The 72,089-nt window shown below is 37.7% G+C and overlaps 1 protein-coding gene across 1 annotated transcript; it reads left to right on the top strand.

Annotated features, from left to right (window-relative positions):
* Nucleotides 1-13,898: 13,898 nt before the first annotated feature.
* Nucleotides 13,899-56,905, top strand: LOC131058627 (large ribosomal subunit protein bL34c). The gene is made up of 2 exons (XM_057992364.2): nt 13,899-14,164; nt 56,479-56,905. Exons 1-2 carry the CDS (start codon nt 14,017-14,019, stop codon nt 56,730-56,732), a joined length of 402 nt encoding a protein of 133 aa, XP_057848347.2. The 5' UTR covers nt 13,899-14,016; the 3' UTR covers nt 56,733-56,905.
* The last annotated feature ends 15,184 nt before the right edge of the window (nt 56,906-72,089 follow it).

Raw genomic sequence — 72,089 nt, 5'->3', positions numbered from 1 at the left:
TACCTCCACAACAAACAAGACAGACAAATAGACAAAATGAGTATGTGCTCTTAATATGAGTGTTGGTTAACAAATTTGCCTTCCTTTAATATTTTTAATGATGACTCATGCATACCACTAATGAAAAGCAAAAGAAACCAACAGTTGGGTGAACCGAGTATTGGTTTACCCTCTGCATAAGAGTGCAGCTCCCCGTATGATATCCAATGAATTTTTATGCAAATTACTCACAAAGAAACACACTTTTTACTAGAAAGCGAGAAAGGCTTTCACATTCATTTGCCAGCACAATAAGAATGCTACAAGATAATTATTCATAAATGTAAATCTCACTAACTTAAACTTTGAACATTTCACTTTCATGTAAAACTTATTTCACCAAGCATACTCAATGTAGCATAAATGTTGATCGATACTCGCTCATGCCTCAAAGGACAAGTGGGATCACAATCATTTAAATGACAATATACCACTAATTTTCTTAATCAATGAATTCACAGACTTATAATAAGTTGATAATGAAGTAAAATATTATGCACACAAGCATGCATCCCAACAGAGATTTGCTCTATCATTCAAATGCACAGATTTGAAGGTCGTGCAAAATATATTATTTCATTCATATATAAAATGTCTACACTGAAAATTCAGAAGAAAACTAAGTCTGCCAATTCAAATCAAAGTTTTTCGGACCCGCAATAAAGCTTGCTTAATTACCTATATAGCCTCTAGGCTAATAGTTTTTTGAAAATAACCCAAGTTCTTAAACTCTAACCTAGAGTTAAAATAAACCGTTTGCTTAAAACTGGATAAAACTCAAATGACCAAGAGCCACAAATAGAATGACAACTCATCCATAAACCTATAAAGACTCCAACGTGGTAGAGGAAGCTAGTGATTTGTCCTATTTTGCCGCAGTACCACGTACATTCCGCCACTCCAAATGTGTCATTGAGAAATTGAGGATGATCTAATAGTGGAGGAGTCCAATATGCAGAATGCGTTGTTTCCAAACTTCTTTATCCATGTTTACCTACATGACCTTAATTTTATGCGCTTCCAGATGATCGAAGCAAACTGCTAACATTGATTCTATCCTTGCCACCTTGGAGAAGTCATTTGCAGTTAGAGACTTTGTTTCTTTAACGTGTTGCACCCTCTCTTTAAAGGTTTTGACCATATCTACTACTAGTTCGATCATCTGACCATCATCCTTCAGGAGTTGTATATCGATGCATATCAAATCTTTCTGCATTGTATCAATAAGCTCTTTTAATCCTTTTAATAACTTGATGGATTCTTCGTGCCCCTGTTTAATGATCGAGTTTCTCCAATCAACATTTTTCCTTGATACATACAATACATTGTCATCTAAGTTATACACAGGCTTCTCAGCAAGAAATTTCATGACCCCAAATTTATGTACATCATTCATATGCGCTAAGACTACTACCCATTTATTTCTTTCTTTGTCCCATGTTGTAGCTTCCAACTCCAGCTCTTTACTCACAGTTATAGCATTTTCATACACCTTGATTAGGCTAGCAATATAGTTTGTGCCTTACTGCACTATGGAATCAAGCCACTCATCAAAAACCTCAGTTATCATACGGCTTCTTTGGACCTGATCCAATAGCTTTTGATTTACTTGTGATTTAGGGTCAAAAGACAATGTCATCATTGTTAAAGGCTAAGGACTCAGGTGATGTATGACATTGATATATTTTGCCATCTGTGTAAAAACTTCTTTCAATTCTCGTTTGTCCTTCTCGTCTTTCCAGGTTCTGGATATCATTCTTTTAGTGGAGGATTCTAAATGTTTGGCATCCACAACTCTTGAAGCAACTCCCAGGTCAATTTTCTAAACAATAAAATCCTTTTGAGTGGCTTGTTCCAGGTCTTTATCTGAGATAGGCTTAGCTACTTCCACTACCTAGTGCCCTGTTTCGTCATCAACCTCCATCATAGCCTCTATTTTAAGCTTTTTGGGTTTGGATATTTTCCCAAGGCACTTACTAACCATATCCTCCATGGGAATGGTAATAGGAACTACACTGTGTTTCTTTCCAATTGAAGCTCCAAGCCATCAAGAAGTACTGGAAGTTTCTTTAGGCGAAGGTGTCTGATAATCAGGGGGATCGACAACAGTCATGGTGCTCATCGGATTTGGATTTTCTTCAGGTTCTTTCTCTGCATCTGCATCCTGTACTAAAGGATTATTTAACACTTGTTGATCCATGGTCACCTGGGTTTCTTCGATTGAATCGAAGTCCACAACAATCTGGTCTACCACTGGTTCCCTATTTTTCTTTCTGCTCCTAGAACGGGTGACTCAAACTGATGAGGAACTCAATGGGGATTTCTTTGACCTTTTGGTTTGAACCTCTCAAATTTTTAGCCTTGTGGCACCTGCAATATCAACAATTACATTAGAGGAGGAAGTAGGAATTTGTGTTGTAGCATGAAGTGAACCAATTGTTAATTCTTTAGGAGTAATAATTGACTCAACGACCCCTTAACCACTTCTTCGTTCTCCTTATGACATTGAAGGACTTGGATTGGATACTTTCTTCTTCTCTCCTATCCCAATCAATATTAGGGATGGGTTGCCCTTGAACCCTTTCATTGAATTCAGGATCCAATACATCTTCCCCCTCTTCTTCTTTATTCCTGCCACATTAATCGACAACCTCATTGTAACAATCTGTTGTAGAGTGAACCTTGACCACAATATCCTCCCAATAGTATTCTAATTAGGTTTCATGAAAGAAATTGACATCAAAATTTAGATGTTCTACAACATAGCCTCTGCTATCAAACTTTCGTCGGGCAATGTAGGGCTGTAAATTCAACTTCTTGAACTCTAACTCTAGGTTCAAAGTGTCAGAAACAAACTTACAACTCTAACATCCAAGTTCAATTGGGAAGGCAACTCCAAATTTACTCTTCGCCCCTAGCCTTTTATCAATGTGGGTAAGTTGTCTGCAAACTTCAATAAGCACATAACTATCAAAGGCATACCTGGGCAATTTGAATGGTTCGCCTTCAAAGCCCCCCACTCTAATGTAAGTAAATTTGGGAAATTGGATAAAATAGCTTCCATATATATTAACTAGCTCCATGGCCTCGACTGACATTCTTTTATTTGTGTCTCCCTGCAATTCAAAAACAAGTCTTCCTATAAAAACATCATTCCATCTTGTAACATTTTCTGCATATCTCTGTTGTTGCAGGTGTGGATAATAGTCATAAACCTTCATGCCATCCACCCAAGGCTCGTGATGCAACCCTTGCCACTCTCTGGTACAAGCCAATATATAAAATAGATATGAGGACATGTAAAAACTGGACATTCCAACAAAATTACTCAAACCCTCATGAAGCCTTTTAGCAATAACTTGTGCCCAATCAAGATATTTCTCACCAACTAATAATACCTGGATGTAAAAATACATCCAGTCTTCCCAATAGAAAGCGTGTGAATTCACTTTGAGTCTGTTTAACAATATCAGAATATCCCGCACCTTCATTATGAAATGCTCTCTTGTAAGAGGTTTGGGTAACCAAGACCCCCCTTTCTGAACCTTTAGAACCCAATTCCTTGCAATGACACTTTTATATGTGCTTTTCTTCTTAGATAAAAATGCGTATGAGGTACCAATAGACCAATCTTTATACGACTCTTTATGAGGGATTCCAATTGCAGCCATCACTGTTTCTCTGTTAATTTTTACTAACAATTCACCACTGCTGGTCCTAATGCACCTGCTACTGGCATCATACCTGTTCATACATGCTATCACCAATTCTGGACAAGGAGCAACAGTTGGGAATGCAACAGCTTCAATCAAGCCACTTCTAACTATTCTTTCCATCATTGAGTTAGCCTCAGGGTTTCTAGCTCTTTCTAAAAAATCTCCTAAGTCGGCTTGGACCAAAGAAGTGTCACCCAGTTTTGGAAGTGTACTGACTAAGCATGATGTGCGACCAAGTTTTGGAAGAGTCGGCCTCATAATGGCCGCTTTTACATTCATCAAATAATTCCTAGAAAGAACATAATTATATTCCAAAACAAATAATTTTTCTATACTGACTTTCTGAGCTAGTAACACAGTGGAGAAGAAATTATCAAAACTCATCTGTTACCACCATCAAATCTATGAAACCCTTGGAAGTATGGAGTTGAAATTACCTTCGACGTTCTTCACTTCTCCAACAACAATAGCTACCACTTTCACAATTTGAGAATTCACATATTAAGAGGCGGAAAAACTGAGTAATACCTATGCATGCCTCATGACAATTCATCTGAATGTATGAGATAACCCATGATTTGATGGGATCCTGACAAATTTCTTTATTACATATCAACTACGCACAAACGGCTTGAGTTTTCATGATTTCTTTCCACAATTAGAATTTTAAAATATAATATGCCCCGAATATTCCTTTTGCCACTCCACCTTTTGTGTTATTAATGTCCTTGGGGCCAACTTGAAATGAACTTTGAACCATTTAACAAGAAGTTCAATGGTTCAAGTTCAATCCTGAGAAAACAAAGAACTTCCATCTTGCGGCTCAACACAACACCATGAACGAGCGAAAACTTTTAACAAACATAAAGGAAGACTTTGAACTTTGAACCTTGAACCGCTATAGGAATGGTTCAAAAGTTCAAGTTCAAAACCAACTTAACACATTCACGCTCGCTCGCTTAACAACATAACAAAGCTGCAACCCACACAAAGGCACTGGTTGAAATTTGAACCTTGAACCAATACACAGGTTCAACCAACGAGTTCATTGGGACAGAAAAGGTGAAATATAAAGAAAAAGGTGCATAGCTAAGGACAGATCAAAATGAATGAGGAAAGCAACATTAAATACACATTATTTTGCTCAAGACAAATAATGGGGTAACAACGAGTATATCTAAACATAAAAGCAATAGCTAAAATAAAAGAGAAAGGATGTGATATTTTCAAGGTGCTCAAGGAAACAATAATAAAATGCTTATAATAAGAATAAGAAGCTATAATAATATCACATGTAAAGACTCGAGGAAACTTAGAGGACAAGAGAGTTACAAGAGAATACAATAAATTTTGTACAGCTTGAGTGAGATTTGTGTATGAATATGAGTGAGAGAGAGTGAGAGAGAGAGAGAGAGAGAGAGAGAGAGAGAGAGAGAGAGAGAGAGAGAGAGAGAGAGAGAAGATAGACTCAAAAGGAAAGGGGGGAAGAAAAAATCTATTTTAAGCTATTTGGAATCATCCCAAGCCAATTAGCCTAGAAGGTATAATTCCTTCCTATTTGTAGCCTGGAGATGTATATCTCGACATTGTTTTGATTATGTATCTAGGGATGCATAGGTCGTGATTGTGCTTATTGCTTTTGAGTTTGATGCTCTGCAAAAAGGATTAGAAAATCTGTTTGATGACAACACACACAAGAGCACAAGAAACAAACGTTAGTGTTAGCAACAAAAGATTATCCTAAACAGGCATATCAAGAGAGATATTGAGCATGAAATAGAAAGCATATAAGCATAGAATAAAATAGCTAATCAAGATGCTCATAGTTGCTCCTCCCTTGTTCCTCTCCTCTCCAAGTCCCAAATGAGTGTAGCTCTCAGCTTTTAGCACTAGCCATGGATGCTATATGGAGATTCAAGATGGTTGAATATGATAAGCAAATACTATGCAAGAGTAGATAGTGATGCTATGAAAAAGCTCTATGCTAATGCCAGTATAATAACAATACTCTAAATGCTTCTTTTTGCTTGAGGAGAAGGGTTCTATTTATAGAAGAAATGGGGAAATGAAGGGTTAAGATTGAATGGTTTAATCAAGGGCCAAGTTTGAAAGTTGGGGATCCATGTGCACAATTGGCACCAATAAAATGGTGACAAGTGTCAACATAGGATTGGGTTGAGAGAAGAGGTTGGAGGCATTAAAGGCCTGAGAAGACCTCATGGTTATCTAGAGGCTAAGGGTCAAGTCCAAATTAAGATTACCCACTGGATTAAGAGTTAATCCAAGGATAAACCTTTGTGCAAATGTTTAAGAGATAATCATGGTCAAAGCATTAATGGCCTGATGAGACCTTTGGGTTGGGTAGAGGTTGAGTCAAAACAAATGTTTTAACCATGTGGGAGGGTTTGAGGTAACCATTAATGGTTATTGGAGACTTTGGGGATTAAGTGGTTGAAGGTTGAAAGCCTTCAATGGTTATCAAAGACTTTGAGCCATTTAGTGGTTGAAGGTTGAAAGCCTTCAATGGTTATCAAAGACTTTGAGCCATTTAGTGGTTGAAGGTTGAAAGCCTTTAATGGTTATCAAAGACTTTGAGGGTTTGAGAAGTGACTTCCCTTTTGCTTAGGAATGTGACAAAGTTTAGAGAAGGGGTTAGGTTATTTAGAAGTGATTAGAAAATTCTAGAAGGGGTTTAGGCATGCAAGTGGATTTTGTAGGAAAATGCAAGTGGGAGAAATTTTGGTATTTTCAATTAAAATAAAATCATTTATTTCAATTAAATGGTGTAATTTGCATTTGGATAAATATTCAAATAAATATTAATTTATTTAAATGAGAAAAATGAAGATAAAGCATTAAAATGCTTGAAGACTTTGAGGGAAACCATTAAAGGCTTGAAGACTTTAAGGAAAACCATTAAAGTCTTAAGAAGACTTTAAGGGAAGCCATTAAGTTTGAAGACTTTAAAGCCATCAAGTTTGAAGACTTTAAGGGAAACCATTAAAGGCTTAAGAAGACTATAGAAGGAAGCCATCAAGTTTGAAGACTTTAAAGCCATTAAGTTTGAATACTTTAAGGGAAACCATTAAAGGTTTCAAGTGGGTGAGGATAAATAGGATTTTAAATAAATAATTTATTTAAAATAGTTGTGCAACTTGCTTTTGTAGGAAATTACAAGGGGGTGGAGGATAAAGGTGATTTAAATAAATTATTTATTTAAAATAATTGAGCAACTTGCATTTGTAGGAAAATGCAAGTGGGTAGAGGATAAAGGTGATTTAAATAAATGTTAATTTATTTAAATGTGAGAGGTGGGATTTTGGGGGATTTAAATAAATATTAATTTATTTAAATGTGAGAGAATATTTAATTAAATAAATATGATTTATTTATTTAATTAATGGTCTAAATTTGGTTAAGTGAATTAAATCAAATAAATTGAATAATTTATTTAATTAATAGAAGAAGAGGGTTAAGATGAATTAATTAAATATTAATTTAATTAATTATTAATTGATGGTTAAATAATCAAATAAATACTAAGTATTCATTTAATTAAGTGGACAAATTTATGTGACTACAGAGTTATTGCTTGATAATTCAACATTATCCTTTCCTTTGAGATTGGTGTTCTTGTCTTGTTTGGTGTATTGTGCCACCCACATGTTTGAGAGGAGGATTCTTTAACATGTCGGTTGTTGGTGTTATCAACTTTGAGATGTGTGTATGTCATTATGTCAATCTCCTTGCAAGGGATAGATATACATGGTTGTCATAATATTTTTTTAGATGTGTGTGAAATGTTGGCATACCTAATTTATTAGTATACTTTAACTAGTGGACATGTGCATTATTATTTATGTTAAAATTAAATATAGTCGAGTTTTATATCTTTTAAAAGTGATGAATTTATGTAAATGAGATTGAACCCTATTAGGTGATTTTGCTATGCTTAAGCTATTTATACATTGAGAAGGTACACTTAGTGTTTGTGGAATGGTTACATGTACAGGATATTTTTCACATGGCTCCACGAGTTTGATTTATACCCAATGGTGGTTCTATGGAGATGCCACATTAGCTACAATTATTTTGTTTTATATGTCATACTCGATTTGAGTACAAATCCCTATTTTACTAACCTATGTTGACCTATATAATATCTTTGGTATGATTCAGAAAATCATACATTATGTGAATGCGTGTTTCAATATTTGATTTAAGTTCTTGCTCTCTATAAATTTAAATTTAAATATGCTGACTTGAAATTTGAATATTGAATGTTAAATGAGGAAATAATTAAATGTGTTATTTGGGTTTGCATGAATAAGGGTTAAATGTAATCCATTTGGAAAAGGAAAAAGCCTATTCTTTTTATTTCATATTTGCATTTTGGGCAAAATTTGGGAACATTCTTAAGGATATCTCCTTAGCTTGGATTTACGTACATTTTTACCTAAAGGATATCTCCTTGGTGTTGAAGGAGTGTATCCTTGTTTCTAGCTTCCTTAAGACATCAACATACCTTCATGTTGACATCTTAAGGGGGGGGGGGGGGGCATATACATAACACCCTCTTTGTACTATATATATTTTATTTTGTATGTCTTATACGGGGTGTTCATTCACAAAACCAAACCAACAAGTCTTATACAAGATGCTTCATTCCTGAAACTAGATTCAACATTTTATATGTCTTATACAGGGTGTTCATTTTCGAAACCAAACCAACAAGTCTTATATGAGATGCTTCATTCTTGAAACCAAACACAACCTTTTATATGTCTTATACGGGGGGGGGAGGAGGTATTCATTATCAAAACCAGACTAACAAGTCTTATATGAGATTCTTCATGCTCAAAACCAAACATTTTTTTTTTTTTTTGTATCTTATACAGGTTGTTGCATGCTTAAAACTAGACCAACAAGTCTTATACGAGATGCTTAACTCCTAAAACTAGACAACAAAATATATGCAGTAGGGTGAGTTGACTAGCATAACACAACTTGCTAGATAGTTCAACACTTCCTTTTTCAAAGAGTGGAACTAGCATAACACAACTTGCTAGATTGTTCTAACTCTCCTTCTTCACATGAATCACACAACATAACACAACTTGTTGTCCCATGAGTATTTGCGTTCTTGTGGGTCACCTAACATAGCACTACTTGTTATCCTATCAATTTTAAGATCTCTCTTGTTCTTCTTCTCATGGGTTACCTAGCATAACATAGCTTTATATCCTGTGGTATCCATGTTCTCTCTTTTCTCCTCTCCATTAGCTCATAGCTTCGCTATTTGTCGATTATGGGTCATCACTTAATGCATGCTCTTGCTCTTTTTATGTGATCACTTATGTCATTGTGATAGCATTTTGAGAATGATATTAGCACGGCTAAGACATTTGATTGTGGAGGTCTCTTCAACTAGTTAACTTGGAGCCTTTTTGTTTTTAGTACTAACCCATTGTGTTGTGTGTCTTTTATCTTTGTTTGGTTTTATGTTCTTTATCTTGTTTTGTGTGTCCTTGCATATGATTGTGTGAGTTTTATGCAAAGGTAATGAGAACAACATAATCATGTTATAAAGACTCAACAAAATTTCATAGGTTCAACCCCAAGCTCTCTAAACATATGATTTCAAACACCTAGCCATTAGGCCTATTAAGAGCATCAAATTTATTTTTTGTCCAAATCCACTCAATATTGGATATGCAAGATTCTTGGGTTGCACAATGAGGCCCTTAAACCATCCCTTCCATTCCAATAGGTCAAAACATCCATTGATTCAAAATACCTTTCTCTAGATCTAGACTTGAGTTTGCCCTTATTACCCTAATGCAAGTAACATCATAAATCTTGAATAACTTCATGCAAATTAGGTTTAACACATCTTATATTATCCTCTAGAGGATTGTGATATTTATTCTACCCTTCTCCAACCTTGGCATTCAAGTTTTTATTACATATTTATGCAATCACAACCATTTTCAACTTTCCAACCAACCATTAACTACTTTGTTAATACTAATGACAACATTAGCAAGTTTTTTGAAAACATTTTGACAACATTGACAAGTGCTTGCATTTTAGACCTCCTCTTGATGAGTTTCTTCTCAACTGCAAGGCTCCAAAATCCTATTTCTCATTCGTATGCCTCATTACTATCCATTTGAGCATTCTTGTTCTGATTTACTAGATAGTTGGTTGCTGCCTGTATCTGAGTTCCTCTGATTAATTCAATACTTGTTGTGACTCTTTGTGAAACTGGAAGACATTATTAAACTTCATTCCTCTGTGCTCTATCTTTTTTCATACATGCATCCTTATTCTCCACCATCTTTATGTCTTCAAGAAGGTATGCTTCTACTGCAACATCATTCTTTATTTCTTCAATCCTATCTTTAGGATCAACAATAGGCATTTTGATAGCTTCCTTCATTGTCTCTTCATGGGTCTTTTCGTCAAGTGTTGTTTGGACTCCTTCCTCTTTCCCTTCTTTCTATTTTTTTGTCAAATGTTCTCGTAGGTGCTTCACTTCCTTTTCTTGTGGCTCATTTGGCAACTATTCATTGTTCACACCCTATGGTTTTTACCAATCTTCTTTTCTTCTTTTCCCAAGGCAATCATCCTTTGCCTTCTTCTTCCTTGGCCAATAACTCTATAGGCCACTTCACTCTTTTTTTCATGTGACAACCACTTCCTTGGCTTATTGCTTCCAGCCATTGCTTCAACAAGAACTTACATTTTTCAAAACCTGTCCATAACTCTGGGAAATCTCTAGCTAATTTTGAATCTTTCTTTGTCATATTTTCTTTCATCTTGTCTTTCTTTTTGAAACTTTCCATCTTATCTTGATGTCGCATCTTTATCTATTTTCTTTTATTCTTGATACCTCACCTAGGGCTTTCTTCCTGTTCTTCTATGCCCAGTATTTTGGTACCCAAGTTCTCCTCAACCTGTCAATCTGCAACACACATTTTGAACCAAATGTCAATCAACATAATTAATTTCTCATGCCCAAATATTTTGGGCTCTCAGACTTCTTTTCCCAGACCTTTAGGCTTTGATACCAAAAGTGACGCAGAGGTAAGGAGAACAACACAATCATGCTATAAAGACTCAAAAAGATTTCATAGGTTCAACCCCAAGCTCTCTAGATATCTAATTTCAAACACCTAGCCATTAGGCCTATTAGGAGCATTGAATTTATTTCTTGTCCAAATCCACTCAACATTGGATATACAAGCTCCTTGGACTACACAATGAGGCCCTTAAACCATCCCTTCCATTCCAATAGGTCAAACCATACATTGATTCAAAATACCTTTCTCTAGATCTAGACTTGAGTTTGCCCTTGTTGTCCTAATGCAAGTAACTTCATAAATATTAAACAACTTCATGCAAACTAGGTTTAACACATCTTATATGATCCTCTAGAGGACTGTGGTATTGATTGTGCCCTTCTCCAACCTTGACATTCGTGTTTTTATTACATATTTATGCAATTACAATCATTCTCAACTTCCCAATTGACCATTAACTACTTTGCTAACACTAATGACAATATTTGCAAGTTTTTTGACAATATTTTGACAATATTGACAACTTTTATTAATATTTGCATTTAAACACCTAAACATACTAAAATGGTCTCTCGTGACCTTATTTGCTCAAAACAAACAAAACTACTCAAAAACCTAACATCCACATGAAACATAAACCATCATGAAGTTATGCTCTTGCATCAGAGTTAAGATCCTAAGATTTGGGGCTTGGTTCCTCAAAATTAGTGACGTGTTATCTCCTTGTGATCTCACTCCGAGTTGCTCCTCTCTCTCATCTTTCTACTTTATCATGAGTATTTGCATATGCTCATACTCCCATTAAAGTGGGAGCTAAATGTAGCATTGTAAATTGTAACACCTCATGTTTATGCCCTTACCTTAGCATGTCCCATTTTCATTCCCCCTAGACCTGTTTTGGTCCCTTTTGCTCTAGCCCTGATGTCACCTTGTTGACACTGATGGGTGGGCCCCATCCTGAAGGCTATGCTCTCCTATTTCATGGCTGATTGGTCCTATTTTTGGAAGTCCATGGCATGGAGTGCCTTGGTCTTGGACTAGGGCACCCAAAAATACCCTGACCCCCCTTGAACATGCCTCAATTTGAAATGGGGTAGGCTCTTCCTCTCCTCGATGGAGTTTGGTCCCCGTGGCTACACTTCACCTTTGGAGGTTGGCCTAATTGGTAATTTACCTAGGGAACCCTATATAAAGACATCCTATCAATTCATTTTGAGATCAACTAAGACTCCATACCTAGCATTCGTGCATTCAAACAATCATCATCATCAAGCGTTTTTCAAAGATTCAAGGTAGCATTTCATCCTGCAAACATTATGGAGCAAAGTTACATCAATCTTCATGCAAGCATGTGTTTTTGATTAGGGTTTTCATGTTCATGTGTTTGCCATGCCATTACATTCAACATTTGTGATTACATTCAAAGAGAATTGCATCAACAATCATTCCATCAAAAATTGTAGATTTGAGGTATATCTCCTAACATTTACTTCAATATTTACATTATTCAATTCAAGGTTAATTCCTAATTTGGGCTTTGATCTAAGGCAAACCCCTATCTACAACACTTTCTTCTCTCTTCCTGTGAGCAAGGAATAGGCTCAAGAGCTGTACTCAAAGATTTCGATAGAGTTGACAATGACATACGGGTTTAACTTTTGACATAGTGAAATTCAGGGGACCAAGGCAAATTTGTACTACTCGGTCCTAAAAAATAAGGCCAAACTTTTAGGAACAAGTTCTAAACATCTTCTTTTGCCCAAATCTAAGTTTGTGGCTCCGTGGGATATCTGTAGCAATCTGTTTTCAATAGTTTACTTCAATTATCCATTGCTTTACCCTAATTTCACAATTACCTTCCAATGTAGTGGTCCCTAAGGTAGCAAACTAAAAACCGACGAATCTAATTAGAATTTCAACCCTTTTATTATTTGGATTGTGGCTAGATCTATTGGATTCACCCCTCTTTCAATGTAGTGGTCCCTAAGGTAAGATTAGTGGTCATACAATTGAAGGTAAGATTAGTGGTCATAAAATTGTAAGCCCATTATGATAAAGATTGATGATGCAATTTTGTTTATTTATATGTTGAACCAAATTAATTTTCATGAAGATATGTTTAAGTATAGTTATGCATATAATGTGTGCATGTTTTTGTTAAGGTTTGTATTGCTAGACAATTCTTTATGGGATCCTCAATCCATGATTGTATTATACATTATTATCTGTCAACCCCTTAAATAACTAATTTTATGACCTCGTGTTTGTAGATAATTAGCAAGCATGCAAGTGGTCTAGGATTTGAACTCTAATACAAGTGTTGTTCTTTTTAGCTATTGAATGCTTCTTAATGCTCTAAGATTTCAAATGATATTGTAATATGAATCAATGTTCAAAAGAATGTGTTTAAATATCAAGACATAATGAATCATCACATGAATGTGTATCAAGTTGGTTCCTAGTGACTATGAAGAAAGAGCAAGAGTTAGCAAAATTTGAACTTAAACTTTTAAATTTTGGGGCTCAATTCTACATGGTATATGATTTGTCTCACATGTTACAAGATTGATTGAAGATTAAAAAAGGTGTGAATATCAAGATGGAGAATGCTTGCATAAGTATAAATATAGATGTTATAAATATGCCATAATGAAAAAATATGTATAAACAAGGATACAATAAGATAAATGTTATGAATATGCATGAATGAAAAAAATGAGTAACATATCAAAAAATGAATCTATCTTACATTATTATTGTTTTTTTGGTGTCACAGACCCAATCTAACACCCATTTTTGGAGCGAGTTGATGTAAGACTAGTCCTTGGAGATGTACCAAACAACCCACCTGCTAGATGTATAGAGTGATATCCAAACCTCAAAATTACATTATTATTAGTATTCTTTTATATTTTATATAATTTTTTCTAATACTAAAAAATTACAGAATATATTTAGGCATTGGACAAAGTGAACATTGGTGGGGTATGTAAATTTCACCATGACTAGACGATTGATACTCATAAAATTGTTTTCTATTTTAAAAAAACCTTCTCAAAGCTTAGCCTTGAATTCCTTCCGTTTGATACTATACTGATAGGATAAGGTAAGAAACATATCGTTACACAAAAAAGATATATTTAGAGCAGAGGCCCTGTGTCGGGCGTTCTGTAGAGATGGGTATAGCGTGCCTAGCAACCTTCAATGGGTTACCACGCGCCTCTGTCAATGTGATTTCTAATACCAAATTTAGTATCTGTGCCACTTTTTCTCCCACAAGATGCGCTGCTGCTAGTCTGAGTTTCTCAGCATCTTCATTTGCAGGTATACCGTATCTTTTCCTAGTTTTTGCTCTTACAGTACCACTGGATTGCTTTCAAGTTATTTATGTGAATACTCAACTTGCTTTCAGCTTGCTTTTGTATTGGTAACAGTAATCTGTAGAAGAAATATACGATTTAGGCAAAACCCATTTGCAAGAACTGTTAGCTGAAAGCTTAAGGGAGCTTCTAGATTGCATTTGGGTTTGTAACCTGAAAATGTAAAAATTGTTGGAGATTATATTACATCTACACCTAGCATATATAGTCTAGTTTAGAAAAATATATGAACACATTACTAATGTAAATCGCGTGTGTGTCTGGACATTAATATTGGATTAAATATTAATTGAGTGTGTGTTTGGGAAGTTAATAGAAAAAGTCTTTATTAAAGTCAAAGCACATGAATGTAAAAAATTAATCGTGATAATACAATAAAATTGTTGATTATTTGTGCAGTGATGTAATCTGAAAGTTCCTTTTTTTTTTATGTTTGACTATTTTTAATATGGTATCAGAGCAAGTTGTAGAGAAAGAGGATCGCTGATTTACATTAATGTGAAAGTCCATAAATCTGCGAAAGTCCTTGCGCATTAAAGTTTTTTGTGTGGCTCTAAAGTTTGTAAGTTGCAACTGCAAACCTAGGTTGCCAGTTTGGGTTCGGGTTCAAGTTCAGGTTCTGTGATGTCCCCTACTAAGTTTAGGTCTGTTATAACAGTAATTAATTTATTTCAATATACTCATGCCTTAAACTAACTGATTAGGAGACAACTCTATGCTTAGCTCTTTCCCTAATATAAATCAAATCTGTGATATTCCATAGTTTAAATAATTTATCAATTATTAATGAATAAATTGTCGATCCACCATACTAGACCATTAATTCTATTATATTAGATAATTAATTTTATCATCCATAATTCTTAATGCAAAGTTCAATCCTTGTTACTACTTCAGTTTAAGGAAGAAGGAGATGACTATGTTGCCAATCGCTTAGATACCAAACTCAATAGGCTCCCTCAAAGTTTACGGGATGCTGATCCTTACTCTATCTTGGGAATCATCCTATTGGCTGGATTTAGACTGCCCCTCTTGGAAACGATTCAATCTCTTCTTCTTAGATACTGACAGAAATGACAAGAACAGACTATAAGTATACTAACTTCTGATGTATTATGAATATATATGAAATTAAGTATGACTATCATACATATTGCAATCCATATTTGATAAACCTAGAGGATCCGGTTAATACTGAGAGGGGGGTGAATCGGTATTAACAAAAACTGAAACTTTCAACACCAAAACAAACTTATCTCAAATCAAAAAAACATTCAACACTTAAACCAAATCTTCATAACAGATTTCCTTATCAGATCTAGATAATCATTTCTTCTTATGCAAACTTATTAATCAGATCAGCCATCAATTCAATATCAGATCAACAAACACAGTTACCAACTTATTAACTGATCAGAATGCTTCATCAATCATATAATCATCATTACCGGTAACCACTTTAAGATCTCTGATAAACAAACATAAACTGTCTTTACCGGTTATCAGAAATAAAACATGAACATCACAAGAAAAGCATACCACACATGAACACTATGTTTTTCACATGGAAACCCAAATAGGGAAAAACCACGATGGGAATTGGTACCCACAAATATTTTGCACTCTTTCGGAATGCGCCCTGTTAAGAGCCAAGCCCGGTTAGAAGCTTACAATGATGCCCTGTTAAGAGCAGACCCTGTTAGGAGTCACCTGATTAAGGGATTTACCTTAGCCTTGTTAGAAGCTTTGATCTATTAGGATCAACCTCGCAAGAGGATTTAGAACTCAGATATTGAATCACCCTGTTAGGGGATTTGACAATGTGAGGCCTACTCTTACTCTGGTAGACCAAATCATTTAGCCAACAAGTCAATCACCAAAAACCAACTGTAAACATCATTAAACATCAGTTGAACCTGGTTGCTATCAATGACAATATAAATAACTGATCATGTCATCTTCCTCTACTTGTACAGTCATTCACCATCATCTCATCTTCATCAGTTATGCCAAACATGCCAACAATATTAATATTACTATTAAATTCTGCATAAGAACATTATTAGGCTTCATATATTAAGCATACATTTTAAGCACATCCCCATGCATACCACCAAGAGCAATGATGTTACATGTTACTCATGTAACTTAATAACAGTTCTGATCTGATCTGATTGATGGTGATGTCACTAGTTGCTTTGATTCCTTCCCTTTATATCTCTCAATGTGAGGAAGAGGTCACAACTCTCCATCATGTATGCCTTTTGGCAAGAGACACACCCTTTCACCATTAGCACCCTTTTGAAAGAGTGCAACTCTTCATTATTTCTGCCCTTTGAAAGGGACACAACCTTTCACAATCAGATCTACACTTTTGATTCCCAACTTATCCCCCTCTCAAATGAGGTTCTCTTCTCCCTTTTATATTTCATGTGTGAGGGAGTCACAACTTTTCATTCCATGTCTCTTGACCATTCATTAACTTTAATTTTAATTATATTCTTTTATATTTTAATTTTAATTTAATTATTATTATTTACCATTAAATTCTATTTTGGAGCGGGGACATTACAGGTTCAAAAAACTGGTTCGGCGGGATGGCAAAATTTTGAAATGGGGTTTGGGTTCATATATATATATATATATATATATATGCAGCCTGTAAGCATAAATTAAGATTAGAATGCCACATAATATCATATAAATAACAAAAACACCATAAACTTGTAATTATAGCATCATGATCATACCATCATAGCATCATATCTTCAAGTTCAACATCAAAATATTAAAATGATAATATCAAGTTCAAGTATCATTGTTTCAAAATACAACTTGCAACAATTGGAACTTTATACTAAGTTTAAATCATCTAATGGATTCTTCTTCTTCTTCTTCTTGTTCAATGGCATTAGTTGATTCACAAATATGAAATATTGCCAAGGCCAATGGGATCAACTGCAACAATAACATTCTTGCTGTCCAAGTCGTCCAATGTAGCAACTGCAAGCTAAGAAGTGGAAGCATCCAAGTCCATATGCTTTGTATTCATATCCCACATCGTTGACTCCCCTTCTTTGTATTCATTTTGTTTGTGTGAAAGGAGACCCTAGTTGGAATACACTTATACTAAGTTCTCTGCTCTTTTTGATTGCAACCTATTGCATTTTATTAAGTGGATGAAAGAATATGTGCTCCAATTTCTTTCTGATGTAGATGAACTAGCAACCTATGAAGACAAGACAAAGTAAACAATTAAAACTAAATTATTAAAGTTATACAATTACTAGCAACCTATGAAGACAAAGTAAATTAAAATTATAAATAAAACTTGTGATATAATTTTGATTTCGAAGGGCTGCAGCAATTGGAATCGTTGGCCATGGAGGTACCACCAACTATGAGCATCCTTCTTAAATTGTTGACGAAAAATATTAATACTTAGACCTCTTGCATTCACAAACTTTATGAACTCATTTGAAATCAAAACTCACATATCATCATCAAGAAAGAGTCTAAGGAATGCTGCCTTGTACTCATCAGATGCTTCTTAATCTCTTTATGGTGGAAGCCTTCCCGGCATATCAAGATATTGTTTGGTATAATATTTTGGTGTCAATGCATAGGCAAGAAGATGTAGAGGAGTGGTCATCTTGTTCCATCGTTCTACAACAATTGCTTGCAATTGTTTGAAGGACTCCTCGGGGTCTTGCTCTTTGTCATTTATGATTTTCTTCATCTTCTCAAACATTGAGTTGATGCCATCATGCACCTCTCCAATGCAAGGCCTATCCATGTTAGTGTAGCGAAGCAAACCCATAATGGGCTCGGTGAAGTGAAGGAGATACTCCACATTTACCTACCATGAGTCATCCAATATCTTTAGCCTAATTTTTCCTGCCCTCTCAATGCTGCTTTGCTTCCATATAGACCAATTATTGCTGATCATCATATTGCAAAGTGTCGCTTTCACTTTTACAAGTCATCTCAAGACGATCAAATTAGATGCAAAACAGGTCTCAGCAACTTGTAATAGAAATTAAAGCAAAAAAATACAATTAAATAGAGACAAACATGTAAAAAGAATACACATTACACAATCAAAAAATGAAAATCAGAAAATGTAAAATACTAATTTTAATTTTTTTTAATTAAATTACTACTTCAAGTTCATTTACCTTCAATAGCTCCAAATTTGAGAATAATTTGAAAATTCCTTGAGACATGTGGTGGTTTGTGATGAACATCTGGATGTCCTTAGCCTTTGCATACACCTATTTGATCCACCCAATTTTATTCCCAATCTTTTGTAGCATAAGATTGAGTGAGTGGACTGCACAAGGTGTCCAAAAGGTATGCCGATATTGCTCTTCAACCAACAAACCAACAACTCTACAATTCTTTGTGTTGTCTATTATGACTTGGACAACATTTCTAGGTTCCACTATCTCAATGGCACAGATGAGAATACCAGCAATAAATTGCCCATCTTGTGTTGCCCCTCACAATCCATGGATTTAAAAAACATTGCCCCTTTAGGGTACACCACTATGACATTGATTAAGGGACGGTTTCTTGAATCTTTTCACCCATTTGAAACAATGGATACCCTTATTTGAATCCATGAATTCCTATGGGCTTCAATGCATCCTCAACCCCCTTGACCTCTCTTTCCAACAAGGTGTTTTGTATCTTCTCATTACCGGGTCCCTTGTACCCTTTTGGAGCTTCATTTACACTTTTCTTCATCTTCTTCCAATATGGGGAGCAAACAACACTGAAAGGCAACCCATTTGCAGATATGCATCTTGCTATATCTTGGTTGGCAATGTCTCGACTCTCACTTTGAAATGAAGTTTCCAAAGGTCCCTTTCTTTTGTGTGGAATGGGTGCTTGAGTTTCAGCGTTAGGCTCAACTGCTGTAGTATAAAAGGGGTGGTCTTCTATCACTATATTTGAAGATGGGGGCTGCATTTCGTTTTATTTTTTTTAATGGGCATATTTTGTCTACGTGCTTCTCTCTCTTCTGCTTCTTCATGCTCCATGATATATTTTAATATCGTGTCATTTGGTATAAGAGCATTTTTTTTTCCAGGGCATTTCTTGACTCCTCTTCCAGGTATTCCATACAAATGGCCTACCACCTGAAAATATGAACTATTCCTTTCTTTATCACAACCTTGACATTTCCAATGGAATCCCCCACCTTCTAGAAGGGATCTTATAATATCAACATACTTCCACAAAGGAGAATCAGAATTTGGTTGTTGTTCATTATTGCCTATGGAGGAAGAGGTAGATGCCATTGTAGTTCCTATGGCAAGAAATTTTATACACATTCAAAATAAAAACAAGAGAATGGAAAAAAAATAGGTAGATCTTTTGGACAATTATGAATTAAAGAGAAATGAAAAAATTTGAAAAACTTAAACAAAAACAAAATAAAATGAAAAAAAACTTACCTCTTTCACCCAATAGAAGCTTGCAAAGGAGTAGGAATGAAACACAAACACTTGATCAAGCTTCACAAATCAATCATCTAACTCCCTCTTGCTCAATCAAACTTTTGCTCAACTACCTATTTGCTCCAATTCAAGAGAAAATAATCTATTTGCACACCAAATGAGATATAAAGCCCAACACAAGTCATTTTAAAACCACTTTTTAGGGTTGTGGAAGTCAAATTTTTATTAAATTTGCAAAAAAAAATTGTGTTTGCCGACACTTTTCTAGCTGGGTTCGCGCATGGTCCGTTGGAATATGCCCGGGTCCATCTCGGGTTCGAACCTGGTCCGTCTGGTTCGAACTAGATGCCGTGGTCACAGGCCCACAGGCAGACCGACCTTGGACCTGGACCTAGTTTGGACCGTGTTGGTGTGCGTTTTATTACCCACCAAACACATAATAAAATGTCCAAAGACACTCTATCCTCTCTTGAACAAAATCATCGCATATGCTAAGATTATGAGAAGATCATATGGTGATTCCAAGGTTTCTTTTGTCAGGTCTTTATGTGTGGATAAGCTCAATGAGCATTGTGATATGCTGTTAGTACACAAAGGGACTTACGCTTGGCTTGTTCAATTCACAATGAAGCTCTACCGATTAGGTCTTGGATCATGGACTTAAAAGAAAACTGAAAAGGAGATAAGGGTTTAGAAGTTCTAATCCATTCCTAAGAATTCAAGAGACAGTATTGACTCGGTGAAACCAATAACCACACTTTGCTTCATCACGTTGGGGTCAACTACTCAAAGTGGGTGCAATCTTCAAGGGGCGTGCTTATGATTTTCATGTCATGAATAACTACCATCAAATCGAACAATATTCATCCAGACAGAAGTTAAGCATCCACAAGGTAAGCTCAGACTAACTTTACACAATGAACAAAAAACATCTGTTCATCAAAAGTATGAGCGGAAGATTCACCATAAATCGATACTTATCAGATCTTGCATTCGTCCAACATACATGAAATAAAATCTTAACTATGATGAGGGATAAGAACCATGCAAACTCCAAAATAAGAGAAGTAATCACCATCAATTCGGGCAATATTACTTCTACTTTGGTAGTTGTAAACAACAATTTGCTTATCTAAACATGCTTTGCAACATGCTCCCATGTTTTACAAATGAGGGGCGAGCTCAATTTATAGGCTCTTCAATTACAATTCAATGGCCAAGATTGATTTCAAATCAATGGCCGAGATTAAAAAATAAAACCCTAATTAGGGTTTGTTACAACTAACTACCTCTCGACCAATGAGAAAATTACATTTGGGTACACTTATCCTTCCTGCTAAATATAAACCAATAATAAAATAGAAAGTTGTTGCATTGTGGAGTGTGCCTTCTAGAAGCTTCCGTGAATAAGTCGGGTTCATTGAACTTGGACATGTTGACTTGGAACAATTTGATTGGTTGGAAGATGACGAAGCGCCACCTCAGCGTGTTGGATGTCTTCCCTGGTCACTTTGTTCCTCTTCCACGTACTTGCCTTAGAATATCTTTCCTTTTCGACGACTCTGTACTTTGAGCTTGTTTCTTCCTAGCTTTGATCTTAGATTCCTTTCAAGATTTGAATCTTTGAGGTCTGGAAGTCTCCCCTTGGACCAAATGTCTGGACTCAAAGTTATTAAAATTTTCCTTCCTGATTGCTTTGAAATTCCTCCTGTTTGAATTGGACTAATGTTATTCCTCTGAATTCTTCAATTTGTGTCAAAAAATTGTCTAGGTATGGAAATTTGTTTGGAATACTCTTCTTGTGTCTTTAATTCTTCAGGAGATGAAATCCTTCAAGAAGTTGCCCTGATTGCTTCAATAGGTTTGGGATTGTAGATGAAATCCCCCAAGAAGTCCGATTTTTTTTTTCTATATGTTCACCAAATCTGAGGACTTTTCTTTCTTGATGCCTTGAAATTCTTTCAAGTGCCTTGAATTTAGAGAAGAATTCCTTCGTGCTTTCACCACAATGGAGGAAATTGGAAATTTCTCTGTGAACTACTTCCCATACTTCCAAATTTTGGCTATTCAATTTCATTTTGTAACACCTTCATGTGGACCTTTCAACACTTAGCCAAGAGTTGACTCTTTTGTTGTGGAAAACTCCACACTTAGCCATTTTTTATTCCTTTTTTTTTCTTTCCTCTTGGCAAATTTCAACACTTGGGTCGGACTTTGGAAATTCCTTTCCTTCCTTGCTTCAAAAATCCACTTGTCGTCTTCGAAAATCTTCCTTAATTGAACTTGGGAGAGTGAGCTCTTTCAACTTTCAAATTCGAGAAAGAATGAGATTGAAAATGGCAAGTTGAAATTGATATAAGTTTGAGAAGTTTGATCCTTCTTAGCATCTTTACATTTTTGGTAGATTCATCGAACCTAGTCCTCTTCTCATCTTCCTTGAAATGGCAACTTAATCCCTTCAAAAGACTTCAAAAGAAAGTTTCTATTTTGCATCTTGTTGCCACTTCACACTTAGCCAACTTGTCTTCATTTTGGCCATGTAGGTGAATGTGTTGGCAAGGAATCTTTTAGATTTGTCATGTATTTCAAGAAATTTCTCTAAGTGTTGGGCGAATTTTTGAGAAATAATTCTAAGTGTTGGGCAAATTTCTTGACTTTCCATACTTGGTCAACTCTATTCATGGCGGAGTTTGCCATGTGTTAGGACATTCTTTTCATGACCTTGGCGGAGCTCATGTGGTGTCATGCTATTTCCAACTTCAAGATGACGGACTTCATGTGGCCTTAGGCCATTCTTTCTCCTTCATGAGCTGAGTTTAAGTGTTTCCATGCCATTTCTAACCCTTCGGCGGACTTCATGTGTTTGTATGCAGGGTGGACTTGACACTTGGTCAAGACAATTCACTCTTGGGGGGGGGCAGACTTTGCTGATTGCTATGCCATCTTTGTGCTTGGCGGAGTTTAGCCATTCCTTGGGACATTTTCATTATGACTTGGGCAGACTTTACCCTTTGCCATGCCATTTTTGTGCTAGGTGCTGGGCAGACTTGCTATCTTGTCATGACAATGTTTTCTTTTCCTTGCAGAGTTGGCTAGGTGTTATGCCACTTGCATGTTTTTCTTGGGCGGAATTCCTCATGGCACAAGACATTCCCATCTCCCTCCTTGGTGGACTTTGCTATGGCACAAGACGTCGCCATTTCCATCATGGCGGAGTTGGTACTGGCTTGAGACATTGCTATAGCAACTTTCCCTTTGCCATTTACACTTGATGGATTTCTTGATGATTTTTCATGATTTCTTCACGTTGGAGGTACAAATTTTCGCTCTAAAGACAGGAACTGACCAAACCCTAGATCCCCTTTCCAAAAATAGAAAAAAGCAAGGATCCCTAAAAAAAAGGGAAAACTTTCTAAAAATAGCCATTTTGGGAATTGTGCCCAAAGTGCCAAAAACAAAACTTCCTAAAAAATAGGAAAAAGCTGAAAAATCAAACTTTCTAAAAATAGAAAGTTGTCCAATTTGACTCAAATCGATTGCACTTTTCTTCCTTTGGGCATTCTAAGCACTTTGACTCTAAACACTATTCTGATCATGATTTCCCTAATTGACTTTGATGGCCACCTAAAAACTCTTAACTCATTGTAAAAAAAAACTTGGTGATTAGCAGTTGCAATGCCAAGGCAAAACCCTAAAAAGCAAAAACAGGGGGGTCCCTATTTGCAATGGGGCGATGTGTGAAAAGGTCACAACAGACTGGACTGGTACCAGGGGCCCAGAGGGCCGAACCAGACATCCTACCTACAAATAGTTTTGTTGATGGAAATAGTGCCTTGATGTATATTCTTTTGCATGTAAATCTCTTCCAACCATTAATTGGTAATTGTACTATCTCTGTTCATAGATTTCTCTAGAGCTCTATCGTCGTGTGACTTTCCTTCATATCCATAGAGTACTTGTCTTTAACAATAATTTAGGCACTGGGTTTATCATTTAAAGTGAGAAGCCAGTTTAATCGGTGTTATTAGTTGTTATGTCTTATTGTTTGGCATGAGTTGTTGTTGTGGAGGAAACTGCCCTCGGGAAAAGAAGATGTGTAGTGTAGAGCCAATTTGAATGTTAATGCTGTGAAAAGGGTGTTTTTGGCATTTTGCAGTATTCGTTTTAACATTCTTGCCTTTTATGGCATAAGCAAAGCATCCAAAAGCTTTTTTGTAGAACACTGTCCCTAAGATCAATAAGTAAGTTGTGGATCTATAGAGCAGCATATTAGTTTACCAATGCCATTCATCATATACAAGCTGTTTGAACACTCAGGGAATATAACATATCTGTCTTGCTATGCCTAGTATCAGAACATGGAATTGAAGTTGTTCAATTTGCTCAAGCTGTTCATACATGTTGCTGCATACAAAACAATTCCTGTTTTTGCAATACAAGGCTGCCATCCAAACCTCTGAACTTGTAATAGCACCTGAAGCAATATCAAAATTTGGAAAGTGAAAAGGAAAGGAAAGGAAAGGATCTTTTATAGTCCACGATGCCAGCAATTTGTATATGGGTCTACAGATTGGTTAGAGCAATATGGGACTACCTCGTACTCCTTGTGGGAGGCACCTAATTGCGCTACAAACGAGGCGTACATACCCTACCCCCTTGTGCGATTTGAACTTGTGAAAAGGAAAGGATCTTTTATAGTCCACAATGCCAACAATTTGTATATGGGTCTACAGATTGGTTAGAGCAATATGGAACTACCTCGTACTCCTTGCGGGAGGCACCTAACTGCGCTACAAACAAGGCGTACATACCCTACCCCCTTGAGGGATTTGAACCATGTGTTGGAAATAGACATGACAGTTTTTGCTGGTGGGTTTGTTATTGTAAATTTCTTGCAGTATTATATTTTGAATTGATTCTTCTTTTCTGTTTGAGTGAAGTTTAGGGCTTGTGTTTTGCAATTTTTATGAAGAGAATTAAAACAAGTAATTGGTAGGCTATTCGAATTCAATGCTAAGTGAAATTGGCTTGGTGTAAAAGTGTAAAACCGTGTCACACTTTTGGCCAACTAAGTGGTTTCAGGCAAAACAATTTCACTTGAAAGTTGAAACTACTTAGCACCTAATTGGCATAAAGAGTTTTAGGTGAAACTTTTTCACTTGAAACTATTAAAGAGCTATAATTTAATTTTAAAACTCAAACAAGGTTGAATTTACATGCAATGTTTCGACAAAAACTTTTTTAAGCGAAAGTGTTACGATCAAAACGTTTTCAATCAAAATTGTCTATGTGGTAGACATATATGGCAGTGTAACCCATCTTTTGGGGCAAATTCAACAAAAAATCAACTTTAACATTAAATTTCTCCAAGTAGTGGTACTTTCATGAAAATTTGAAAATATCTTTCTGTAGAGCTTGGAGTCTAGAATTCAATTTTTTTTTTTTTTTTTTGATATTTTGATTAGTTTTATTCTCGATTTTTAAAAATTTATTGTAAGCATGTTTTTATAATCAAACATAAGGTTGATTAGAAAAAAATTATATGTTTTTAAAAAATATACAATGCACTAAAGGAGAGAAGCTTCTTCAAGAGGGTGATTTAAAAGAAGCGATTAAAAATTTAGACAAAAGTTAATGTCCTATGAAAACTAAGACGTTTTTATTAAGTTTGGCTTTAAAAATTAACAAATAAATATTTGTCAAAAATTATTTTTTTCCATGTATTAGAAAAAAATCAGAGCATTTTGGGTTTGCTCCTTTTTTGGGACATCCAATCAACCTCACTTTTTTCAATATTTTTTAGCAATTAAAATTCTTTTCTTAAATTGGTTTTGTATTCATTCAAGCGCGCAATGTCTTTGCCGGAAGTTGCAAATCCTTTGGCAATTAGGGTTGTGGATGCAAACCCTTCCCAGTGCATTGGAAAGGTTTCAAGTGTGATCTCCTCTTCGGACTTAGACGAGAAGAATGCTTAGGTTGTCACCAATTCACAACTTTGCAACCGGTCTCTAGCTGTGATTGCGTTGACTTTGGATTGCCAGGGTCTGCCAGGGTCTTTGCCTTTTGGTGCACACAAATCTGCTTGTGGTAGGGGCTCCTTAGGAGATGATTACAGGTAGTTGGGAAATGGATGTGGCACTTGGCCTTCAAAGGCGTATTCCTCACCTAGGGTTCCAGTTTCTTCTCTTTCCCCCTCTCTTGCGGTGAAGATTGGGTGTGTGGCTAGGATGCCCTCATCTGATGGCAGGGGGGTTCGCCTATGTGCACTCACAAATCAGTGCGGGCTGGATCTTCTCCTTGTTCAGTGGGGTCAACTCTCAATTCACATCCAAAGGTTGAGTCCGCCCCTGCCAAGGCTTCCTTGTTGGCGACTACCTGCTTTGGATTGAATTTAGACTCAATGTCTTCTTTGTCTTAGAGCCACTCTAGTTCCATCACCAGGAGGGTAGCCCAAAGCTTAGACAAGCTCCTGCAATTGAACTTTGATGCCATTGTAGTGAAGGAGTGGTGAGAGAATTAGGAATTTTATTCAGAGAATGGGCTCATTGGATGGTTTAGCCACTTTTGGCCCAGTTTTCTTGAGTTATATGATTGGATCTCGAAATCATGGCTTCCTCTCATGGAAGAAAATTTGGAAATTTATCCTGGTGCAAGAGGCTTCTTCATAGTGGTCTTTGACAGTAAGAAAGACAAAAATGTCATTCTCAACTATGTTTCCGAATTTTAATCCATCTTTTGGGACATTTTCAATTATGCCAATCTAGGTTCGTCTTCCAAATCTCCTCGTTCAATATTGGTTTGAATCATGTTTTGCAGCAATAGGAAAATCTATTGGCAGCTTTGTGTCCTCAGATGATAATTCAAGAGATTTCATTCATGGAACTTATGCTAGTATTCTGGTGGAATTGGACACCACCAAAAATCTTCCAGCATAAATCATCCTGAATGATAATGGTCATAGTTGGACTTAACCCTTGGATTAGGAAGGTTTAATTTTCAGATGCAGGAGATGTTACAAGATTGAGCACGTGCTGTTCAATGGTTAAATCGCAACCTAAAAGGGAGGCATCTTGGTGGAAGGGTGCTACCCCCAAACATTATGCGGTGGCAAATTCTCCCAAAAGGGAGGCTTCTACTTCTTCTCCAAAGATGGATTCTAGGTTGATGGATGTGGAGAAAGTTGGTCGTGTGCATTCTCCAAAATCAAAGGAAAATCATAATTTGGCTTTGATAAATGAATCTAGTCGCATGGTATAGGCCAAGGGCTATGGTGATACTACTTAGGGGCTCTCTCCCTTTGTCTCTTTGGAACTTGCAACAAAATCTTCAGATTCTCATGCTCTGATGGAAGACTCTTGTGGCAAGGAGGCTATGGGCTCTCTTTCACTTGATGCTTCAAAGGTGAAGGATAGTGTGGAAAGTCTAGATGGTGAGAAATGCCTCCCAGAAGACAAAGGCTGGATAGAAGTCAAGAGGAGGAAACATACTCCACAACTTCATATGACTTTGAGATCCTCCAAGAAGGGGAAAAAAGTGGAAACCTAGTCTCTTCATTTCAGCCATATGGGTTGGAAGGAAGGGTGTGGCTTCTTGCCTAGGTGTAGGAGTTTTTGAGTTCAATACTACATAGGTTTTGCTACTGTCAGTAGCAACAGTAACCTTTTTAGTTTTGGCCCTGATTGGCCCTTTTTTGTGGTTCCCCCTGTTGGGGCTGTTGGATGTGTTAGTAAACGGATTTGTCACCATGAATGCTTCTTCGAAATGACCCTGTTTGCCCTGTGAGCACAATGAATGTTTACAACAGTTGGAAATATCGTTGTAGAATAATGATCTTCCTTTGTGTCTGAGAGGGGCAGCTCCCTTGTAAGATGAGAATAATTTGTATTTTTGGGGTTTAGAAACAAAAATGTGTAAGAAAATTGGAATAAAAGAAAAGGGAAATAAACTAGCTTTTGAAGTCCCACATGCTCAAGTTAAGATACCAAAACCTGACATGATAATCTTGTTCACATACAAAATTAAAGGAAGTAAAAGTTATTATTGATGAAATGTACGAAGCATTAACAATAACGTATGAGAACAAATTGAACACACATCCAAAATTTTGTTCTCTATTTGCCTTTTTGCTTGAATAATACTATCCATGTCCTTTATACAATGCTTTTGTGAAAAAGTGAAACCCCAATTACATAGGTGTAGGTGAGTTAACCACTTAGGTTAACTACCCAACTACTTTTCATAACAACTAAGAATAACCAACTCCGGTAACCACTTAGTGTAACCACCCAGGTTGGTCACTTAAGATAACTACTTAGTATAACTTCCTAAATTAGTTACTTAGAATAACCATCTAAGTTTAGATTTAGAATAAGTACCAACATGGAGATAAGTTAGGATAAATGTAACTTTTACAATAAACCAACCAAAAAGTCAACATGGTAATGAAAAAGCACAAGTCACATTACATTAATTACAACAATCAAAATTATGACTTGTGACGAGCCCAAAAACTATACAATAATAGTGCAAACATTCCATTATTATTCTTCATTGATTGATGATATCCCTAATGCAGTGGCTGATGTTGAAGTTTGACCTTGTTGAGGAAGATACTTCTCCTTGAAGATCTTGATAAAGCCTGATAGCAGGAGCAACTAGTTTGTTCTTTGGGATGATAACACTGGTCATTCTCATCCTCCAAATCTTTAGACTCTTGTGAATTCCTCCCAACTCAAGTTGTAAATCCCGTGTGCGGGTGACAAAAACTTTCAAAGCTGTAGAGATATCACTAAGCTTTTCCATTGTGTCTTTGTTAAGAGCTTTTCTAGCAAAGAGTTCCTTATCTATCATCTCCTCAAAGCTTCTTTGTATAATTTGAATCTCTTCCATCAATGACACATAGGGGTAGATAGATAGGAGCTCATTCTGAATTTTAGCTTGTATTTGATTGCGTTACTATGAGCTTCTCCTGTTCTGTTGATACTTGGCTGATAACTATCAACTTCCACTCGATGTGTTCAAGCCAAGTTTCTAAGTAATTCTCTCCCACACTTGGGAATATCTTTTCTGCCACTAAGATATTAGCATCTAAATCTGTCATCTCTTTGAGTTCCCTTAGGATCCCTTCCCAAATTGCTTCTTCTTTCTTGTCATTCTTCAACTCCTCCTCAACAGTTTCTTTCCTAATTCTTGCTTCATCATGGATTGCCTTCACCCTTATGAAAAAGTCAGATGCATTCTCTTTCACCTTCTCAACTCATTTTTCAGCTATTCTCCCATAAGATTGATATTTCTGAAGGCTTTCTATAGCCCCTCTTTCGATCTCTCCTTCCAGACCAGTGATAATTGGTGGATGATCAATATTTAGTGGCAATGTAGTAGTATCCTGTATCTACAATAGACTTCAATTAAGAAGCAAGGTTCTGTACTTGTTGCTTTAATTGATCTTTAGAATGTCAAAGATGGGGGTGGCATATCCATACTGTATCCTAAATTCCACGTGGAGGGGAGTCAATAAAGTTAGAAGGGGGCATGGTGGGTATTACTTCATTGACTCCAAGATCATCCCGAACTTCTATTGGGTTTTTTGTCCCATCTTCTTCATGTGCAGATCCCATCATCTTTCCTTTAGACTTAGATTTCTTCTTTGGTTGCAAGTAGGAAGTATTAGCCCAAAGGTCCTTCTTCTAAAGTGTAATCACAGGCTTTGAAAACCTTACCTAATTTCCCTTGATGATTACCTATTTTCTTTTTTGTCTGGAAGAGGACTTTTCTTGGGGGGAATGATGTAGTCAACATAGATTGCCTTTATTATGTTTTGTTAATATGGTCATTTCCAACAATGTATTAAATGTTTGTCAACTTTCAGATAGTTATACGGTTGATGTGTTTTTTATGCACATGTGAACACAGAATAAAATACTAAGGTATCTTATCCTCTCTTGAACAAAGTTATTCGAATGCTGAAGATTTGCCTAAGGATCAATCGAAATAACTCCAAGGTTCTTATATGTAGGGTCTCTACGTGTGGATAAGCTCAATTTGGTTTGATGTGATTATGCTGGAATCACAAGGGGACTTACGTTTGTTTGCTTGAACGTTTAATCTGCTGGAACTTGAGTCCTATCTACTCACTGGGAGAATAAAGAAATAGCAAAAGGTTGAGGGCTCAGAAAGTCTACTCTAAGACCTAGAATGCGAGAAGATAGATGAACAACTAGGTGGAGTCCTACTGGGTTGGGTCTCACCATCAGGTTGAACAATCTGACACCAACTCAGTGCGATCTTCTAAGGGATGCTTTGAATATATTCAAATCGTTACAGCATCAGACACTAATCACCATTCAAGTTAATGCATGAACAATAGACGTGTAACGACTTGAGATTAAGCTCATTCTATGCTAGTTGACCACGCAGGGCGCACTTATAGTCAGTAAGAGGCTAGTGGTTTGGACTAGGCGGATTCCACGTGAGTGCATTCAGTAACTTCTTTCATTCAATCTAATCATTTACCATCTAAAATGAAGATTCAATAAGAAACCATGCATATTGCAAAGAAACAACACACTTCACCATAACTTCAATGAAAATGGAGTTCATTTACAATCTAGGCAGCAATTTCTTGCCTTCTCTTCCTAATCTACTCTAAATGCTACTATTTGCTATTCCATTTTACTGACTATTAGCTATTCTAACCTCTATTAACCAACTATTAACCTTTACAAATGAAGAGCTAGAGCTTTATATAGAGAGCTCTTTACAATTCAATGGCTTTGATTGATTTACAATCAATGGCTAGGATTACAAGATGGAAACCCTAATTAGGGTTTGTTACAACAAACTCCCTTAGCCAATGAGAAAATTACATTCAATACTTGTGAACCAATAGGAAATCAGGGCAGGTGCCTTGAAGTTTGTGCCTTTGTGCATAAGCGTGATTCAACGAATCTGGACACGCTGATGTGGACCTATCTGATTGGAGGAACAGTGACTGGGATGCCACCTTGTTCTACACTTGCCTCGTCAAGGAACGTCGTATCTCTTTTGATACTCAATGTGGTGATGATGAGAAGCTAACTTTGATTAACTCTTTTGAAACTATTTGCTTCTTTCAACGTACCCTTGCATTGGCCTTGGTTGATCGTCCTCTGTCCTTGATGTACTCGATGAATGATGTACTTCTCCTTGGCTCACCTGTGTTTGATGAGGCCCCTTCATGGTCAAGTCACTCCTCTGGTAGCTCACCTCGCCTTGAAGTGTTTATAAGATCTTTCCTCTGACATTTTGTGATCTCTTAATGTGGTAAAATGAGGTCCTTGAGAATATTTTGCTCTATTGCTTGCAACTGTTTGAACACTTGAAGTCCTTCAACTTGGGAGCACTTTGAGTCATCTGTCATGCATTTGAAGTGTCCTTGATTATGATGAAACTTGAAGAGGTCGCCCTTGTCCTGGCCTGATCTCTCTCCAACTTGATTTTACCGATCTGCAAAACAGACAAAGATGGTGTCAAGCACTTATGATATATTCATCCTAAGATGGTATTTCTCACTTCAAACCATCAACAAGAAGGCATTAAGATCAATTTCTCTTTAGACCCTCTCCAAGGATAGGACCTATAATGAAATTCGCTTTGGACCCTTTGAGAGGGTCAGGGGCGAAATTGGCAAAGTTGCTCAATTTACCTTTACATAGACTTCATTTTCAACCTTATCTTACCAAGATCAAATCATTCGCCTCCAAAAATACTTAAGAATAGGTTTCGCTCAAAGGCCTAGGCAAAACAAAAGACCTAGGAATTTCGCTCTAGACCCTCTGGAAGGGTCAGGAGCGAAATTGACTTTTTGCTTGATTTTCCTTCATAAAACTTCATTTCTCATCCTTTTCTCATCAAAAACAGGTCTTTTGCCTTCAAAAATGCTTAGGAATAGGTTAGTTCAAAGGCTTAGGCAAGGTACAAGACTTCCTAAAGAAATTCGCTTTGGACCCTTTGGAAGGGTCAGGAGCTTAGGTGAATTTCGCTCTAGACCCTTTGGAAGGGTCAGGAGCGAAATTTGTCTTTTAGCCTCAAATTCATCATCTCTTTGCCTCAAATCACTTCTCAAGGCAAGTATACATCAATCTTTTCTCAACCATGCCTTAGGAACCAAGATTTCGACCCCCCAAACAAGGAGCAAATAGAGGTTTTAGGAAATTTCGCTCTGGACCCTTTGGAAGGGTCAGGAGCGAAATTTGTCTTTTGACACCATTCATCTTCCATTCATCATCACTTTGCCTTGAACTTAACTTATCAAACCTCCTATCATGATCAAGTCAATTCGCCACCAATTTAGCTTAAAACAAGGTTCTTTTAGTGCACTAGGCAAAATAGAGAGTCTTTCTAGGAATTTCGCTCTGGACCCTTTGGAAGGGTCAAGAGTGAAATTTGCTTTTGTAGACTCTATTCACACTCAACTTGCCTAGGACTTGTCTTTTCCACCCTTACCTTATCATACTCAAGCCAATTTACTCTCAAAGTGATGTCCACTCAATGCTTTGGTGACAATTTAGGTCATTTTAAGGATTTCGCTTTGGACCCTTTGAGAGGGTCAGGAGTGAATTTTGCATTTTAGGCTTAATTCACATTCCTTTTCACTTGGCTTTATCTTAAACTTGACTTTTGAATCCTTTCTTTTCCATTCATGACCACCATTCAATGCTTCTAGTGAGGAACTAGGTCATTTGGGGAATTTCGCTCTGGACCCTTTGAGAGGCTTAGGAGCTTAGATAAATTTTGCTCTGGACCCTTTGGAAAGGTCAGGAGCAAAATTTGACAATTATGCTCAAATCCCTCACTTTTAGTGATCATGACCTACTCAAATGCATGCTTAGGGGTGCCTCTAAGTTCAATCAACCTCAATTAAAGCTTTGGACCCTAAGCTTGATGCAAAAAAGGTAGATCTAAGAAAATTCGCTCTAGACCCTTTGGAAGGGTCAGGAGCAAATTTGAGGAATTAGCCTTAGATATCATTCAAACATTCAATATTTCACCCTCATTCACATTGCTCTCACCTTAGGACATGCTAACAAATCACCTTAAGGAGGCGCCTAGTTCAAAATCTTGGATCACAAGTACATCTTAACAATTTCGCCCAGGTATCCTTAGAAGGACAGGACCTAAAGAGGAATTTCGCTCTGGACCCTTTGGAAGGGTCAGGAGCGAAATTCACATTTTCACTCAATTTATCCTTCATTTTACTTATGTTTTAACCTTGGTCCATGCTAAGAAGACATCCTAAGGGTTTTCTTTGCTCAAATTTGGGATCAAAAAGCAATTATTGACAAGTTCGCTTGTGTACCCCTGGAAGGTACATACCTCTCTAGGAATTTCGCTCTGGACCCTTTGGAAGGGTCAAGAGAGAAATTCATATTTTTGGCTCAAATTCCTCATAGAACTTCATCTCACTTGGTTGCAACTCACTTCAAAGGTATGCATGAATCAACCTTGCCTCAATCACGCCAAAGATTTTGACCTAAACAAGGAGATCAAAGGAAATTCGCTCTAAACCCTTTGGAAGGGTCAGGAGTGAAATTGGCCATCTTGGTCAAATTCCTAACATTTTCATCATCCAATCTTGTTTGAATACGTTCACAAGGCATAAATAGGTCATTTCTCATTCAGTCAAGGCATGGAATCAAGGATTTTAACCCATGTTAGAAGCAGGAGAGGTTTTTTAGAGAAATTCGCTCTGGACCCTTCGAATTTTGCAAAAATGCTCAAATTCATGACCTTTCCTCCAAATTTCTAAGTCTAAGTTTGTTCAAAGGCATCCAAAGGGTGCTTTCAAGCTAATTTCCTCCCAACATATACCTTAAAGTGAAGATTTTGTCCAGAACAAGAGTCAAAAGGGAGCTAAGGAGGTTTTCGCTCCTGTCCCTTTGGAAGGGTCAAGAGCGAATTTTAACATTCTAGCTCAAATTCTTCACCTTTTGCTCAAACTTTTAAGTCTAGACTTGATCATTAGGCGTTTTCTAAGGGCAAAATAGGTCAATTTTATACCAATCAATGCCTAGAGGTAAAAGAACTTCATCATTCATTAACTGGACCAATCTCAAACCTTCAAAGGGAAGAATCCTTGAGAACACCTATTCACATACCTCCATTCACTTCCTTAACTCAATGACATAGGCCTCAAAAGGCAAGATTCCTATCATGATACAAAGACTCCCTCAAACTCAGTCAAGACTCAACCCTAGAAGCAAGACCCAGGACCAACTAAGAGGAAACTTTCAACAGAGACCCTAACCTGGACCACCTACTGACCCATTTGAGCCTAAGCAGACCATCCTATCCTAACGAGCTCACTGGCAACTTTTCAAAGCAAAGATTAATAGCCAAGAACCAAAAAGACTAAGCCAGGAAGACTAACCGTAAAAAGCAAAAAGCAGGGGTCCCCATTTGCAATGGGGTGATGTGTGAATACGTCACAACAGGTTGCAAGTAGGAAGTATTAGCACAAAGGTCCTTCTTCTAAAGCATAATCACAAGCTTTGAAAACCTTACCTAATTTCCCTTGATGATTACCTATTTTCTTTGTTGTCTGGAAGAGGACTTTTCTTGGGGGGGATGATGTAGTCAGCATAGAATGCCTTTATTTTGTTTTGTTAATATGGTCATTTCCAACAATGTATTAAATGTTTGTCAACTTTCGGATAGTTATAGGAGTTAGATTGTAGATTGTTATGCTATGTTTGGCAATTGTTAGGTTCTTTAAATAAACTTTGTATAGTCAGGGAAAGGAGTTTGATCCTTGGCTGAACATCATGTGTGAATAAAGATATATTTTACTACTCCATCTGTTCATCATTTCAAGTATTGGTTTTATTAGAAAGAAGAGTAAACAATGATAAGAGTACTTGTGATGCATCCATTCACAAATTGGAGTCTTCCCTGGTCCATGATCTCTTGTCTGGTATCAAAGCTAAGCTAGGTGAAGACTTAAAGCTGGTGTGTGGCGTGAGGGGGTGTTGGATCTTGTCAATCCACACTTGTACTTGAATTGGGATGTTAGATTAGTGGTAGAGCTCTTGTGATGCATCCACACTCATACTTCTCTCTAGCTTGCGTCTTTCCTCAAGGACCACTCAATTCACTCCTCTTGGCGTGGTGTTCTTCTAAAATTGACTTGAATGCTTTTGAAGGCCTTAATCTTGCTTGATTCTTTCCCCACTTTAACTTTCTAAAAATGTGTGGGATGAACTTCCTTGGCACTCTTTCAATCTCTCTTAGGGCTGATTTTGTGATGCTATGCATGCCTTGACAGCTAATGCGATTTTGATATGTTGAACCTTTACCAAAATTTTCCTCCAAGTCATTTTGTACATAGTTTTTGTCTTCTTTTGTCCCCTTGTGTTTGTCAAACATTCTGCAATTTCACATGTTTCTGCCTTTGTTGTCACGTGCTTGGCGAAGTGTAGCTATGCAAATGTACAAAAAAATTGTTTGGAATTTGCTGCAGTCAAGCAAAATTATATGTTTGTGCTTTGATGTTGATCTTGTTCCAAATAAGTCTTTTCTGGATCAAACAAGGTGATTTTCTTTGAAGAATCGCTCTTTTTTAGTCAAATGTCATTTTTACCAAAAAATTCCATAAAGTGCAAAAACGACATGGTGATGGGAAAAAGGTGATTTTAAAGAGTCAAGTTGCCCATGTGTGACTTTGGCATCATTTTCACTAAAAAGTGCAGAAATGCAAAAATGACACTGGGATGGAAAGAGAGTGATTTTGCTCTTCAGGTTGCCCTTTTTGGAATATTAATTCATTGTTGTAAAAGGATATTGAAAAAAATGCAAAAATGATGACCATGGGAGAAGCATGATTTTGGTCTTCAACGTTGCATTTTCAGGAGAACAATGCCACTTTTTGCAAAAAAGACCCAAAAATGAAAAAAAGTGCACAGAGTTCCTAAAAGTATGATTTTCAGTCAAAAGCTCTTTTGAGAATTCTCATTTTTGTCAAAAGTTGCCCTTTTGAGTGTCAACTACCAGTTTTGTGAAAACAACAAAAGAGCAAAAAGTGCATGAAGCACTGAAAGGCAAAACACATCAGGTAATTCAAATAAAAAAGGATTTTAAAAGGACACTCTTCACCCACCCACTTTATGTGAGCAAAAATGCCAGGTTTTTTCTCCAAGGTTTTGAAGATTCATTCCTACTAACATAAAAAGCAGGAAGTGAAGAAGCTGTTGAAGAGATTCCAGATTGGAGGCGTCCAATGAAGACAAAGATAGGTGCCAAAGCTTCCATTTCTATCTCTCCCATTTGTAGTGTTTTCATTGCTGGGTTTCAAAGTGCTAGAGGCACCATTGTCAAGATTCCAGGGTTTGCAAAGGAAACCAAAACTTTTAGAGGCAAAAAGGGTTTCTATTGTCAAAATTTTCAAACACTGTTTTTTGATGCCCCATTTTCTAGAGTTTGGTGATGGTTTTTCCATTTTCCAGCAAAGAGTAGCATGTGGAAGGCTCAAAAATCATGGTTAGAATTTGAAATCTAAAAGCAACTTTTACAGCTTGGGTTTTGTGGTTGAATTGACAAAAGATTCTGGAGTTGTGCCTGATTTCACCATTTTCTGCAAAGGGGCACCTAGGGTTTGTAAGGATTTCAGGACGAGCAAGACAAATCATTTCTGAATGGGCATATTGGTTCATACAATTCCCGGTCTTCACATATATATGGGTTTGCAGTCTTGATTCCCAGCCATATATGTTGCCAAAGTACCCCGGTGAGTAGATGGTGGTGATGGATTATTGTTGAGAATTGATTCAATTGCATGACCTCCTGAAAAACAAAAACAATGCAGGGGCGAAATTCCCAATCAAATTGAGATTATACAAATGTTATGCAGCTACTGGCACCAGGTACATTGATGGAGAGCTAGCTAAGGTTCAACCTGAAATATTTTGACAAAAATAGGACATATTATTGTAAGGGTGTTATGCTTGAGATACTTGCCATGGGTTATGGCATTTTGAATAATAATGGGAAAAACATGAAGATGATTTGGAGGTAAGAAGACACGGTCATTGTCATATAACAGTTAAATAGATTGCAGGGTTTGATGTCCATGTTGTGCCTGTCGACATTGTCAAGTTTGAAGACGAGATGGAATCACCAACATGCAAAGGGCGACACATTGCACAAAGGCCTTTGCCATTGACTGATTGGTCCATCAAGGAAAATCTTTCAGTATTGGGCAGAACCAAGAGGGTAATTGGCAAGAGTATTGACTATGTCAAAATGAAAATTGTACAAGATGCAAAGAAAAGGGGGTCTGACGCAGGTAAAGAGCAAGGAAAAAGAGTTGCTAAGGAGTCTCGAATTCAACAGAAATTCAACAGCCTTACCATAATGACATCACAAATTCAAGGACCATTGGGAACAGGTGCAGCTGGAGGAAAAAGATGAAATGAAGACGAAGAAGCTTGAGTCAACAAGTGGAGAAGACATGTCACTAAAGAAGACTTTGAAGATAATCACAAAGAAGGAAAAGTCTCCCCCATTTACTATCCCAATTCAGAGTCCTCTTGAATCTCCCCTCAAACCATTCCCGTCCTTATTCCAACTCTTCAACGTCTTCACCCCCTTATCCTAGCTCTTTGTCCTCTTTTGCTACTAGCAATTCTTCTTCTAAATCCCAACAATTCAATCCACCTCCTTTATCCCCTCCTGCACAAATGGTCCTAACCCACAAATAAATTCCACTTCACCATCCTCTCCTTCGCCCTCAGTTCCTTAACCACCTCTTCCTCTCTTGTTCTTCCAATACCTTTATTTCCACTCTATTACAAATACCTGTAGATCAGCTGCAACAGACTGGAGGAATGAAACAATCACAGGAGAGTGCAATGGGAGAGTGGGCCACATTGATGTCAAATAAAAGAAAGATTATTTCTTCTACATCACTGAATCTAAGTGTAATTCTTCTTTTATGCATGAACCCACAGCAGAAAAGCCAAAGAAATAGACTAGGCTGAAGAAGGATATGCAAGGCCACATTGTAGGCGAGACTGCCATTCTCCTTGATGGAAGAGGACCAGAGCAAAAGTTACAGATTTTAGTATCATTGAGACTGACTTTGCAGCAAAGACAAGGGAAAGAGATTTGCATTTATTGCAGTTTGCTATAGAGATTATGAAAGAAAGGGTCATCAAAGACAGTGAAGCCAATGTGATGCTAAAGGCTCAAATCAAAGAATTACAAAGGTAAATTGGACCTTTGATTAAGCCTTTGTCCGAGACTGCTCCTGCACACAGCCTCATTAAGCAAGCAGCCAGATGGTGATGCACAAAAAAAACTAGTTTGATCAAGTAGTTCTTTATGGAAAATAACTCAAATTTGGTTTGACTACAAACAAAGCTTGCAAGCAATTGACAAATTTTACAAAATTTTGGGAAATCAAAACATAGTCAGAGATACCATCACTGTAATTGAGCATCAGATGTTGTACAACATCACTTTGGATATCTACTTATTAGATGATCCGAATAAATTTGTAATCCTAGACATTGAGGAGTTTATCAATTCAGGAGTTTTGAAAGATAAGAAGGAAAACTTCATTTTTGAATGGGTTGAACTGTATAAACTTATTAAGTTTCTGGGATCAAGAGCGAAAGCTTTCAGCCAACAGATTAGCCAATTTTTCGATGCAGAACAAGATATCTCCAAATTCATCTCCTCCATGCTGTGTGCCTAATAGAATGTTGAAATGAAGGAAGATGACCTATCGAAGGTCAGGATTGGATTTTGTAATCTGATCAGAGAGGATCCTTGCACATGAGATAGTTTCAGTAAAGAAAAGTAAAGATTATTGCTTGCATAGCACGTTGCATCAGAATGGGTGAAAAAGAGGAATTCCTCTTGGGTAAGCTTATAGTTGAAAATGAAGATATTCTGTATACCCAAGTAATCAGAATGAGTTTGTTTGTGTCGACAAAGGAGTTTGAAGTTGATCTGTAAATTAGGATGGATATTTCATACAAAATTCATCAGCCTACAGATTAATTTAGAGGACAACAAAGATTGGAATCATCTAAAGCACAAGTGCAACAGGAATTAGTCAATAGCAAGAGAGCAAACATCACCATATGAAACATAAACAAATGTTACCCTGGAGAAACCCACATATGGGAGAGAACTCTAGCCAAAAAAAGAGTCATTACACCATTAAAAGTCACTCCAATAGGCAATACACAGGTCTAAGCCTCTTGGGCTTGATACAAGTAGGAACCTACCTTGATCCAGCTGCGAAGACATCTAAACTACTTTCCCAGCCTCACTGCCCTTCTACTTGCCTGGTACAATCACTTTGGAACTCAGAAAACACACTCAAATCTACTAAGTTACCGATTACATGTCCTCAATGCATATAATTGTCCAATTCAGGCCAGGAATGGCTTAATATAGCTTTACAACATATGGAAAAGTCAAAAAGACTTAGAGAAATGAAGAGGTATCGAAAGCTGGCGCATCATGGGACATTTTTCTGACCATGGGTGGAACAGCCCCTTTTAGGAGGTTACTTTTCCCCAAAACTTTCAAAATTGCCCCGACACTTTTGAAACTGATCCGACACAATCAAAATTAGCAACGCTTATAAAACACATTTGACAATTTGCACTTTTCTTTTGTAAGTCATAATCTTTTCATATGAACTTCCAAAATTTCCCTTACACTTTTGAAATTGACCTGACACTTTGAAAACTGACAATACTTAAAAAACTTCCGCTTGTGACCAGGGATAACTTTAAGAAATCCCCCCTGGAAAAAGATATAAAACCTTGGCGAATCTTTCATTATTTTGGGAAACAATAAGATTGGCGAATTATGCTTGTATTAAAAACTAAATAAAAATTTTGTTGACAATTTAAACTTGTATTCAATATCTTTCAATATCTTCTTTTTGTTGATGAATTAAACTTGTATTCAATCAAATAAAATAAGTTCAGTGGCAAACTATTTAAATATTCAAAACTATAAAATTAATTATTTGGTGAATGTGCTGATAAGTTTTTGAAAAATCATAATTTGGGTGACAAACATATCAAATGTTAAATGATAATGATTAAGTTACTTGGTGAATTTATAACTTTAAATAGATTTACATCGTTGGATGACCATAGATCAATGGCATGAGTTCTATTTTGGGCCAAAGTTCTGAAACAACCAAACTTTTACATTAAGTCTTTGGAATTGAGACAAGTGTCAACATGTATCTAGGAAGTGCTCAATGTATCAGCAAGTTGAACAACTTTGGTTGTCCTTTGGTTGTAACGTACATAAATATTTTGAATTAGAAAATAAATTATATTTAATATTGATTTACATGTGCATCACTAGATGATCGCAAATCAATGACATAAGTTCTATATTGGGTTGAAGTTCTGACATAGCCAAATTTCTTGATAAAGTCTCTGGAATAGAGACAAGTGTCAATGACTTTATTGGCTTGTGTTGAATTAAATGTGGAAGGGCTGAATATTGATGTCACCAACTTGATGTTCTTAATCAATTTGTTAGCGGGAGATCTTAAAAAAACAACAATAATCTCCTCTTTTGATTAGAAGCGAATGAAATTTATTGATATTGAAAATGGTGCGAGGTACATGTTGTCATTTTATGACACCCTTGGTCCATCAGTAAGAACCGATCAAAGATACAATCCATGGACCAGCGCTGCCCTAGTTGATCAAGGCGAAAGAAGAATCATGAAGTGTGAAGTGTTGCCTTGTCTGAAGGAAGTTCCTCCCTTGGCCTTTTCTTTCTTCCCCGGAACTCCGGGACCCCGAGGTTCTTTCCCTTTGCCTTCTCCTGTTCTCCTTCTCTGGAACTTCGGAACCCCGAGGTTCCGAAGTTCCTTCTCTTTGCCTTCTCTCGCTTTTCCTTCTCCGAAACTCTGGAACCCCGAGGTTCCAAAGTTCCTTCCCTTTGCTGCCTCTCTTTTCTTTTCTTGGAACTTCGGAACCTCGAGTTTCCGAAGTTCCTCTCCTTCTTTCCCTTTCTCTTCTTCTCTCTGGAACTCCGAAACCCCGAGGTTTTGAAGTTCCTTTCTTTTTCCCTTCCTCGGAACTCCAGAACCCCGAGGTTCTGAAGTTCCTTTGCACAGTTCCTCGGAACTCTGGAACCCTGAGGTTCCGAAGTTCTCTTCCTTTGCTTCCCCTTCTTCTCTCCGGGACTCCAAAACCCCGAGGTTCCAAAGTTCCTTCCCTCCTTACCTTTTCTCTCTAGTTTCCCCGGAACTCTGGAACCCAGAGGTTCCGAAGTTCCTTTCCTTCTCTTCCTCTCTCTATCTTGGAACTCCGGGACGTCGAGGTTTCGAAGTTCTTTCCTTAGCCTTTTTTTAGTTCTTCGAAACTCCGGAACCCCGAGGTTCCGAAGTTCCTTGCTGCTCTCCTTTCTCCTTTGGAACTCCGGGACCTCGAGGTTCCGAAGTTCTTTCCTTGTCTTCCCCACTTTGGGAACCCGAGCTTCCGAAGTCCTGTTGACGTGTATTTTGTACACTATCAAACACAGAATAAAATACCCAAGGGTACCTTATCCTCTCTTGAGTAAAGCCTCTGAATGCTGAAGATATCGCGAAAAGGATCAATCAGGGTGACTTCAGGGTTCTTTGTTGTAGGATCTCTACGTTTGGATAAGCTCTCTGTGGTATGATGTGATTTGCTGGAATCACAAGGGGACTTACACTCAACGACCTGAACGACTGATTTGCTGGAATCATAGGATTTTACTAGCTTAGATTTGAAAAAAAAGGAAAAAGGACGAGGGCGAGGAAAGGATCTAATTCTGATACTAAGAATGTAGGAGCAATGAATGATCTTTGATGAAATTCTAACTAAGTCTTGTTTTGACATCACAGGACCATCTCCACAAGGTTAGTGCGATCTTTGAAGGAAAGCTTTATGATGTTCAAATCATCACTACAGGCATAGACACCATCAGGCTGATGCATATCAATGAAGAAGCGACAATTGAAGTTAAGCTTAAGTTGAATGATTCCAGTTGACTACACAAGGCAAGTCTGCAATCAACAAATTGCTAGTAGTATGGATATACGAATTTCACCATCAATCAAGCACATTTCTTCCACTCATCTAATAACATGAAATCAAATATGAGAAGTATAGAGACCATACAAATTGTCGAATCGACCCATAAATTTCACTATTTCTTCAATGAAGTTTTACAAGTCTTTTACAACAACATCTTGGCAACAATCTTTGCCTTATCTCTCTACTCTACTCTAATTGCTATTCTATCAACTGGCTAATCACCTTCTAACTATTCACTCCCTACCTTCTAACTGCTTCCAACTGCCTTTACAAATGAAGAGTCGGGGCTTATATAGTGCCCTTAATACAATTCGATGGCTAAGATCAATTTGAGATCAATGGCCAAGATTCAATAATGAAAACCCTAATTAGGGTTTGTTACAACCATTACATAACATTTAATGCTTGACCAATGATAAAATTACATCTTTAGGACACATGTCTTCTCTGGAAAAATCGACCAATGGATAGCTGGGGTAGGTACATTGAAGTTTGTGCCACCTTCCATGAGCTAGGTACATTGAATCTGGACATGCTGAGGTGGACCACACCGACTGGATAAGTGATGACTGGGATGCCACCTCATCTGACACTTGGTTGATGCCAATTTGATGTTGCTGAGAAGCTAGCTTTAATTAACTCTTCTGGAACTATCTGCTCCTTCAACGAACCCTTGCTCTAACTTCTCTTGTCTTTGATGTGCAGGATGATGATGTACCTCGCCTTGGAATGCTGGATTGGAAGAAGTCATTCTTGATGATACTTGACCGAAGAAGGCCGTCCTTGTCGATGCTCCTGCCTTGTAGAAATTAGGATTCAAAAGGAAGATTTAAGATTTTAATTAGGAAACTTCATGATAAATTTTGAGTTATCATTTCTGTTGTGACCATTTCACACATCGCCCCATTTAAAATGGGGACCCCCTCTTTTTGCTCGTTTTTCGCTCGCCTTTCGCTTTGTTTTTAGGGTTTTGGTAGTTTGTCAGTTGTCTGGATTTAGGGTCAAGCCTTGGGGTTTTAGTTATCGTCTTTTAGGCCATAATCTAGTCAGTTTTGAGAGCTTTTTTGAGCTTCCTTTTGTAGGATGCAATTTTGAATAAAATGATTCGCCAGAATGGTCTATTTTCAATTGGAATTTTAAGTGTAGAGTCTTAATTTGTCTAAGTGTTGATGGTGAAATGTGAATTTTATCCAATTGAGTAATTTTGACTAAATTTTGAGTTTTTTTGATTTTTGATCCTGGGCATGGGGAATGATTTGTTTTTGCCTTGTGAAGTGATTAAACTTGTGAAATCATGATATTTTGGCCTGTAGGAGCAAAATCGCTCCTGTCCCTCAGTGAAGGACCGGAGCTCGTTTTCAAAAATCTTACTGTCTCTGCATGATCAAGATGATTTTTCGATTGGAAGTAATAGAGAAAGGCGTGATCTTTCCGTTGAATATAAATTGAAGAATTTCACGAACACGGAAATGCCCCAGGAAGCAAAATCGCTCCTGTCCCTCTGTGAAGGACCGGAGCTTAAAATCAAATATTGCTTTGTCCTTGCAGGATTTTAACGACTTGATGATTTGAAGAAGTCCAAAGAGATGCATTTTACCAAATGAATATAACTTGAAGTGCCGTCGTGAAGAAAAATGAACCAAAATGCAAAAATCGCTCCTGTCCCTCTGTCAGGGACCAGGGCGAAGTCTATTGTAGCTCCCGTCCCTCTCCCAGGGACCAGAGCAAAATTCTTCATAAGGCACGTTCTGGGCAAAGATCAAGCAAGTCTTAAGTTCGAAGGCAAGAAAGGAGGTGAGTTGAACCCGTTGAAGATAAATTGAAGATTATGAAACATCAACAAGGGACCCAAATGCTCAAGTTCGCTCCTGTCCCTCAGTCAGGGACCAGAGCGATTTTTGTCTTAGATGATTTTCTTGCCAAGTTACAATGAATTCCAAGGCATGGATGAGTGAAAGGGTACACTACAAGACAGTTGAAGATAATTTTTGAAGGTGATAAAGTGAAATGAAGCCTACAGGACCAAGATCGCTCCTGTCCCTCAGTCAGGGACCAGGGCGATATCTTAGTTATGTTGCCTTTCCTCCAAGTTCAAACCATTCCAAGTCAAGGTAAAAGGTGGCAAGGACGTTTTAAGGCATCTCAATGAAAGACGAAGTATCCAAAGTCGCCTATGTTGAAGGAATTACACCAAGACCCCTAGTTCGCTCCTGTCCCTCAGGAAGGGACCAGAGCGAAATTTTCATAAATGCCTAGATTTCAAAAGTTTATCAAGTATCAAGTGATTAAGAAGGATCAAGGGACTTCATCTTACATTATGAAAGCAATGGCAAGTTGATGGAAGCAAAGACAAACCCAAAACCTTGAAATTCGCTCCTGTCCCTCAGTCAGGGACCAGAGCGATATTGACTATAGTTGCTAAATCCTTCAAAAATCACGTTAAGTCAAGGTTTTGCAAGGTCACACAAGGTCTAAGGCATCTTAACAAGATGATATGCAAAGGTTTCAAACGTTAAATGATCATCAATTCAGCCAAGGAAGCTAGTTCGCTCCTGTCCCTCAGTCAGGGACCAGGGCGATTTGCACATGATCATTCATTTTCCTTCAAAATCAAGACAAGGCAAGGATAGGCAAGATCAAGGACGCCATTTGGAAAGCGATGAACAAGAAGCAAAGATTGGAAGTTTGCAAATTTGAGCCAGGACACCAGGATCGCTCCTGTCCCTCACCAAGGGACCAGGGCGATATTTGCTAGAACACTTGTTATCCTTTGAAGATCACGTCAAAGCAAAGTTGCACAAAGTTTAAAACATCATTTGGAAGGCGATACAAAGGAGGAGAATGTTAAAATGTTACCAATTTGAGCTTGAAATGGAGAAAACATCAAGATCGCTCCTGTCCCTCTCCAAGGGACCAGGGCGATGATCCTCTAAACATCAAATATGCCTCGTAGAAGTCAAATGAAACAAGCTTGGAGTGGAGAAATGATGTCATTATTCGCCTTATGATGAAGATTGGAGATCGAAGATGCAAAATCAAGGAGAAAGCATGAAGATCGCTCCTGTCCCTCTCCAAGGGACCAGGGCGATATCACATCTAAAGGGCATTCGTTTGCAAAAACAAGTCAATCAAGCTCGAAATCCCTAGCAAAAATGCCAAATTCAACGTAAGAATGGGGACTTTGAACGTCAAAATTGCAAGAATCAAGACCAAGATGATGGATCGCTCCTGTCCCTCAGTCAGGGACCAGGGCGATGAGGTTTGTATTTTTTTATCTTCAAAATTTGGCGCTCAAACAAATATTTTTGAATTTATTTAGATGCTAAAAAATCGATAACTTGGAAAATTCAATTAAATTAGCATTTAAATATTGCGCTTGATATTTATTAATTATTTTTGCCTTTGTAAAAAATCGAATTTGATAATTTAAATAATAAAGGCATTTAATAATTAATTATTAATTAATTAAAAAATTAAATAGAGCGCTTGGTATTTATTTGTTTTATGAAGGTCGGCCCTTGTTATTTATTTAAAAATCATTTAAATTGTCTTATTTTACAAAAGTCGGCCTAAGTGAATTGGTGGTGTAAGCGCTTATAAAGGGTGGTGAAGATTGTTATTTTCACATTACCATTTTATCATTCAAGTGCGATTTGAGGAAGACAAAGGAGTAGTGCGAATTGTGTGTTAGAGGTGCGAATTTCATTTCAAGCAAAGGAAGGCGCTAATATCATCAAAGGAGTGCGAACTTAGTTTCCACTTGAGCGAACTTGCCAAGGACATTGAAGATCACGTCAAGGACATATCAAAGGTGGCGAAGTTCCTAATTTGAACAAGAGATCACGTTGAAGCCATCTAATATCAATTTTGCCTAGGCGAATTTTCTTCATTTTGCATTCTAGAGTTAGCTCTCTAGTGAGGTATGGCAATATTGGTTTTATTGTTTTAATTTTGAATTTTAGATCGTCATGGCCTAAATTTTGAATTTTTGAATTTTGAATTCCAAGTACCTCAATCATTTTTAGGAAATGATAACTCAAGGACTTATCATGATGTTTCCTAAAAAATTACTTTCTAATCTATGTTATATATTGCAAGATCTAGTTTCTCATTATGAAATGTTGTGTAGATATGGCGACCCCGAAGGCGGGAGCATCCACCAGTCGTCCAGCTCTCATGAAGGAAGATCAAAAGACCGAAGAAGTGGAGACCAAGATCGTATCGAAGTGGAGCAACATTGGAGATACCAACTTGGGCAACTTCAGCACGAAGAAGTTTCGAGAGGTCCCTTACATTGGCAAGCCATCACCTGTCGCCCGGAGAATAATCGAGAGTGGCATCATTAAGGCGGCCGGCTTTCCTCCAGCTGTTCAGTGCCATGAGTTGATGATCGAGTGTGCTCGTCATTATGATCCTCAGTCCAGAACGATCGTGTCCAATGAAGGTAACACTTTGGCGTACCTTTCAGAGGAAGCTATAAGTGAAACTTTCCATCTTCCAGAGCACAGGGACATGATATACAAGAGCATAGAAGGAGCCAGGTCTATGTACGAAGATGATCCAGATACTTGCCTAAGCATAATCAACAAGAACTGGTTACTCAAGAGTCGTCCCCGTCTGAGCAAGATCCCGAACACACCGCATAGGATTGATTTCCAGGAGGAGTACAGAGATTTGATCACAATGCTCAACCGAGTTACAGGAGCCCCTCATGCCTTCTATTTTGAGAAGTGGATGTTCTACTTCATCCAGGTGATCGTTCAAGGGAAGGGTACCATACATTGGGCTAGGATGATTAGCCATTGCTTGGACGTACAGTTGAGGAGACTCAAGGCTACCAAGTCCTTCCACATGAGTTCATACGTCATCTATGCCTTGATCAGGAGTTTTGAGTACGCAGGACTACCTCACAGAGGAGTGATTGGAAGAGGACCCGACGAGGTCAGAGCTTGCGATTCCTATGCCTACTTGCATCATCCGCCAGGGAGTAACTACAAGCTAGTTAATGATACCTTCACGATGAACATCACAAGGACGTTGCAAGGTGGAATTCGCAACAGATTGTCTCAGGATGCACAGGAACTAATAAAGAGGTATGGTGCTTGGTTTATTCAGTTTCCGAAGTTCACTTATATTAGAATGCATGGATGTCCTTTACCTCCATACATGTTGCCGAGATATCCGACAGACAGAATTGTGTTACTTGAGGTAACAAGACAGTTGGCAGCATATGCGAAGGCATTCAGACACAGACATGGAAATGGAGTTCCAGTACCTATCATTTTGGGCAATTCAGTTGAGGTATGTCCTAATGCTTTAGCTATGGATGACGCAGAGAAGGAGTTAGCCTTGTATTCTTTTTCATCCTTTGCTTTGAGAGAAAGCTTTGATCCACATGGACATCTAGAGGAGACAGTCGGTAGGAAGTTTAAGCATGAGTACCAAATAGAAGATTTTATGATGAATCTCTTAGATGATCTTGAAGTGAAACGAAAAATGCATTCTAGATTGCCTTTGGATTTCATCAGGAAATGCAAGATTTACAGAGTGGCCGACCAAGCTCGGGACAGTGGCGGACATATCCAGTCATCCTATGATCGAGAAAACAAATCTATAAGGTTAGATTGGAATGAACCCGAGGTTGTGGATCTAGATACTTTGATGGCACCAGTCTTGTCTTGTACTTGCAGATGGGTTGACGTACAGCATCAGAAGTTGAGAGAGCAAGGCATAGCTATGACTTTCACTTTGGAAGAGAAACCAGCCGAAGGTGGAGCTAGTGTGAGTGAAGGCAATCCTAATCCTAGAAATTCAGGTGAAGGTAACCTTCGATGTGCCAGTGAGGGCAATCTCCATCCAAGAGGTTCGAAGAGGAAAGAAAGATCAGAAAAGAAGGAATCTTCCAAGAAGAAGCAAGGGGCCAATCGAGATCGATCATCCGGTACATCTTCTAGACCAGAGAAGAGGACACTTCTAGTGGAAGAATCTATGGAGTCTATGGTACAGAATGATAGGCAGGAAGAGGGACAGGCACAGCAAGGGTCACCAGATGGATCTCTCCAAGATTATGAGCTAGATGAAGATAAAGAAGACAACGAAATAACATCTCCTCCCAGAGAAGAAGAAATAGTGCATAAAGAAATTCAGGTTCAAGAAACAAGATCAGCTATCCCAGATTGGTTGAAAGAAAGATTAACTAAGGTGATCGTAGTAGAGGACGAGGACAATGCAATTGATTTAGAAAGCCTTGTTGGACGCTCACACGAAGTAACAGAGAAAAGGAAGGCTACCAAGATGTCCAAGATGATTCGAGATGAGACTAGATCCAGAAAACTGCAGATAGCTACACCGGCAGTAGACAAATACGAAGGTGAGATCCTAGCAGAAGAATATGATATACAGACTTTTGAGCTAGGACCATCCACAGCAGAGCAGACACTAGATGATGCCACCGATTCATTTGAGGCATTAAAAGACAAGCTTAGAGAAGAAATGGAGAAGAATAGAAAGCTTGAGAGAGAGGTCGGTGCATGGAGGACATATTTCAGTCATCTCAATGAACCCTTGGGACGTCGGGATCCAGCTAGATCACCAGTGCAGGCACTTCCACTTCAATCGATTAATGAGGCAGAAAGATTCAGGAATATGGTACAGCGTACGAGTACTTGGATGGATAAATCTCATACAGTGGCCGTAGAATTTGTAACAAGGATGATGAGGATTATTCATCAGGCTATCCAGGTTCTTGAGATAATCCACAATTTGATGATAACAGTAGCCACATTTGCTCATACCAAAGATGTTATCATTCCTGTCTTGAAAGTAATTAGACACACATCAAGGAAGGTCTTGGCACAAGAAAAGATCATGGATGGAGGACCTCACAGTTTGCTTCAGTGGTCAACCTTACTCCATATGAAGAGTGTTCTCTTCGAAGACATCAGTGTTAGATGTAGTCAAGTTGAGGAGGTGATCAATCCGATCCAGGACAGAGTATTTGAGGTACTTCGTACCATTCTTGGCAGGAGGATCGAGGTCGAGACAGATGTGGATATGCAGGAATTAGAGGATAGAATCAAGGTCATCTTTTGCAAGGACGCAAATGTTACAGACGAGCAATATGATCAGATGTTTGCCACCATGCTCCTGATTGAAAGAACAAAGGAACTTGAACCTTCATGGGACGCAGCTCTTCTAGATGCATTCGATCAAGTCATCCACTTGGAAGAAAGTATGAAGAATCTTCCCGAGATTCCAATTGCTGAGATCGAAGGAATCGTATCAAGATTCATTGCATATGCTAAAAAGGAGCATTGGAAAGGGAATAAGATTCTAGATGAAAGGTTGTTATAGATGACATGGCATCTTATTTGTCATTGGTTTATGTCTCCTAGGTTTTTGTGCCAAATTTAATATTGTTCAGTAAAAAGGAGGCCATTTGTAACAAACCCTAATTAGGGTTTAGGTGTCATGATCTTGACCGTTGATCTACTTTCAATTTGGACCTTTCATTGTAATTGAGGATGCTATTTATACCCTCATTTTTCATTTCATTTGTAATAGAATAGATGTGATAGAGAAGAGATAATAGTGAAGAGATTAGAGAGATTAGAGTTAGAAGTAATTTTATTTTTGTAGCAAGATTGAGTTTTGAGGAAAGGAATTCAAGCAATTGTTGTACATGATGATTTGGAAATCAATGAAATATTGAAGTTATGGTGTTTTGTTGCAACTTTCTTAGTTATCTTCATGGTTGTTCAATTTACTTGAATCATGCTCAATCAAAGTAGTGTGTTAATTTGAAGGACATAGTGTGAAACTTGATCTTTGGTAGGATTCGCTTTCCATACCACTAGCTTCTTGCTGATTGTAAGAACGCCTTGCGTGGTCGACTGGATATATTCGAATCACTTAACCTTCAATCATTATTGTATCTTGGATATGTACCTTCGTGGTAGTGTCTTTGATCTTTGATGTGTTGAAAAATCATTTTGTTACCTTAGAAGATCGCATCAATTTCAATTAAGTTGTTATTTTATGGCAAAATTGAAGTTGGTAGAATCTTGCCAAGTCTTGTTCACACGAAGTCATTCTTAGGGTTAGACTAGATTAGACCTCTTGAAAACCCTACTCTTTTGTTATTTTTTGAAAAGTTTCTTTAGTTTAGCAAAATTTCAGACTTTCGGAGCGTAAGGCCCCTTGAGGATACAGCAAATCACATCATACCACTGGTGCTTGTCCACACGTAGAGACCCTACTAACCAGAACATTGGAGTCATCCTAACTGATCCTTCATGCGAATCTTCAGCAGTTAGAGGCTTTTTTCAAGAGAGGATAAGATGCCTTTAGGTATTTTATTCTGTGTATGATGGTGTACAAAATACACGTCAACAATTTCCTAATTAACCATGCGATACTTAGATTTTTCAAAACAAATGTCCAAAAATCAAATCTTCAACAAGGGTGTCAAGATGATTTCGCCATACCTCCCCTTGAGTATTAAACTCTAAGAAATGATGCAAAAATAGATTTTGCTAGGCAAAATGTAGATCAAAGCTCTCCCTTGGATAAAATGCGCCTCCTTTAGCCTTCACAAGAATCAACTCCACTTCCTTCTAGTCTCCAACACTTGAAATAAATTCGCTCCAAGCAAACCAGATTTCGCACCTTCAATTAGCCTTCCAAATTCGCACTTGAAGCAATGATTGAATGATTTGAATTGTGAAAAAACACCTCCAATATATAGAGCGCTCACCCCTTTGCTCCCTCTAGGCCGACTTGGCAAAAAGAGGTTAAAAAATAAATAAAACTCCAAAAAAGGGGTGCCGACTTGGCAAAATAAATGAAAATAAGGCCTTAAGCGCTTTATATTTAATTTTAATTTAATAAAAATTAATTTTAAATGCCTCGAAGATAGAAGTTCGATTTTTTAAGGCTTAAAATTAATTTATTAAATGCTAAAATTTCTTTTATTTAATGCCAATTTAATTTTAATTTTTTTCAAATGCCTCAAAATTAGCAATTTTGGCGATCAAATGCAATTTGGAGAATATTAATTTTTAAAACAAGGCTTAATGAAACTTCCTAAGGATTTCGCCCTGGACCATCTCTGAGGGTCAGGAGCGATTTTTGAATTTTAGCCTTGAATATTTCACATCTTGACATGAAAATCTCCTGGAGGGTAAATCGATATCTAGTTGATGCATTGTACTTCAAATTTGACATTTTTCATGAAAAAAATAGGTGGAATTGTCAATTTCGCCCTGGACCTTCATTGAGGGTCAGGAGCGATTTTTCATTTTTTGCTCAAATTTAGCACTTTTCCACCTCCAAAATTTCTTCAAGACATTTCAACTAGGTCCTTTCACTGAATTGCAAACTTAGCCCAATCCAATTTTGGAAAAAAGGTGTGATTTTGAAGTTTCTCGCTGTGGGCCCTCTCTGAGGGTCCGTAGCGATTTTTGCAATTTAGGCTTGATTCTTCATCATTTTCATTAAAACTTCATTCATCATTTGGCAATTAGCCAAATTTCAGGATCAGGACATTCAAACTTCATCACTCACCAACTTGACCTAACTCAAGCAGAACCTGCTATCCAGGTGATCCCCTTGGCGACACTCAAAATGCAAAGGCTAACAGACAAAACCCTAAAAGACCTAAAAAGACAAACCCTAAAAAGCAAAAAGCAGGGGGTCCCATTTGCAATGGGGCGATGTGTGAAATGGTCACAACAAGTCCCCAGACTTCTTTCCGATTGGCGACACTTTTGGATGGTGTGATTGACACTCAAGGCTTTAAATGCTCCGACAGTTTTGGTGACTTATGCACTTTCTTTTGTGGAGCCACATGGGTGCATTTAATGTTTTTGGCAGGATTTCAATCAAGGGAGGTACGGGGCCATGCTTGTTGTGGTGACTTATGTCATATCTGCGTATTCTGACTTTGGAAGGTCAGTCAATCCACCTTCTCAAGGTTGCCTTTTGTGGGTATGACTAGGTTGCTTGCAAGTACTGAGGTCAAGTGCATGCACTTCCCTGCAGTCCCAGACTTACATGTAGGGGACATGATCACTCTTGTAACCATTTTTCTATATAAGGCTGTTAAGCCTCATTGTAAAGGGTTCTCTCCTTGCTGCCTTGAGTTTTCTTATGCTCTTTCTCTTCTCTTGAAGATTTGTAATTATTTTTGCATTTCTGCAATTGTAAGTTTGGCCTTTGGCCTTTGAATGAATTGAAATTACATTCTTGCCTTTCTTCAACTTATGCATGCTGTGTATGTTTCCCTTGCCTTCATCATAAGTGTATGTTTTGTGGCTCTTCTCTCCATATATGTTGTGTTAACTTGTTTTTTCTGGGTGTGACTTGTGGGAATCCTTCTCTCCTCTTTACACTTAACAAATTCTAACCTCCATACATGCGTTTGGGTCACTCATACAACTGAAGTTTGTGCATCTCTTGGTTGTTTCAGTTGATTCCTTGTGCCATTTCGGGTGGGGAGAGGAACAATCTCTATCTTGGTGCATCACCTCCTTTCATTTTAAGCTTTTCTCTCTTCCCTTTTCCTCTGTAAGCTATTAGGGTAGTTTAGAAGTAAGATTTGAGGTGTTGAGTTGGTTCAATACCTGCACTTGGATTGAGAAGGAAGCCGGCCTTCTCCGAAGATTCAACCCCATTGCGCAAGGTCCCACACTTCGGGGTTGTTTCCATGTTTCACAAGGTTGCTGAGTTGATAGCTTAGCAAGGGTGCGAGCTTTTGTGATAACAGTATAATTGGCCGTTTAATTGTCGTATTCCACTATATCCTTTTTCACTATAGTTAAACACTCCTAATAGATTTCATATATTTTCAATCCTTTGAAGTACTCTACCTGCTAGATGTCAATCCAAATAACATTTGCAATGGCTCTCCCATGTGTTAGTGACACATCCAAAAGAAAGGAATTCACCTCACACGAGTAAATGCCATTAAATTATAGCTTTGGTAAGATTTCCCTACATTTGTTGGTTTTGTTTGGTTCTCTGCGAGTGCTAGTGTTTTAGTTGGTGATCACAATGGCTACTCCTCTGAATAGGCGATTTTTCTTGCCGGTTGAAAGTTGGGAGACCCTAATTGATAGAGCAATTGATGCAAAAGTGCTTGGGTCAATCTTCTAAATGGACTGCATTGAAGTGGAGGAGGTGTTGCATGTGGTATTGGGTTGTGAACAACCCTTGACTACCTTAGCATTCTTGTCCAATGCATTGGACTTGATACAAGACGCGGAAATAGTCCAGGAGCAGGCATTTTGCTATATCCGAGAGCCTTACATCTCCGAGGATTCTTTTCTGAAGTCCTTTGTGAATATGATTTGTTTAAGGTGAGCAATGCTCTTTTTGACAGTCTGTTCAAGATCACAGATGTCCAGACTTCTTCACCTGCAACTCTGCCATTAAGCATTGCCTTCACAATTCATGCAACATGACTGTACACAACTCGCTTCAGGCTCATAGAGGAGAGCTAGGCGGGGAGTCTGTAGAGCACACTGAAGAGATATTTTAGGCTCTTCTTTACCTGTTTAGTCATCACCCACCTCCATTGACCCCACCTACTTAGCTGGTTCTAGATGTTGATGTTGCCCAGTTTAGTTTGATAAATGTAAATGAGCGTCGAACTCAATTTTATGTTAGAAAGTTTTTTTTGTGGGTTATTTTTGGGACTCTATTTAGCAACTCATGAACTCGAGATCCTAATGTGTTTGTCTCAAGCTTCTATAGAGCCATTTTTGCTAAGTACGATAAAGCTTTTGTCTGGCCACTTCAGGGCCTGTGTAAAAGTGTTATTCTGGCCATCAAAGTTTCTTTTGTAATTCGTACACCATTATATTAATGCTTATTTCAGGTGCTTTGCACTTTTTGCCTTAAAAAAATACCTTTCGACTGTAAAAGTGTTATTCTGGCCATTAAACAGCCTTTTGTAATTCGTATTTATTAAACTTAAATTGATTATTCAGTTAAACTTACTAATGTTAAATAATTTAAATAATATAACCTTAAATTATTATAGTTGAATTATCTACCTTAATTTTTTTAATTTCAAATTTACATAATTTCTTAAAGTTATTTTATTAAAATTAAATTATTTATTGGAGCACGTTCGCTCATTGCAATGCGAGATTGAAATTATTGTTTTGTTCTAAGTCCTGCTCTTGTGCTCTAATGCGACGTGTACTTTCTCAATGATCTGTGTTGACAGCTTTGCCCATGGGGCCACCATATTCTAGGTGGTAGTTTCTCATTGTAGTGCTACACATCTTCGTAGCACAATTTCATGATATTCCTGTAAATCAAGCCTGTGCTAATGCACTATGATGACATATGACATCTTTGTGAATTAGGCACGTGTGTTTTCCTCAATTCTCATTAGGCATAATTAATGATGTTAATTGTACATGTCAGTGAAGCTTTGTGAAATATTTTTGAGTGTGTGTGCTAGCATTTCAAGGCTCTGCAGGAATCTAGATTGCATAGATTTTTGATATATAATGATCAGCTGTAATTTATAACCGAGTGCTGGGTTAACCTCAAAATTCTGCTATAAAGAGGGATGGTGAGTTCAACTGAAATCATTCTTAAGTCCATAAAATGGTTTTGAGTGCAATGTTTTGATGAGTGTTTTGTGAAGTTAATAAGGATGATGTATTATTGGAGATATTGTAAATTCTTTGCCTCGAGTTATGTAGTTTCAGAGGAAAAGAGAGACAAAATCCGCTTATAATGGGTGGAATTGGAAAGAATTTGATGGGTGGACTATGGTTGGAGAGAGGCTCTTCCCAGTTCTACCTCGTTGGACTATGATGTTCTTTAAGAAATGCCGGTGGGTATGGGTGGTGACTCTCATATAGGAACCGTGGACTTTCAATGTCATCTTGTTCTTTCTTGGTGGCTTGGAGCCCAAAGATTGTGGTAGCAAATTTATTATCACTAAAACTGCTTTTTAGAATCTCTAGCTGGTACCAAAGTCTTGATCAAGGATCCCTACAAGTGCCTAGGAAATTACATATTGCAAGATGCTTCCTAGGAAATTACATATTTCTGTGTATGATTATAATGATATGATGCAAACAAGTAGTTTGATGTTTGATCTTCTAATTTCAATTCAAGAGTCTACCTATGCATTGGGAGGACCCTCCAACATCCATTTAAGAACATGAGGGGGTTACTGGAATCATCGCAGGCATTCCAGAGTGAATGTATCTTCAATAGAGGCATGAAATAGTGAGAATGCAAGCATGGTACACAGAAAGAGAGTGCAGCACAAAAGGAAGAAATTCCAGGTAGAGAGCTCAGCTCATGTGGCTGAACATATTCAATGCTGGAGAGCACTAGGTAGATAGGAAACAGATGGATCAAGTTGGAAGGTGGCAAGATGTGCATTTGCCATTTTCAATTGCTTTTTCTTGCCATGAGGTTTCTAGGATAAATCTGTCTCTCAATGGTCAGATTTATTTCAGTTCATGCTTGTGAAATCATCCTTGCATTTACCATTTTCAACTGGTTTTCTTGCTGTGAGGTTTCTAGTGTAAATCTGTCGATATCGATGGTCTGATTTATCTCTGTTCATGCTTGTGAAATCATTCTTCTATTTTAAAACTACATGTAGGGAATTCCACTGCCATTTGAATGAAAATCCAAGTAGCAGAGCATGGATTAAATTTATTTTGATCTCTAATTTACACAGCATATTCTTGTAGAAAATTATGGATCACCCAACTTAAAGCTGCTGGTGTTCTCCTTTGCATTGTTTTTGGGCTGGAAATTATTCGTCCACTTCCAATCACTATTTTGTGCAGTCTTCTACCTAAGTTCAATGTTACTTGTGGGAGGGATCTTAAACAAAACTAGTTTCACCCATTATTTCTACACCTACACCATGGATAATACACCTTTGCCATGTGAAATCCAAATTTTTGCTTGTTAAAAAATTTCATTAAACAAACCCATCCTCGGTGCTTAATTTCCATTTTGGATAACTGGGGTCAATGTATGCTGTAAGAATGAACTCCAGTGGGATTTTTTTGAACTAAACGTTTTGACTAGTTGAACCATTGCCACTTGACTGAATGGATGTTAATTAGGTTTTGGTTCACTGTTAATGTCGTCTTGGCTGTTTAGTCCACTAGTTTCCATAAGTCGGAATCCTAGATCAAGAACTTGTTTAGAAGGGTTGAGACTGAGTCTTCTGACCTGTGCTAATTTTGAAGGAATAGTTACTCTGCATGCCTTACATGTCAGCCAAAATGAAGTGCAATTACTGTAACAGTCTTTAGAGTCTAAGGGGCTCCTTTCCATGACAGCTTCTTGATCACAAGACATTTAATGGGCAAACTCATCTTTAAGAATCTGAGCTTAAGCAGTTTTATAAATCAAATTTTGTGTGATATATTGTTAGAAGTTACTTAATTAAGTAGACATTTTTTAATTCTGAACTACATAATATTGCTACATAATAATTTTGTGTGCATAATATATTTATTATTACCAATGTTTCAATGTTTTTAAAATACCCGCTTATTGTTTCCTTTTGGCTTCATAGATTTTAGTTGAGCATAACCTGATGCCAAAAATGATATCTAGGCTTTAGACATACAAATGAGCAAATACTTGGATTATCCATTTGTTTGAAAGAGAACTGTACTTAACTTTTTTTTGGGTCTGAATTATGCAAACAGGCGTGACATTAAGGCCCAACTTGAATCGCCCTCGGTTGGTAGTGGAGAGAGGCAGCCTTCTGAAAGTAAGAGCAAAGAAGCCTGCCCATGGTTGCACCAAGAGATCCAGGTCTCGTAAGTCGAGAGCTCGAACCTATGGCTTCCGAATTCGAATGCGATCTCCAGGTGGAAGAAGAGTGCTTCAGAGAAGGCGAGCAAAGGGTCGCAAAAAGCTTGTGACTCAAACATTTCCGAACACTGGAAAATTTTCTTAACACACGAATGCATATGTGAACAAGAGTTGTCTTTTATTCACAGACCTTGTGCAGAAATGAAATGTATACTTTGGCATTTGATTATGTTTTTGCACTTTGATCCAGATTTATCCATGATTCATTAGCATTCATTTTAAAATAAAAACTCTTGCAACGTGACATGCATTTGGGCATTTGTAAATTTTGATGTTTTTTGAGGTTAAGCCATTGTTGATGTTATAAACTTTGTTTGCTTGCCTTATTATTTTTTGTGGGTGCTAGGTCCAGGGTTCCTTTCCTTTTAGCCATTCACAAAAATATAAGTGCACTGTAAATGTTACTAATACTACACTGTAGTTTGGTGAATTTAGTACTTGCTGCATACACATACATATTGCAATATAACATGTAATTTAAGAGTTTTGCTTTAGTAGGATGCAAGGTTCTTTATGGTTTGTGAAAGGGCAATATTATGCCCATATTGATAACTTGCTGATTTAACTGTACAACACTTGGGAAAGAAAGTTTCACCTGCTAGGGCCATCATACCATAGTACTTGGTGGAAAACTTCATGAATGAGGTAGCCTGCAGTTATGCCTAACCACCAACAGGAACCATTAAGGTGCCAGAATCTACAGAGAGTTTGTCAATTTTAAATTCAAATGTATTTTAAATGGGAGAGCTATTGCAGGTTGGGTGTTCATTTCTATAAATATGGGATTGCATTCCTATTCATGAATTATATTTTGCTTCTACAACTAAACTTTTGAGCTTGATTTGTCAGCTGTGTCTCATTTTGCTGTGATATCCATAGGGTTATGTTTAGGGTTGTTAATTTAGCATATTCAATCAACAATATCACAGCCAACTGTTAACCCTTGCAAACAATGACAAGTGCAGATCTGAAATGAAAAAAATAAATTTTCTGCACTAAAATGTCTTGATATAGCTCCAAAACATAAAAACTTACCAACCATATAATAAGCTACTGCTCTAATTAATACAGGGCAGATTGATATTCGCCATTTCATTTTACCATGGAAGTTTCTGAACTACAATCTAAATTGGAATAACTGGATATGACAGAACTAAACCCCGCTAATACTATGTAATGACCCCTTCTCAAACCTGATCCTTTCTGCAACCGTTGGTCTCTTTCTAGGAAGCTCGGAGGCCAGTCGGAGGGTAAAATTAGGGTTTCCTATTTTTGAGGAGGTCTTTTTGGATGGGTTCATCGTCGGCTTTTTCTGATGGTTCAGAGGGCTTCGCAACGATGTCTTCATCTCAGTTTTTGGAGCAGTTTTCAGAATTTACTATTTTTAGTAAGTTCTATTTTTGGCAGGGCTCGCGTGGCATCGGGCAATCTCTATATCCTGTTCAGTCAACTCCAGGAGCATGGTCAGGTTCTAGCTTCAGATTTTGGAGTTGTGTGGTCAAGTAACTTTATTTTAATTAAATAATCATTATAATTATAAAGTTGCTTATCCCCCCTTGGCCTAGTCCAACAACTTAAAAACATCACTTAAAAGGGGGACTTTATGGGTGGCGCCCTCATGGAAGATTTATTTAATATTTTATCCTTGGCCAAAGTCAAAACATGGCGAAAACTTACCAAGGTGATATTTTTATATTATTTCATTTGACTTTTTGGCTAGGTGTGATGGCGCCATGTTGAGGAGGGGATTAGGGTTTGCCTTGGAAATCGAATTAGGGTTTTGAGGAGGCAAGTGAAGCTATTTATTGGAGTCTTGGGAGGATTGAAGGGATCTTTTGGCAGAATTTGTATTTGGGCAGCCGTCTGGCTCTGGACATGCTTCAAGGAATGGAAGCCTTCTAGCATAGGCATCTCTTCTTGCTTGAAAAATAGCAACTAGGGTGATTATATTCTCTATGTAATTGCATTTAGCCGTAGTTTATCATCAGAGTTTTCATTGTAATCATTTAGGCTTATAGTTCATTCAGTTTTCTGCATCTAGAATTCCCGCGACTAATTTCATGTTTTGTTCACAACCAGAAAATACAAAAAAATTGCATTGTGGGTATTAGTTCTTTGCATTTGCCTCACCTAGGCGTTGCATTTCCTAGGGTTTCAGCAAGTTTGGTTCATGCATTTATTTTTAATGACAAATCGTATTTTGCAGCCAGCCGTACCATTTTAAATGCATTGGAAATCGTGCCATTTTTCATTGTGAGGGTTTTGCAGTGTTGTTTGAGTCTTTCGCAGGTTTCCACGTCACCAAGGCATTTTGCAATTAGTTTCCGGAGGAAAGAAGATTGTACGAGGACGAAATGAGCTGTTGGCAGTGATCCATGGGTTCGCGGCTGAATGTGCAGATTTATGTTGAATCAGAAACTCTCTTCTAAAAGGGGAGTTGTGAAAGAATTTCTTTGATTGTACTCTGACCAGTAGTACTGGCAGTCTTGAACTGTGATCTTGATTGTAATTGTCAAGCTAACCAAACTTATCTTATCTACCTCCATCCTATGGTAGCTCCTCTCCCTGTTGGGATTGAAAGCACATCCTGGATGTCGAGTGTCTTTTCAGTTTCTGCAATCAATTAAATTCAAGCATTTAAGTTTCACTCCGTCATATGGTAGCCCCTATCCGTCTGGAGTGGGTAGCACATACTTGGCGTTGAGTTCCTTCCAGTTCTAGATTTCAGGGACCCTCTGACCAATGCTCGCCATCCCGGCGCCATACTGGTTAGAGTTCTTTGCATAAGCAACTAAGACCCTCTGACCAATGCTCGCCATCCCGGCGCCATACTGGTTAGAGTTCTTTTCATAAGCAACTAAGATCCTCTGACCAATGCTCATCCACACGGTGCCATTCTGGTTAGAGTTGCTTCAGCAAATCAAATACTTTTTTCTCAGAACTAATTGATCACTCATATAGTTGTTGTAATTAAGTTGATCAAAAATTTCAAAAAAAATTGGCTAGGGATATTTCATACTAGTGTAATCCAACTAGGGTTTATCAAATAATCTGATATAACTGATAACAACACTTAAAATTCCGGTATTTAGGCTGAGATCTGAATGTTGCCCTAGCACAATGGTTGCCTAGTAAGATCTATGCCACTTCCAATCTGAATACAATGACTTCCTTCCTCCGGTTGATGTTAACATGCATCTTTTGGAGAGTATGTACTGCTGGTTATTTGATATTTCTTTTTGCTAGGGTATGGTTAAATTTGGGAGGCTAGTTTGACTTCACTGGCAAATGTTTGGGTTGTGTGAACTTGATGAAAAGAACACTCTGCTCCTGATGAAGCTAACACAATGTGATGTGGCTGAATTTCGAGGTGCCAGTGCCTTAGGACTGGGTGGATCTGATTTTCCTTGTTGACTACTGCTTGGGATATGGGGGCTGGAATGGTGTCTTGAAGGTCTGTACATGTGCTGGTCAGAACTGGGTTTGCTCAGGTTCTTGAATACATATGAGCACTGCCTATCCAACACAGCAGTTGATAAACCCTCAGATTTGTTTGCTGGGTGGATTCCTGGTGATAAATGATGGGTACAGGTCCTTGGCAGTTTTCCTTGAAGATTAAGAGCTTTGATCCGTCCTGCAAAAAATGAGAATAACCTCCAGATTTACACCCTTGACCTCATATTGAGGAAAAATTGAATTAATTGGAATGAATTGAGCAAGTATTTCCGTCCTACCTCTGGGTTTGCACTGTAGGGGTTTGTTGACGTGGCTGAAATCACATTGCTATGACTTCATCCGGCCAATGCAAAATAGAAATGCTAAGAATCCTATCCTCTCTTGAGATAAGGAAATCCCTAATGCTGTGTTAATTTGATCAATGGGGATTACCTCAATGTTTTGGTTGTCAGGTCTTGATTGTAGGATAGCTTAGTAGTTTGATGTGTTTTGCTGGAAACACAAGGTGTCTTACGATTTTGCAACAAGATGGTCCGCTACGATTCTCAGACTACGAAATAAAATCAAAAGGGAAGGGTTCAGGAAGCCTAAGAACAATGATGATAACAGTTGATGTAGTGGGTAGACAGATTTCGATAAACCAGTTCTTGTTTCGCTAGAGATACCCTCACAACTAGACAAAAACGGTGCAAGTTCCAAGGGATGAAGGATTTTCAGACCGGAGACATTCATTTAGGCACCCAATTTTGGCGCAGCCTAAGACGAATACCTACAGTTGAACTAAGCACAGTTTGGGTTCAGACTAACCATACACGGTGACCTACAATCAATAGATCCTCAATGGTATGAACCAGAAATGCATTAGATACCTCTCTACACTTCACCATTAAAATCCCTACACTCTAAAATTTAACCAACTAAAAGAAACAATGCAAACAGACTAAAACAAAGACAATAAATACCATATTTCAATGTTCATATATTTGCTTCAGCTGCCATTACAACAATTTCTGCAGCATCTCTATGCTATGTTTAAAATCTAATCTATTCTAATTCTAAAATCTAACTATCTGACTCCCAAAATTCTAACTAGAGTCTAACTGTCTAACCATCTAACCCTTTACAAAAGAAAGGCCTTTGCCTTTTATAGATTTACAATTATGAATTGAAGGCTAGGATGGACTGCATCCAAGGGTCTTGACCTGCCTTCCAGAAGCTGGCAGCTTCCCCATGCCCATTCAATTTTCAGTTATCTATCCAACCACTATCCTCAACTGCCTACAACTGTTTGACTTTAATTCGGGTCTATTCGGTACTTGTGTCCCTTTTGTTTTAAAATATCTGAGTGGGGCCCACAGGCAGTTTACAATAAAACAATTTCAGTTCTTAAAACTAAATTCATGGAATTAAATCCAGCTGTGCACTTTTCTCAAGAATGCATAAACTTGCAGCATTCAGAGTGTTCTTCGGTCTTTGGTCCTTGTGGTGGACTTTAGCGTGTCGTCCAAGGACATGCTTCCCAATGCTTAGTTGCTCTCGCGCTCCTACAACGCGTTCGTGCATCTTCTTCTTCAACGTTCAGTGCTTGGCTTTGTCGTTTCAGGCTTTCTCTGGGTTCTTTCGATGACGTCCTACGAACAATCAATTGATTTCACTTCAATAAATTAATTTGAAAAATTAAATAATTTAATTTAACAAATATTAAATTTCAACGTCTGGCTTCGTCTTGTGGGGTTCGGGCCTTGAGAAGCTCTTTGTGAGATGCATCTTTTGAATGTTTTCGCTTTCTCCTCTGGTCGACTACTCCATTTTAATGCCATTGAAGCTTCCCGACTTACTAGCGAAATAGTGCAATTTTGTTCAATTTCGGCCTATAAGTCGGTTTTGTGAGCCTACTCCATTTTCGGCATGGAAATTTCACATAAAACCTATGGTTTAGCTTGGTTTGCAACTTTGGGTGAAATGATTTAAAATGCACAATGTTTAACTTTTGGCATTTTCGGCTTAAACTATGACTTTGCAAGATGGGAGACTCATTTCGCTAAAACCTTTTGCCCTCTGCAACAAACATATCGCACAACTTTGCATCCATTAAACCATTGTCGACTTGGGGTGGGAGGGTGGGCGGGGAGGGAATCACGCGATTTTCACCCTATACGTCATCCCCAGCCAGAGTCACGATTTTTGCAAGTTTAAAACATTTTTCGGCCCACTTCACCGATTTGAGTGTTTTGAGTGGGTTTCGGCCTGTGAATGATTTTGAAACTCGGCTTCTTTTCGAAATGCACACCAAAGTTTATGTTATTTTGATGCACCCTCATCCTTTGTTAATTTCGGCCCAGAAGGGTCTTTTGAAAGCTTATAAAAAATAACAGCCCTCCTTCTTTCACAATTTTCGGCATGGAAGGGGAAGTTTAAAAAGTTTAAAGATGGCGTCTCCCTCTTTATGCTTGAAATTCGGCCTAAAAAGGCCTTTTGAAAAGTTCTAGTTTAATGCCCCTTTTCCGCATTGGCATTTTTGGGCTTAAAAAGGCTTTTGCAAATTTTATAACGCCTTTCCTTACTTCGTGATTCTCGGACCAAGAGGGGCTTTGAAAAGTTTATAAGTTAAAACATTTACATCACGCGATTTTCACCCTATTTTCGGGCTTCTGAGCCATTTTGCAAACTTCGGCCTGAAAGGTATTTTTGAGAGATTTTGAAGTTTTCGACTCCTTGAGTCATTTTGTAAACTTCAGCTTGGAGGGTATTTTTGAGAGATTTTGAAGTTTTCGGCTCCTTGAGTCATTTTGTAAACTTCGGCTTGGAGCGCCATTTTGAAAATCTCCTTGTTTCGGGCTAAATCAGCATTTTCGCGAGTTGTGAGATTTTCGGACAGATGAGATTATTTTTCGAGTTTATGCTTCACTCCTAAAGTTCACGATTTCCACTGTATGAAGAAACGTGACTTGGTTATTTTGCCATTTTCGGCTCATAAGGATATCGCGCGACCTAGGGTTTATTTTAAAACGACAAGCTCCTATTTTTCGGGTGACTTTGAGAAAATGTGCGATTTAGTTGGAGCTCCTTTTACTTGCGATATTCACTCTCTTAGCGATTTCGGGTGGTATGAACATTTCGGGTAATTGGTTTATTTTGCAAGTTTTCAATTTCTGGAGTTTTTGCGAACTTGAAGACTTTGGGCGATTTGATTCTTAGCCATAGAAAACTCGGGCATCTAAGAGGATTTTACGATCTCATTACTTGCCCTTTGTGTCCACCAAATTCAGGGCTTCTTCTCTCCTATCGAGCTGATTAAACAAATATGGGGTTCCCTGTCCTGGACGGGGATGGGTGTGCAATACGCACAACATGGTTTTGCCCTAAAGTGCAGGTGGCGAAAAAGACTCAACTAATTCTCTAGATCTCCTAGCTAGCAAGTAAAAGAATTAATACCTGTTCAAAACTGATGCTAGAGCCCAAAAGTGGCGTCGAATTCAAAATTTAAATTTTATTTTAGTTAAAATTGATTGATTTATTATTTATTTTATATTTAATTTATTTTAAAATTTAAACATTAATTAGTTGGAGTTTAAAAGTACCTTTTTTAGAGAGTACTGGCTGACTTAGCTTAATGAGGGGGGACATGACAATCCTCCCATCCCCAAATTGCTTGCCCTGAAAACAATTTCAAATTGGGATGCTTGAAAAAGTTGCACTCTTTTCCATATAGCGTTCTTGTTGTAGTCTCAAAAAGACCATGCCTCTCGCTTCAAAAACCCTCTCAGTTTGGTGGCAATGAGCATACAACTCTTGCTGGTTTTGGGATTGCTAAAGATTTTTCTTGAGTGTGTAGACAACAGTAGAAACAGATTTCCACAATCATGTAACTATCTATTTTGTGCTTATGGATTTTATTGTGTAAAATTTTTAGCATCAACATTTTAGGTCACACTATGTGAACCATCATCAAGATGAGAGAGAGCTTAAGAAGTTGTAAAATGTGTTGACAACATTCAAACTTTATTGAATCAAATCTTTAGCCCTCGGTACTCTACTATTTGAAGGAATTAAATCCATTGCAAATTTCGACCAAATATCATGTTAGGGGATATTAAACTATCCATTTGTTCACAATTTCTGTATGCTAATTGGTTTGAGGATGATAACTAGTGGCTAGGGTTAATTTCGTGCTTGTCAAACAAAAGAGCTCTTGCCAAAATAAGCCGATAAACCTACCATTTTAGTCAATTACAATGTTCCTTGGCAACCTATGGAGTCTAAAAATCTCTCTAAAGAACATATCATCAACTCATGGAGCCTTGTACTTTGAAGATATAGCATGGAAATGAGCATATTTGGTGAGCCTATTGACTACCACATAGATAGAATCTTTACCTTACACCTTTCAGATGCCCATGATGAAATCGATGGAAATACTTCCATATTCTTTTGGAATAGTTAGGGGTTGCAACAAACTAGTTGCAAATACATGCTCTATTTTATTTTGTTAGCAAAGCAAACACTTCCTAACACGCTTCAACACATCATTTTGGAGCCCTTTCCATGAAACACATTCGCTTGTATATCTTGTAGTAACCCAAATGACTGACAAGTGTATCATGACATGCCCTCAAAATTCTTTCCTTCAGTTTTGATTTCGATACAAGATACACTTGATCTTTGTAGAGGATGAGCTCATAAGCCATCCCAAACCTATCATCTCCATACAAAAATGTTATTAGCAATTGTGTTGCTAGCATTTTCAACTATTATGTGTTGGTGTAAATAATTATTCATCTTGGATATTATTACACCTTACTTAAGTTTACTTAGGTACATGCAATTCATAGTAGTTTGGGTATGAGACACTTGGGTGTTTGTGTCACATTGGGATAGTGTGCAGGAGAATTTCCACCTTTTATGGTGTTGATCTTGCTACTACTCTATCATATCCACTTATTGTGGAGTGATAATTCCACCTTCGGTGGGTGATCCACCTCATGTAGAATATTTTATTATTTCTCCCACCTACCCTTGTTTCTTATTGTGAGCCACATGTCATGTTTGTGTGCTCACATATTCATATTGCCTTGCCTATATAAGCAGGCTCATCTACATTGTATATAACAACTATTAATCTTTTGATCATTTATCTATTGATGAAAATACAGTTTATTCTTGTCCTATATTTTGTCTCTCTATTTTGTACTTTTCATTGAGCTCTTGATCTTGGCAAAATCTCACATGGTATTAGAGCCATTAGAGCATCATTGATTCCTCTTTGAGAGACATTCTTGCGACGTCAAGAGGTAGATCTGAGGAGCAACATCTTTTGGAGGTGTCCTAGACCAGATCCGACCTCACCATTGCATTCGAGTGGCCGTTTCCATGAATTTTGAGTATAAATTTGGCCTATTTTGGTGAAAGTCAAATTTCGGGCTTGGAAGAAATTTTTTGCCCAATTTGGGCAAAATTTATGCAAAAAAAATTTTCATTTATTCCGCAAAAAAAAAATAAAATTTCTTAACTTTTTGATTTTTTTAATTTTTTTTAATTTTTTTGGATTTTGTTTGATTTTTTTTTTTTTTTTTTTTTTTTTTTTTTTTTTTTGGTTCGCAGACCCTCCCCCCTGTGACCGCTGTACTACAGGTTGCAAGGCCTGTTTGCCTCACTGGGTAAACAAAAAGAGTACAGAAGTAACATAGAAATAAACAATGCAACATGAATGCAAGAATACGCTTTCCATTAATAACTCAGAGTGTATACAATGTTCATAGTATTATCTATCGTAAATAACACACACTTCAATACCTGCAGGTAGTACAATATATAACAACCGAAGGGGTGCGACACAACCGTCGCGACTCCAACTACCTACCTGTCGGCTAACTAACTACTAACAAATGACATTACTACCAAAACATAAGATATACATATTTCCCGACAACAGGGCTGTTGTGTCCTTCTCGCACCGCCGCTGTGATCTCCATACTTTGTGTGCAGCTGCCGTGACCCTACAGTCCTTCCGGCTCTGGCCTACCTCCCGGGCTCCCGACGACCCCTCCGCAGTTCTTTCGACGATTTCTCTAGCCGACCCCCTACTGTCGGCAACCTCCTTCTGGCACTGCGACATCTGCTCCTGCCGACACCGAGCTTCCTTCCGGCACCGGCTGTTGACCTCCCTACCAGCCCCCCGGGCGTTGTGAGCTCTGCTAGCACCATGTTACGCCGTCACCTTCTGGACCTGCCATGTGTCACTTGCACATTTGACACACCCGCCATGTCAGCTCTGCCACCTTAACAGTCCAGTCAGCAGGCCACATCATCTATCCGTATTGTACGAACGCCACGTAGACGAGGAGGCAAAGTTTTTGCGACAACTAGACGACCATCAAATTTAGACTCAGTTTGCTAATGTCATCATTTAAAAAAAAATTGCAGGCCCCCTCCATTGAGCTTTTTAATTTTGCAGTTCAACTTCAAATTGCCATATTTTGTTCATTTTTCCTCCTTTTTTGGTGCACTTCTTTTGTGAAATGGGCTAGAATTTCGTGTACTTTCTCGTGGTGGCATTATTTTTTAATTTTGATGGACAGATTTTTCAAAAATCTCAGTTTTTGGTGACTGTACCTATTCAATCTTCGTTTCTGCAACTTCCGGGACTCTGTTTGGGCTCATACAAACTCCTTTTCAGGTGTCATTTTTTTTGAAAGTGCATAATTTTTCGTTTACTCTCATAATATGCTATTAGTTTGCAGCAATTATGGGTGGAAATCGTACTTTCAACATATGGTCTTTTTTTGGCCAATTTGACACTTGTATTGCATAGATCTATCTTGTTGGTCTTTTGCTTTATAGTTCTCAACCTATTGGGGCAGTTGTAAAACAAAATCAGAAGTCCACCTTGCCATTGTTTGCAAGTGGCCTATTGTACACGCACTGCATATAAAGTGCCAAAATCATCATTTTTGGGGGGGTACTTTGATTGATTGAATTTGAGGGGGGGGGGGGGTGTCTCTTGTTCTTTTGTGTTTGTGTTCTTTTCTTTTTGCTGCTATGGGTTCTTCTAAGTTTCCTCTCTTAACTCCTCATAATTATACTACTTGGAAAATTGATGCATGGAGTAAACTTGTGAAAAAATGACTAACTCATTATATTGATGGAACTATTGTTGCTCCTGCTGATCCTGTTGGTCACTTGGATTGGCTCACTCAAAATATCATGGCAATTGGTACCTTAAGAAAGTATGTATCAAAGGATCTTATTTTTCATATTGAGAAATGTATTCTAATCAAGGATGCTTGGCAAAAGTTTCAAGACTTGTATGGTCAAGTTGATGAGATTAGGGGATATCAAATTGATAGTGATCTCACCATGTTAGATCCCAAGAACTTTGATACTATACAATATTATGTCACTAAGGCAAAAGAGTTGAGGGCACAACTATGCAACATTTGTTTCTAGTTTCCAAACCCATAGGATGACAATGGGTTCAAGCTACACAATGCCTACATTTGATGCTTTCGCAGAAATGTTGATGATGGAACAAACTAAGTTGATAAGCATGGGCATTCTTAAGACTTCTAAGTCTCAAGCATTAGTGGCAAATCAAGGGAACAAAGGAAATCAAGGAAATGACAACTCAAACAAGAAGAAATGGCAATCAAAGCCTAATGACAAAGCATCGCCTTCTCCACAACAAGGAGATTCATCCTCTTCCAAGAGGGACATTTCACCAAAGAGGGAGAGACCTACTTGTGCCTATATTAAAAAGTTTGGTCATGAGGAGCGCCATTGTCATTCTAAGAAGATTGATGAGCTCACATACATCCTCAAAAAACATAACATTGATTTGCCTAATGTCTACAAGAAGGACGAGTCATCAACTTCCACTTCCACACATTCAAAAGGGAAAGGGAAAGTATTCATGGCTTCTACAAGTGGGAAGACTCACTCTTTTGGGACAAGAAAATGAAAAGCTCTTTGTGCTACTACAAGTCATGATTCAGGGAGATGGCTTCTAGATTCAGGGGCTTCTCATCATATGGCATCTTCACAGTCTATGTTCTCTACATTTGAGCCTTGCACCATGCCACAAATTTTGATGGGCAATCATACATACATGGATGTGATTGGGAAAGGATATATTGCCATTGGGGATAACTCCTACAATGATGTGTTGTGTGTACCCCATTTGACAAACAATCTCCTTTCCATCTATCAAATCACACATGGCGCAACTAAGAGAATTGTGGAGTTCACACCCGAGTCAGTTTTTATTAGACTTGGAGACTAGAGCTATCATTGCGACTGGGGTAGTTGATCATGCATCTCGGTCATACCCCCTTTCTGATTTTGTTGATGATAATGTTTTCACATATGATGATTCTTCACATGATGATCACACTTCTTGTGATGATTCATATTTTGAGGAGGACTTTGGGTACTTGAACTTGGGTATTCTCACATGTGACCTCATTCTTGAGCCCTGTGTTTCATCTCCTGCTATTGATATCACACCACCTATTGCACCTGATGATGCAGATAGTGCGACAGTTTTTCCTTCATGTGATTCAGTGCAACAAGATATATCTTGTTTTCCAACTTCAGTTTCATGGGATGAGTATTTGACAGACATTACAGGTTTGTTTGTGGAATCCTACATTGCAGATTTGTGAGACATCATTGATGATATTCATCTTCTCTTTGATGAAGATGAACCTTCTTCGATTGTTGTGAGGGAACACTCTGACCCTCTCGTTCATTCGCTACATAATCATTCTTTCGAGGTTGACATGATTGTGGATACTTATGTACAACAATTGGAGGAGGTCTCTTTATCCTTTGAGGAGACATGTGAGTCTTTGTCTATTGTTCTACATTAATCTCCACTAGATCTTGGAGTGCCTTTTTCAGCAGTGTGGGGCAGTTTACCACCTTTGGAGGGGGTATCTTTCAGCATCAACATGGGGACACTTGAGCAGTTTTCAGAGATTCCTTTCATCATGAGTTTTTTTCATACATCTTCCCTTCATGATTGGGGAGACTTCATGGTACACCTTTGGTTTTGTTTCTTCCAAGGGGAGGAATGTTGTTCGACGTTCATGAAGCAGTTTCTTTATTCATTCTCGAGCTTCTATCATTGGTGCAGATTCTACATTGAGGGGGGGCTTCCTAGCTTCTCTTCTTCTCTCATATGGGGGGGGACTTTTTCCTCACATGGGGTTTTGTTCCTCACATGCTTCTATGAGAGTTCTTTGAATCTAATTTTCATCTCTCTTTTGGGGGAGGGTTTTTTCCCATTGGTTTTTTCTCTCTTTCCCTGCTTTGTGAGAGATTTCATTGCATTGGTTTGCATGCATTTGCATTTGTACATGAGTACCTAACATGGCCTAGTAGCTGGGACCCATCTTGCATTGCTTAGTTGCATTGTAGACTTAAGTGCATTCTCCTAAGTTGCACTTAAGGGGGGGTGTTGGTGTAAATAATTATTCATCTTGGATATTATTACACCTTACTCAAGTTTACTCAGGCACATGCATTTCATAGTAGTTTGGGTATGAGACACTTGGGTGTTTGTGTCACATTGGAATAGTCTGTGTAGGAGAATTTCCACCTTTTATGGTGTTGATCTTGCTACTACTCTATCATATCCACTTATTGTGGAGTGATAATTCCACCTTCGGTGGGTGATCCACCTCATTTGGAATATTTTATTATTTCTCCTACCTACCCTTGTTTCTTATTGAGCCACATGTCATGTTTGTGTGCTCACATATCCATATTGCCTTGCCTATATAAGCAGACTCATCTACATTGTATGTAACAACTATTAATCTTTTGATCATTTATCTATTGATAAGAATACAGTTTATTCTTGTCCTATATTTTGTCTCTCTATTTTGTACTTTTCATTGAGCTCTTGATCTTGGCAAAATCTCACATTATGGAGAGTAGAAATAAGGTTACCTAGAGAGTGCATGAACCAACACATTGTCCTTTTCTTCCAACTTAATGTCAAAATCATAAGATTGTAGATTACTTACCCATTTTTTATATCTATCATTCAAATCCTTTTGATTGAGGAAGAATTCAAGCTATTAAGAACCAATTTAAGCACAAACTTCCTAGAAATGGAGTTTTGTGTAAATCTGGCTAGTGTAAGCCTAAGGCTAGCATCTCCTTGCCATATATAGAGAATCTCCTCTTTATATATAGAGAATCTCCTCTTTGTCTCTTTGAGTTTCCTATTCTTAAGTGCACTGGGATGTCTATTTTGTTTCAATATTGCTCCAATCCCATCTCTTGAAGCATCACACTCTAGAACAAAAGGAAGTGAGAAATTTGGAATAGTTAAAACCAAACATGAGTTATTCCCTCCTTGAGCTTGTCAAAAGTTCTTTGTGTTGCAAGGCTCCAAGAGAAGGTTCCTTTCTTCATCAAATATGTCAATGAGTTTACAAATGTGAGAACTCCTTCACAAAACTCTTATAGTAGTTGCAAAGTCCGAGAAATCCCCTCAAATGTGTTAAATTCCTTGGTCTTGGCCAATCTTGGAAAGTCTCGATCTTCTCCTCATCCACACTTACCTCTTGGGTACTAACCTTATGCCCCAGATATAATATTTTAATCAAATCAAACTCACAAATGGTTGGTTTGGTGTAGAATGACTATTGCTCAAGTATGCCAAACACCTCATTTATGTGCTTCAAATGATCTTCCCATGTCTTCCAGTAAATCAAAATGTCACCAAAGAAAGCTAGCACAAATTTCCTCATTTGTAAAATGAATACCTAATTCATGGATGACTACAAAGTGGTGGGTGCATTGGTCAACCGAAATGGCATGATTAAGAACCCATAGTGCCCATAATAACATCTGAAGGTTGTCTTGTGCACATTGTCATCTCAAACCCTTATTTGATGATACCTAGTCATAAGTCGATCTTGAAAAAGTACATCATACCACAAAGCTCATATATCAACTCATTGATCTTGCTATTATCACCCAACAAATGTTTTAGGGTTTCCTTGGTCTAACTAGGGCTAAACAAGAGAAGTTGTCTAAAACCCTAAACCCTAGTGCTTTTTGTTGGTTGTTGTTCTAATTTGTAGTTGACTTCTCCAATCACTTAAGTTATAACTTAAGTGTTTCATATCGTAAGCATGACTGGTGCCTCGACCTAGCATTTCCCAATCTCTATTGCTACAAAAACCTTGGTATTTTTGGTCTTAATCTTTTTATGCCAAAGTTTTGTCTCAATGATTAACTTGTGTTCATCTCACTAACTCATTTGGGTGCATTTTTCGACGAACATTTCCGATGAACTATGAGATTTCTTTCATTTTGTCGGATCTTAGGAGACAATTTGTGTCAAATTTGTTTTTGTTTTTTTAAATCTTGCCCGACGTTCATCAAAATTCTGACGAAACCAACTGTCGTCGGAATTTTGCCTGACGTTTGTCGGAATTTCGACGAAAAATAGAAAAGTGAAAAAGAAAAAGAAAAATCGCGCGGACAGTGTTTTCTGTACTTGCGACATCGTTGTGCTTGGTTTGTGAAGGTTATAGACCAAATTTTTCATAGCTCGATTTTTTTGCCTGTAAAAAAAAGTCATGTCAGATAATATGAGCAAAGAACAAAATAAGGAGACAATTGCTAGATTTTGGTCTAGCTTGAAAAGAAAAGGTGATGGGAAATGTTATTGTCCCTGCAAAAATTGTAGGGGCGTAGAGACTAGAAGACTTTTAATCACAACAACTGAGAAACATTGTAGGAAACATGGTCACATTGAAGGGGGGCATGATTATCATCAATTGGTAAGTTGTTCATTATATGTGTTTATATTGATTGCATTTGTAAATGTTTATATCGTTTTAACAATTTATATACATTAAAAATCACTTTTTAATGAGATCATGATCGTGGTTTATTTATGTTGATCATTTTTATATAGGTGGGGTGCCCTAGGGCACATGATATGGACTACCACGACCCAGAGAAT

This window comes from Cryptomeria japonica, chromosome 2 (assembly GCF_030272615.1).
Source record: "Cryptomeria japonica chromosome 2, Sugi_1.0, whole genome shotgun sequence".
Lineage (NCBI taxonomy): Eukaryota > Viridiplantae > Streptophyta > Pinopsida > Cupressales > Cupressaceae > Cryptomeria > Cryptomeria japonica.
The sequence above is the reverse complement of the archived record's forward strand: the minus strand, read 5'-3'. Positions and strand labels throughout refer to the sequence as shown.

Excerpts from the sequence above, each read along its gene's own strand:
- LOC131058627 (XM_057992364.2), top strand. The coding sequence starts at position 14,017 with ATGGGTATAGCGTGCCTAGCAACCTTCAATGGGTTACCACGCGCCTCT. Across the intron at positions 14,165-56,478 it reads CTCAGCATCTTCATTTGCAG|GCGTGACATTAAGGCCCAAC; the intron begins GTATACCGTATC and ends TTATGCAAACAG.